Source organism: Panthera tigris, chromosome E2 (genome assembly GCF_018350195.1).
Source record: "Panthera tigris isolate Pti1 chromosome E2, P.tigris_Pti1_mat1.1, whole genome shotgun sequence".
NCBI classification, from domain to species: Eukaryota; Metazoa; Chordata; class Mammalia; order Carnivora; family Felidae; genus Panthera; species Panthera tigris.
Genome location: NC_056674.1, coordinates 18,600,645 through 18,662,774, shown reverse-complemented (window position 1 = coordinate 18,662,774; position 62,130 = coordinate 18,600,645). Strand labels below are relative to the sequence as shown.

The following is a 62,130-nucleotide window of genomic DNA, read 5'->3' as shown; positions in this document are numbered from 1 at the left end:
GACCCAACTGCAGCTCTCTGAGGGTTCGACACAGGGGTTTATTTGCCTTTCTTTTGGCAGCCTTGGAATTTTCTCAAGGCTGGAGTAGTCTTCCAAGCAGCACTTGCCAAAAACAACTAAAAGCATATACTAGCCACTGGTGCCAGGGGATTGGGATAACAGACACTGGAAGCAGTAGACAGACCAGAATGTCTAGAAGAAGCCTGTTGGAGGAGGTACAAGGAGGACTAAGGGCTTTGAAAAGCTCCCACATATACCAGAGAATCTAGAAGGCCATGTACATTCCCAAGGCAAGTATGTGCTTAGAAGACACCTGAAAAGACCCCAGGGTTTCACCTCTTGATGATCTTTAGGCTCCACATAAAGAAAATGAAGGCTAAGGCTGAAATGTAAAAGGCATGACTAAGCAGTGAAGGAGAGGCCCTACTCCAAGAAATTTATAAAGGATAGGAGAGTATATTTTTGTCTTTGTCTCCAGGCATTTAAAGAAGTCCCTATCAAATAGCTATCTGACCATTAAGCTAATAAAACAGAGACTTCAGTGACCACCCACAATAAATAATAGAATTAAAACTTCATCAGAGAGCTTCAACAGCAGATTTGAGGAGACACAAGAAATGATCTGTGAACTTAGAAATAGGTCCATTGAAATTAAGCTGTCTAAGGAGAAGAAAGTAAAAGGAACAAAGAAAAATGAACAGAGCCTTGTGTATCTGTGGGACAACATGAAAGATACTAACATAATGGGAATCCTAGAAGGAGAGTAGAGAGAGTGAGAGAGGAGAAAGAATATCCTAAGAAAAAAGGCTGAATATTGGGGCACCTGGGTGGCTCAGTCAGTTAAATGTCCAACTCTCGGTTTTGGCTCAGGTCACGATCTCATGATTTTGTGGGTTCGAGCACCATGTTGGGCTCTGGGCTGACAGTGCACAGCCTGCTTCGGATTCTCTCTCTCCCCCCTCTCTCTGCCCCTCTCCTGCTCACACTGTCTCTGTCTCTCTGAAAAATAAATCAATAAAAAGATTTTTTAAATGGGTGAATATTCCCCAGACTTTAGAAAGACAGGAATCTGAACACCAAAAAACTCAACAAATCTCCGAATGGGATAAACTCAAAGAGATCCACACCCAGTAACATTATAATGAAATTGTCATAAACCCAACACAGAAATTGTGAAAGCCAAGAGAGGAGTGGCTCATCATGTAGAAGGGATTCTTTTTTTTTTTTTTTAATTTACACCCAAGTTAGTTAGCATATAGTGCAATAATGATTTCAGGAGTGGAAGCCAGTGATTCATCACCTACATATAACACCCTGTGCTCATTCCAGCGAGTGTCCTCTTTAACGTCCCTTGCCCATTGAGCCCATCTCCCCCACCCACAACCCCTCCAGCACCCTTAGTTTGTTATCTATTTTTTGGAGTCTCTTATGTTTTGCCCCCCCCCCATTTTTATATTATTTTTGCTTCCCTTCCCTTATGTTCATCTGTTTTGTATCTTTAAAAAAATTTTTTTTTTGTTTAGGGGAAAGCACAAACACAGTCCCCCACTACCACAAGTTATGCAGTCGAGTGTCCCACATTTAGGAAAATCACGGGTCGGCACATTCTGAGTGCAATGGGTAGACCTCGCCCTGGGAAAACCACTTTCGTGATCATGGTATCTCCCCTGCCAGATAAATGTTTTGTATCTTAAACTCTGGATATGATTGAAGTCATATGATATTTGTCTTTCTCTGACTGACTAATTTCACTTAGCATAATACCCTCCAGTTCCATCCACGTAGTTGCAAATGGCAAGATTTCATTCTTTTTGATTGCTGAGTAATACTCCATTGTGTGTGTGTGTGTGTGTGTGTGTGTGTGTGTGTGTGTGTGTGTATACCACATCTTCTTTATCCATTCATTCATCAGTGGACATTTGGGCTCTTTCCATACTTTGGCTATGTTGATAGCTGCTATAAACACTGGGGTGCATGTGCCCCTTTGAAACAGCACACCTCTAACCCTTGGACAAATACCTAGTAGTGCAATTACTGGGTCGTAGCGTAGTTCTATTTTTTTTTAAATTTTTTTGAGGAACCTCCATCCTGTTTTCCAGAGTGGCCGCACCAGTTTCCATTCCCACCAGCAGTGCAAAAGCTAGAAGGGATTCTCACTGAGACCAACAGCCAATTCCCATCAGAAATCATGGATACCACAAGGCAGTAGGATAACATCTTAAAAAACTGCTGAAATAAAGAAATCAACCCATAATCAACCAACTGATTTTGAGTGTTGGTAACACCAACAATGGACAACCCATAATGGATTTAAGAGAACAATTTCATTTATAAAATCATCAAAAAGGATAAAATACTTGGAAATAAATGTAACCAAAGCTTGTATATGGAAAGTCACATACATGCTGAAAGAAACTAAAGAAGACTTAAATAAATGGAAAGACATCCATGCTCATGTGACCATGTTGTTAAGAGGGCAATACTCCTTAAATTTATCTACAGATTCAACTATCAAAATCCCAGCTAGTTTCTTTGTAGAAATCGACAAACTGATTTTCAAATTCATATGGAAATTCAAGGAACCAAGAATGGCCAAAACAATCTTAGAAAAGGAAGAACAAAGTTGGAAGGCTCATACTTCCTGATTTCAGAACTTGCTACAAATGGGGGTGCCTGGGTGGCTCAGTCGGTTGAGCGTCCGACTTCGGCTCAGGTCATGATCTCCCGGCCTGTGAGTTCGAGCCCCGCGTCAGGCTCTGTGTTGGAAGCTCGAAGCTCACAGCTCGGAGCTTGGAGACTGCTTCGGATTCTGTTTCCCTCCCTCTCTGCCCCTCCCCTGCTCATGCTCTGTCTCTCTCTCTGTCTCTCTGTCAAAAATAAATAAACATTAAAAATTTTTTTTTTTAAAAAAAGAACTTGCTACAAATGTATAGTAATTAAAACAGTGTGGTACTGGCAGTAAAATAGGAGAGTCCAAGAATGAACCCATATATATACATATATATATGTATATATATGATCAATTGCTTTTTGACGAGATGGCCAAGACCATTCCATGGGGAAAGAATAGTCTATTCAACAAATGGTGATGGGACAACTGGATATCTACATGAAAGATATAAAGTTGGAACTTTACCTGACTCCGTATAAAATGTTCAACTCAAAATGGAGCATAGATCTGATATATGAGGTAAAACTACAAAACTCTTAGAAGGAAGCATAGGGGTAAATCTTCAACCTCGGACCTGGCAATTCAGTTCTTTTCAGGAAGGGACGGCCCAGAGCTCAGATGGCATCCATCTCCCCCCTGCCTCTTGAGGCTGTGGGCTGGACACAGCTGTCAATATCACCATGATGAGAGAGTGGGCACCTCTCATGGGCCTGAGACGGCCTGAGTGCCTGGGCCTGAGTCGGCCCATGTTCCTGATTTGGGGATCTGGGCAGAAGCATGAGCAGTGGGTGCATGTGGAGGGTAGTACAGGGTTCCTCAGGAGGGAGGCTGACCACTGGCTTGCTAGTCTCCATCATGGCAGGACCATGTGATGTTTGAGGATGTGTTTGTGTCCCTCTCCTAGGAAGAGTGGGAGTTTCTTGATGAGGCTCAGAGACTCTTCTACCATGACATGATGCTGGAGAACTTTGCCCTTTTAGTCTCACCTGCTAAGGCCCTCACTTTCACCCCATCCTGGCCTGGGCTCTTCACTTCCCCTTTTACCCAGAGACTATTCTATCCTTCCCACAGTCAGACCATGGGAATGAGGACTGCTTCATTCCCAGATTCCCTATGTTAAGTGTTGTGTCAGGGATAGGCTATTTCCACTGTTCCCTCTCCCAAGCAGCCCTGCTGTCTGCTGCCTGGAAGCCCAGCAGAAGTTTTAGGAGTCAGAACTCTTCCAGTCTGCTCAATGATTCCCACCCAGCTTGGCCTCTCTCTAGTCAGGTGACTGTGTCCGGATGTGCGGCACCTCTCTACCCCAAGTTCTTCCCCCTCCCTCCGCCTGATATTTCTGAGGTCTGCCTGTGCCAAGAATTTGGGCACTGACGTGGTCAATGCTTGTAGGGACTGCCAGGCTATGCCTGAGAGATACTTCCTCAACAGTTCTCTATGTTAGTTGTAGTTCCCACGTTCTGTGTGTGCTAGGTTGTTCACCTTCCCTATGTTTCCTTAGGACTTGTGTGTCCTCCAGGTCCCGTTTAGTTTCCCGACTGGCGCAGGGTCAGGCGGAAGCCCCCAGCGCTTGGCCAGGCAGACACAAGTACAGCTGCAGCCAGGGAAGTTCACAGTGGGCCAGGTCCTGCTAAGTGGGGACCCGGGGAGGGTATAATGTTAAGGCTTAGTTCAAATGTACTGGCAAACTGCCCCATGTTTACCATTTGTTTCATATCAAAGTTGCAACGGACAGTGGTCTGGATCACTGGGCGGAAGAACCAAGCAGCACTCGGAGATCTTGGAAGGCAGGAGGTTTATTTTACACCGGTGGGCTCAGAGGAGATCATTCTCCAGAGGTGTGAGCCCAGAGCATCAGTAGCGGGGACAATTTATAGCCTGTTCCAGAGCGAGGCAAGCGGGGTAGGAAGAAAAACCCGGAACAGGAGTCTTCGGGCAGGGACTGGAATTCCCCTATCGGTCCTTGTTGGCCATCTCCTAACAGATTTTTCCCTATCAAAGTCACTAGCCACACCACATTTCTACCTTTGCTTCCCCATTTGCCAGCCTGTCATTTTTACTCTGACTTCTGGTCCCTGTCGAGTCCCCCACCTGTCTGGCCTCCATCTCTCACCTATTCTCCACTGTTCTCTCTGCAGCACTGTCCAACATTGGCCTACACATGATACGACGTACATTTTGCATGTGCCCCTAAATAGTCCCTGGAAACCAGCTACAGTCTATTCGCATTTTCTGCCATAGCTTATGTTCTGTAAAGTCACCCCAAACACTGAATTAGTGAATATAGAATCACTGCTCCTAGGGGAACTGGAGGGTTAGGATCCTGTAAGCCCCTGCACAACATTTTCATCAATAGATCAATGTTTAATGTCATTTTATATGTTTCTGTTTAGAGACACTTTATTTAATATATATTGTTGATTCATTAGCATTGAATTCATAGCTGACAGCTCTGTAACTCATGCCTGAACACAGTTTATCTAACACATGTGTTTTCTCCATGAGGCACATCACAGCCTTCTTGTGCTTTGGGACACCAGACAGCACTTCAGCACTGTGTCTACGGCCCATTTTAAACAGCAACATCACCAACTAAAAGCTCAACCTCACTAAAAATGTGGCAGTCATTATATCATTCACAGGACTCTTATTTACAGCATTGAGCTGAAATTAGAAGGCAGAGTCTCATCTTCTTTGACCTCAGCTGGGAACATGCTTATGGAAACCCCAAGCCCAAGGTCCTGAGTTTATATGGAACAGTTCCTATGTCTGGCAACCAGTGGAAATTATCCCAGGCAAAGGTACCAGCATGTCCAAATACTTGGTGAGGCTGAGCTGGGAATGTTCAGAGAATCACGGCTCTCTTTTCTTTCTGGCAGATGAGGAGAGTAAGAGTTGGGTGTGGAGTGGTAGCCTGAGAGGTTGGATGTTTTCCTGAATGTGATGGGAACAGTGAAGTTATGTGGCCTCTCTGGCTGCGGAGTGGAGAACAGATTCTGGGAGTAAGGGAGGAGGCAGGAAGGCAAGGGATGAGGCTATTACACTAGTCCAGGTAAGTTTTGGTGGTGGCTGGACTAGTATGGGGGCCATGGAAGTGGGAGAAGTGGTTGGATTCTGGATCTGTTTTTTATGTATGGCTGAAGGGCTGCTGAACTCTATGTGCTTCTCCTTCAACCTCTTAAAAGCCATAGCCCTGTCTTTGGAACTTAAACACCACGTTTCTCAGAGAATGGGAAGTACACTCCCCATCACTAAGAGTCAGTCAGAAACTACATTACCCAGCAGGGAGTGTTTCTGACGTCAGAGGCGGGCGCTCAGCCAATGACGGAGAGCGGAGAGGGGCGTTTCCTGCCGCAGAGTGGGCGGGACTTCTGGCGTCCTCTCTAGGACCTCATTTGGTTGTAACGGGTCTGTGCTTAGCGGAGCTTGTAATTGGAGGCCGGGGAGGCTGCTTCCCAGAAGGGGCTTCCAGACTGAGCTATTTGAGCCCTGACTCCACCTGTAACGGGGTTGCCCCCCGCCTCGGCACCAGCCCTTCGTCCCTGCGGTACCCGCAGGCGGCCCCTTGGACCTTGTTGCGCGTTTACACAGCGGAGACCGAGGTGCCAGACCACCCGGCCCAGGGCTGGGGCGAGGGGTCGGCTGAGCCCGCTGGGACGGGCGTTAGTCGCAGCTTCGCGAAGTCTCGCTCGGCCGTGGGCCCTATGGCGGCGCCGGCGCTGGTGAGTGGTGGGTCCCACATGCCCACGCGCGCTGCGGTCGGTGTTCGCACGGTTCCACTCAATGTGATATAGATCCTGGGACTCCTGGCCGTTCCTTCTTAATGCTCTTGGATCTGGGGGTCTTGGAGGAATGGGGGCGGGAGAGGAGCAGATCTTACTAACTTCCAACCTCGGGTTCTGAATCCAGGCCAGAGGTTGTCAGGGGAGACCCCCATTTCTGCCTCTGACCTCAGCTTGCCTTTCACTGCCCTTGGCCTCCATTCCGTCGAATCTGAAATTGGAATACCGTGTATTAACGATTTTTCTCAGTTGAGGGAATCAGAGAGGGTACACTTGTGACGTGTGCCCTTCAGTGCTCAGCATGACCCAGAGAACATCACTCTGGATGCGCTTCTGAGAGGGACTTCCCTGGCCCTGCTCTGCTCTTAGGCTCACTCCGGGGACAGTCTGGCCCATCCCTGCCACAGGTCTGTAGGGGATGGGAGCTCTAGAGCAGAGGTAAGGGGGGAGTCGCGTTTTTTGAATTGCTGCTTTTCTGATAGCAGTGGAAGGTCCCTGGACAGGTGGGAAGACAAGACAGTCACCGGATTGAACTCTGCAGGCGCCGTCTGTGTATTACAAGTGAGGTTGGTTTGCGGTGAATCCATTTTCCTGTTGAACACATTTTCTTATACAGGTTCCCACACTTTCCAAAGGTGTGGATTTTGCCACTGGCTTTTAGGAGAGACCTACAGTAGTAAGGTAAACACAAAAATCCTCTTTGGATTTCTTTTGGTTGGTGAAAAGAGTTGCGAATGTAAGTTTTTCTTAAAAGCAAAGTGGCGGTAAAGGGAACTTCCAGAAAGTGAGGGATACTCTTCACTTTACTGCCCTTTTGGCTTAGAAAAGTTTTCATGGGAACACTTTGCTTTCAGATCGTGGGGAAAACCTGTGCTTGTGAAGGGACTCTCATTAATGACGGTGTCCAGGAATGCTGTGTCTCTTGGGACGTAAACACACAACAGGCCCTAAGTTACTCTCTAGCACGTCACCCTGTTTACTCTCATCCTGCCTCCGACCACTTGGCTTAGTTATTCATCTTTTCTTACCTGGCCCGCTCCCCGACTTCACTTCAGCCTGTTCCAGTGACCCCTCAGGGAAGCCTTCCCCGGTTGCCCTGGGGGCCTTCCCGGGTTGCCCTGCCTTGGGGACATAAGTCCCCTAATGTTTTCAGTCACCTCACTGTCCTTTGTTGCTTCTTGGAGCCCTTAGGGCCGTGTGACTTGATCTGGCTCATTTATTTAGTTTCTTGTTGGGGACCTTTCCCCAGCCCTGGAGTGTGAGGTCCTGGTGTCTGTTCTGTCCCTAGGCCTAGAAAGTGCTGGGCCTGCACCGGTGCCCAGTAAGTGATTGATGAGTGAAAGGTTTTTCCCTTGGGGCGCCTGGGAGGCTCAGTTGGATAAGCCTCTGACTCATGATTCCTGTTCAAGTTATGATCTCACGGTTCATGAGACAGAGCCCCAATTTGGGCTCCGGGCTGACAGTGCAGAACCTGCTTGGGATTCTCTCTCTCCCTTGCTCTCTGCCCATCACACTCACGCATGTGTGCTCTCTCTCTCTCTCTCTCTCTCTCTCTCTCTCAAAATACATAAATTAACTTAAAAAAAAGAAAGAAAGATTTTTCCCTCTGGGACTCTTTCATACTTAGATTAAATCTAACCTCCCCACCATGGCTGGACCAGAGGGACCTGGGTTCAAATCTTGCCCCGTCTCATTAGGCATGACAACTCTGGTTGACTTGGCTTGAGCCTCAGTTTGCTGGTTGAAAAACGGAGAAGATGGCGCTTACCTCGTGGGCTGTGAAACAGTTAAGAAATTCACAAATCCATCGAGCACTGCACGTGCTGGACTCTTGCAGTGTTTGCTTTTAGAACATTCTAATTCCCACACCAGCCTGATGAAGCATAAACTATTACTGTATTGATAGAGAAATCGAGGCTGAAAGAAGTTAGCATGTGTTGGTTCACAAGACTGGATTTAAAAAAAATTTTTTTTTTTAATGTTTCTTTATTTTTGAGAGAGAGACAGAGACAGAGCGTGAGCAGGGGAGGAACAGAGAGAGAGGGAGACCCAGGATCCGAAGCCGGCTCCAGGCTCCGAGCTGTCAGCACTGAGTCTGACACGGCGCTCGAACCCACGAACCGTGAGATCATGACCCGAGCCGAAGTCAGACGCCCAACTGACGGAGCCACCCAGGTGCCCCCAAGACTGGATTTAAACTCCAGGAGTCTAGCTCCAGACCCACGGGCTTTTGGTTGCTTTAACACAGCATCTGAAGCCCTCAGATGCAGGCAAGCAGTGTGGACCAGAAAGGCTCCGCTGCTACTGTCATTATTTGAGTTATTTTTCCCCATTCTTCCAACATCTCAGAGCACTTTCGATCTGCTGCTCACAACCCATATGAGATTAGCATTGTTTGTGTCTTTCTCCAGTGGCTTCCTACACAGGAGGCTTTTCTCTTCCACACCTTTTATTCTGTCAGAGGCACCATCTGCCTCTCTCCTGAGCCCAGCACAGAACTAGGTTCTCAGGAATTACTCAGGGGTTCAGGCCTCAGGTCTTTCTGGACTTCCGCTGGTGGCCAAGCAATTGGTTATCATCTCATTTATTAGATGTACAGCCACCCACCACCTCTCTTTGACATTGCAGGCATTAGTGTCATTCGAAGACGTGGCTGTGACCTTCACTGGAGAGGAATGGAGACAACTGGATCTGGCCCAGAGGACCTTATACCAGGAGGTGATGCTGGAGACCTGTGGGCTCCTGGTCTCACTGGGTAAGACCTCATCACTCTCCTGAGTGATACCCATGGACTTTCATTCCATCCTCTTTCTCTAAGCATGGCTGATTGAGAAGGCCTCTGGGACCCAACTTCCTCTCTCCTCACAGCCTCACCATAATTCTGGTCTAACCTTTTGATTATTATCTCTGTGTCTATGACAGGGATTGTTGTATAAGAAGCATAGTTCTCCGGGGTGCTTGGGTAGCTCCGTCGGTTAAGGATGGACTCTTGATTTTGGCTCAGGTCATGATCTCATGGTTCATGAGATTGAACCCTGTATACTTGAGAATTTTTCTTTTGTCCTTACCTATATACCCATGCCCCATTTATTTTTCCATACACAGGACATCCTGTTCCCAAACCAGAACTGATCTACCCACTGGAGCCTGGGCAAGAACTCTGGACAGGGAAGAGAGGCATCTCCAAAAGCACCTATACAGGTAGGTGGCTGAGAATCCGGCAGGTGGGTGTCATGGCAACTGACAGATTACCGGGGGAATCTCTGTTTCTGAAATTTCATGGGTAGCTGCTTCTTGTGGCTTTCCTGGGGTCTTGGTTGATGATGGAGTACTCCAGCCATATTTCCCCTGTCTTTCCTCCTCATCACACTCTGCCTTTATTAGGGTTAGAATGTAGTATACTGAGTAAGACACGGCTCTAAATGCTTAGCCACTCATCAGCCTCATGACCCTGGGGAAGTTGCATGACCTCACTATACCTTTGATAGACAAGTTAGGCTAAGTTAATTCTCTGCTATAAAAGATAAACTCCCAAGTCTAGGTGAGTCAACAGATAAAGAGTTTTTTTTCTCATTCATGCCATAGTTAATGTGGATCAGCAGGGGAACTCTGTACCACGTATTCAGGGACCCAGGTGCATTCTGTTGTCGGTATGGGGCTATAAGGTTGCCCTGGCACCGTCCAACTCGCCAAGGGGAATGGGAGAGAAGGAGAGGACAGACGGCCTCCACCTTGCAGTGGTGCAAATTAGGATTTTTCCCCTTCAAAATGGTGTGAAAGTGGTACACATGAAGTAGAAACTGGACTTGGAATTTTGAGTTGGGATCTTTTCCTGGGCTGGTGATACTGCAGCAGGGTAGTGTCTCCCGATGCTGGGCAGTGCAGTGAGCTGCACCTCCCAGTTAGCCATGCAATCCTGCAGGTAAACAACCAGTACACTTACAGCCATTCTGGCTTAAAAATTTTTTTTTAATGTGTATCTATTCTTGAGAGAGAGAGAGCGCCAGAGTGTGAGCAGGGGAGGGGCAGAGAAAGAGGGAGACACAGAATCTGAAGCAGGCTCCAGGCTCCGAGGTGTCAGTACAGAGCCCAGCGTGGAGCTTGAACTCATAAACCGCAAGATCGGGACCTGAGCTAGTCGGACACTTAACTGACTGAGCCATCCAGGCGCCCCACAACCATTCTGTTTTTCCCGTTCAGTATAATATTCAATACATTGCACAAGATATTCAACGCTTTATTGGAAAACAGTCTTTCCTTTTGATGATTTTGCCCAACTGTAGGGTAATGTAAGTGTACCGAGCATGTTTAAGGTCGTCCAGGCTAAGCTATGATGTGTGGTAGGTTAGGTATATGAAAGGCATTTTGATGGGTTTATTGGGACATAACCCCATCCTAGGTTGAGGAAGATCTGTAGGCATATCCGCCTGCACACATACTTCACTTCCATTCACATTCCATTGACAAGAGCTGGGTATTAGGCTACATGTTGCATCAGACTGGGAAATGTGGTTCAGCTTTGTGCCCAAGAGGAAGGGGCCAGCAATATGATGAACATACACTCGGTCTGCTAAACTAGCCTACATTAGAAAACACAGTAATGATAGCTTCTGCATCATTGGATCGTTTGGAAATGTAATTAGATAGCGGGAAACTTGTAATTAACAAGTTTATTCACTGCCTGACCCAAAGTAAGTGACAAAGTAAGAAAGGTTACAGGTGAGTAATATTCGTGCATTATTAGTCATAATGAATAATGTTATCTCAGACTCCCTTCCGAATTCAGAAAAGATAGTCCTTTCTTTTGCTGCAGATTACTACCTCCAGCTGTACCTTGCATCCTTCCCTTTTCCACCTTCCCTATTCATTCATTTATTCCTCAGTGCATCCGTGCACGCATCCGTCCGTCCATTTGTGAAACATATTCAGAAACAATCCCTAGCCTTGTTGTCTTCTTGCCCTCCTGTCTTACAAAACTTCAGGGAGACATTCGCCTTGTCAGCCCCACATCTGAGCTGCTCAGGGCAGCTGGACCCATCACGTGGACAGAGAGGTGCCAATGCCGGTTCATGATCTCTCTCCTCTCGTGTTCCTTCTGGCTGCTCAGCCAGTGAGTATCTGGCCACCCCCCCCCCCACCCCTAGAATCTGTCTCACATCTTCACCCCCCTCTGCAGTTCCACATCTTCACTTGAATGTTCCAGAGGTACTTCACACTCTCATCCTAAAAGGGACCTCACGATTTGGCCCACGCCTCCCATCTCCCAATTTTCAATTAACGGTCTTACCGTCGAATAAGTCACGAAAGCCAGCAGCAAAAGTAGACCCCGCGACACCTCTACCTTCTTCATACCCTCTCTCCAGCCATTCCTGAATGTTGATCACGTTTCATCATCCATGTCTCCTGAATCTGTCACCTTGACCAACTCTGTCAGTTCTGCATCAGCACCCTTTGTCCAAGCTGTAGTCGTCTCCTGCCTGCATGACTCTAACAGAAGTCTAACTGGTCTCCCCGGATCTGCTGTGTGCCTCTGGTCTGCTCTGTGTCTTCCGTCTGCTTCCAACCACTCCCCTTCTTCCAGATATCACCACCTGCCTCGTTACTGATAACTCAGCATTGTGGCCTATTTCACACTGAGAATAGAGGCTACGTGCTTGGTTTTCCTGCTCTTTCACCCTTACAGACTCACCTCTGCAGCAGAGTTCTTATCTACAGCGTGGATCTAGATCCCACCTTCACCTGCCTTTTCAGGTGTGCTATCTATGGCCATGTGGCAACATTACCACAAACATAGCAGGTTAAAATATCACTCATTTACTGTTTTCCTTCCGTGGGTCGGAGGTCCAGGCACAACTTGGGGTCGGCACAAGCCACAGTCATAGGCACCTCACAACATGTCAGCTTCCTTCTTCAGATCAAGTGATGGTGGGAGAGACTCCAGCAAGATGGATGGGACACAAAACCTCATCTCTTACATTCCGTCATTTTGCATATTCTATTCTTTTTCATTTAAATTCAAGTTAGTTAACATATAGTGTAATATTGGTTTCAGGAATAGAATTTAGTGATTCATCACTTACATAGAACACCCAGTGCTCATCCCAAGAAAGGTCCTCATTAGTGCGGACCCATTTAGCCCATCCACCCACCCCCCAGCCTCAGATTGTTCTCTGTATTTAAGGGTCTCTTATGGTTTGCTTCCTTCTCTGTTTTTATCTTATTTTCCTTCCCTTCCCCTATGTTTATCTGTTTTGTTTCTTAAATTCCACATATGAGTGAAATCATATGATATTTGCCTTTCTCTGGCTGACTTATTTCTCTTGGCATAATACACTCTAGTTCCATCCACATTGTTACGAATGCCATATTCTGTTCTTTAGAAGCAAAATCAAGGCCCTGTAGCATTTAGCTAGAGGGATCGTAATAGGTTGTAAGCATCACAAGTTAGCAATTACAGGAAGCCAAACAAGAGTCTGCTGCATCAGGGACCTTGAGTCTTCAACTTATTTCTTGCCTCTTCTGTATCTTCGCCTTCTCACCTAATTCATCTTCTCTCAGAAAACACAGTGAAGTTTCTGACCCTGGGGGAAACATGAAAAAAAATTGCTCTTGGCTCTCCAACAGCATCTAAATGTTGATGACTCTCTTTCACCCGAACAACCAAGCTTCCGGGAGGAGTTTTCTCATTCTCTGAAGAGACATCTACACAGGATGTCTAGGCCTCCCCTTTACTATTTTTTACTATTTTCTTTAGTTGCTGTACTAAAGTGTAACTTACACATAGTGAATGTACAAGTCTTAAAGGTTCATCTTCCTGAAGTTTTACTCATATAAACCCGAGTACCACCACACAGGTCAAAAAAATACAGTATTTCCAGTGCCTCACAGGCTTCTTGTGCTCCCTCTTTTTTAATATCTCCTTCTACAAAAATAATGGGCACTCAACCCAGTGACTGTAGATGAGTTTTGAAGACTTATAAATGGATCCCCACAATACATGATACTGTTCTGTGTGTCTTCTTTTGATAATCATTGTTGCTCCGAAGTCTGTCATGCGGTTGCAAATTTGGAGTTATTTCTTACTGTGCCGTGTCTCAGTGAATGAATAGATTTCATTTACCCATTTGACTGTTATTTGGCTTGGGCTCCATTTTTTGGAATATTGTGAAGAACACAGCTACGAATATTCTTGATATTTTTGTTGGATATGGCGCACGTTTCTGTTGGGAATATGCAAATGAGTGGACTGGCTGGATCATGGTCTAGGTGTATGATTAGCTTCAGTAGAAACCACCAAACAGTTTCAAAGGGACTGCACCATTTCACATTCCCAGTAGTCCTCACTGCTGTGCATACTGGGGAGCAGGTGGCATCTTCCCCTTTACTCTTTGAGACTCAGTAGTGTTTCTCAGCACTGCAGTACTAAAAATGTTCTTGCATTACTGTTGACATTCTGACTGGCAAATGTAACACCTATAATAATGATAATAAATGGTGGTCTACACCTTATTGAATATTTGCCATATGCTGGGCTAGTTGATTTGTATGATTTTTCTCATGTAACACTGTTAGGAACATTTTATATGTCCTCCCAGAATTCATATGATGGAACCCTAACCCCCAGAGTGATATTAGGAGGTCGGGATTTGGGGAGATGATTGGGTTTAGATGAGATCATGAGGGTGGAGCTCCCATGATGGGATTGGTATCCTCATAAGAAGACAAAGGGAGACCATAGTCTTTCCAGATGTGGTGTGTGTGCTGGGGATGGTTGGGAGAAGAGGGAGAACACTCTTGTGTCTCTTCTTATAAGGACACTAATGCTATCAGATCAGGGCCCTACGCTTATTACCTCATTTAACCTTAATTGCTTCTATCAAAGGCCCTATCTTCAAATTCACATTGGAGGTTAGGGCTTCAACACATGAATTTTGGGGGAACACAAACATTCAGTCCATAACAAGATTTGCTTTGAGGGTAAATATAGGGCTATTCATATATTCTGTTTTTTCTTGTGTCAGTTTTGGTAATTTGAATATTTCAAGGAATGTTTCCACTTCATCTAATTATTCTATTACATTTTAAGATTGTTTCGGGGCGCCTGGGTGGTTCAGTCGGTTAAGCGGCCGACTTCGGCTCAGGTCATGATCTCGCGGTCCGTGGGTTCAGGCCCCGCGTCGGGCTCTGTGCTGACAGCCCAGAGCCTGGAGCCTGTTTCAGATTCTGTGTCTCCCTCTCTCTGACCCTCCCCCGTTCATGCTCTGTCTCTCTCTGTCTCAAAAATAAAATAAATGTTAAAAAAAAAAATTAAAAAAAAAAGATTGTTTCATCTTAAAATGGTAAATTTTATATAAATTTTACCATAGTAAATAAATAAATGCAAGATATATACATATGTTTTTACACTCTTATCTTAATCATTTGGTGCTCATCACCACAAGTGCACTCCTTAATCCCAATCACCTATTTAACCCATCCCCCCACCCACCTCCCATCTGGTCACCATCAGTTTGTGCTCTATAGTTAAGAATCTGTCTCCTGGTTTGTCTCTGTCTGTCTCTTTTTTTCCCTTTGCTCGTTTGTTTCTACCATTCCACATATGGGCAAAATCATATGGTATATGTCTTTCTCTGAGTGACTTATTTCATTTAGCACTATACTCTCTAGTTCCATCCATGTTGTTGCAAATGGCAAGATTTCACTCTTTTTTATGGCTGAGTATTCCAGTGTGTGTGTGTGTGTGTGTGTGTGTGTGTGTGTGTGTATTTCATCTTCTTTATGTATTCATCAGTCGATGGATGCTTCCATACCTTGGCTATTGTAAACAATGCCGGTATAAACATAGGGGTCCGTGTATCCCATGCACACATTTTTATAATACCATTATAAACTGACATTCTCAAAACAAATTTAAAAATTACTTCATTGTACTCATGTATATTTTGCTTTTTTATTTGAACGTTATAAAAAGCATATCATAGTTTACATTGTCTTATGTGATTTGTACTTTTTATTCAACAGTATATTGCTAAGACTCACCCAGCACGTTGGTATAGTTCACTTATTTTTTCTTCTGTAGTCATTTGCATGAATATAACACAGTGTATTCATTTATCTTCATGGGCATTTTCTTGTTTCCAGTTTTTCACACCCACAGAGTGCTGCCATGAAAATTCACATACACTATATCCTCATGCATGTGTAGGAATTTCTCTTAGTAGTGTTCCCAAGGGCTAGAATTTTTCGATTATTATCAGGTAAGCAAAAGGAGAACGTTACTAGATGCTGCCCTGCTGTTTCTTTACCTGCATTATAATAACGATTTCATGGATCCACATCCTTTCCAACACCTGATATTGTCATGTTCTTATTTTCAGTCAGGTAAATATATGGTATCTCATTGTGGTCTTTTTGCCCTTTCCTCATATCCAAGAAAGTTGATCACCTCTTCATATTTTTTTTTCTTTAATGTGCATTCATCCATTTTTGAGAGAGAGAGGGGCAGAGTGTGCTCCAGGGAGGGGCACAGAGAGCGAGAGAGAGAGAGAGAGAGAGAGAGAATCCCAAGCAGGCTCTGTTTCAGCACAGAGCTCAACACGGGGCTCGATCCCATGAACCACAAGATCACGACGTGAGCCAAAATCAAAAGCTGGATACCCAACCAACTGAGCCACCCAGGTGCCCCTCTTTATGTGTTCATTGGCCAGTATGTATCTTCTGCGATGAAAAAGTGGAGTGTTGAATTTCCCACCTGTAATTGTGGTTTTGTTTATTTATCCTTTGAACTCAGTTTTTGGGTTGATTTGAGGCTCTGATATTTGTTGCATGCATTTTAGGATTGTTACCTCTTCCTGGTGTTTTGATCTTTTTATCATTCTATAATGACCCTCTTCTTCTCATTTACTTTATCTGATATTTAGACACCCTTGTTTGCCTTTTAAAAAATTATATTTAGTCAATTTGACCAGTCTTTTCTTTTACAGTTAATGCTTTTGTATCTTATGAAATCTTTCACTTTCCCAAGATCTAAAAGATATTCATTTATACTATTTACTAAAAACTGTTAATGTTGAGCTTCTGACAGTAAGGTCTTAATCAGTCTGGAGTTAGTTTTTTATGCGGTGTGAGGTTAAGAATGCAATTTCATATGGCAAATGATTTCTCTAGATCCGTTTATTGAATAGTCCCTCCTTTTCCCATTGGCCCCTCTGCTACTTCTGTCATATATCAAAGTATATACGTACATTTCTGAGTTCTCAATTCTGTTTTTTCCTTTGATAGTTCGGCAGTTTATCTTAAATCTATGCCTACATCATACTGCCTTGATGCATCTAATCATCATAATCCTAATTCCTCAAAGGGCAAATGTCCCTGCTTTATTCTTCTGTGGAGATATCCTGGTGTGTTCGTTCTTTTATATAAATTCCTCAATGAGCTTGTCACTATCCTTGAAAAACTCTATAAGCTAAACGCTTAATCTGAAGTTGTATAGAATTTGTAGGTGAATTTAAGGAGAACTTTATATGACTAATCTCCCTTTTCACATAGATCTTCGTTAATGTGATACATTTATAATTCTCTTCATCTAGATGATATCTATTTGGCATCTGTTCACCTAGTCTTTACCCAGACAAAGTAGAGTCCGTATGCCCACCCGCTAGCTTCTCACCATCCCCCACTATCGCACAGCCCAGAACCGCGAGCTTTCGTGTCTCCTCTGTCCCCACCTGCCTCTCCATCCTCATCTTCATCGTGCTCTCATCCTCCTCACTTTGCCTGGCATTCAGCATTCTGTCAAGACACTGCACACTTGTGCTTTGTCATCCACTGCAGTCTCTCTCCTATTTCCGTCAGGGAGCCCCTGCTCTCCTCTGGAAATAAGCTCCCATAGAACCTTTTCTGGGTAGCCTCCACTGATCTCTTTCTGCCTCCCACGTGGGCCAAGTTATGTGTACCTTCCCTGTGCTGTCATACCATGACGTGCTAGGGCGCAGTCGTTACACACAGTGTAGTCATTGCTCTGCCCACCCTCCTCCATTCTGGGAAGTGAGGAGTCGTCTCCACTCCGCATTCTCTATGCCGTGCCCAAGTGTTTCTTCCTGGGTTAGCTTTTAAAGATGTCACGAGTGCGTGGGTTAGCAAAGAAAGAAATTGTAAACCTGAGCGCGATAGCTGTGTAAATGCTACAGGCGTCAGAAGGATTCGATTTCATCTTCATTCTTCCACTCAGATGGTGATTTTATTTGCTCTGCATCGACATCGCTAATAGACACCTTTCTGTATTGGATTTCCTTCAGGTGAAAAAGCAAAACCTGAGACCACAGAGTTTACTGCTTCTCAGCTGGCCTTCACTGAGGAAGCCCCTTTTGAGGACCAAATGACACAGGGAGCCTCGAGGGATTCCAGGTTGGGGCAAGCCAGGGATCGGGAAAAGCTATCAGAAATGCAGGAAGGAAACTTGAGGCCAGGAACAGACCCCCACGAGGAGACATGCCCTAGGAAGTTGAGCCATAAACATGATGATTTGGAGACAGATGATAGTTTGTGTTTAACCATTTTACAGGAGCGAGTCACTATACAAGATGATCTACATGAACATGATGGCCAAGGACCCAGAAAAGACCCTGTGACCGATGCAAGGAATAACCTGTATAAATGCAAAGAATGTGGGAAAGGGTTTAGCAAGAATTGGGCCCTTGTTCGGCATCAACAGATTCACGCCGGAGTGAAGCCCTATAAATGCAGTGAATGTGGGAAAGCCTGTCGTTATATGGCCGACTTCATTCGACATACGAGGTTTCATACAGGGGAAAAACCATACAAGTGTGTGGAGTGTGGGAAGGCCTTCAAACGCAGGTCTCACCTCACAGAGCACCAGCGCATTCACACTGGAGATAAGCCCTATGAGTGCAAAGAATGCGGTAAAGCTTTCACCCACCGCTCCTCTTTTATCCAGCATAATATGACACACACTAGAGAAAAGCCCTTTTTGTGCAAAGAATGTGGGAAAGCTTTCTACTACAGCTCTTCCTTTGCTCAACACATGAGGATTCACACTGGAAAGAAACTCTATGAGTGCAGTGAATGTGGAAAGGCCTTTACTCACCGCTCCACTTTTATCCAGCATAATATGACCCACACAGGAGAAAAACCCTTTCTGTGCAAAGAATGTGGAAAAGCTTTTTGCCTCAACTCATCCTTTATTCAACACATGAGGATTCACACTGGAGAGAAACCCTATGCGTGCAGTGAATGTGGAAAGACCTTCACTCACCGCTCCACTTTTGTCCGGCATAAGAGGACTCATACTGGAGAGAAGCCCTTTCAATGCAAGGAATGTGGGAAAGCCTTTTGTGACAGCTCTTCTTTAATTCAGCACATGAGGATTCACACTGGTGAGAGGCCCTATGAATGCAGTGAGTGTGGAAAGGCCTTTACACACCACTCGGTTTTTATCCGACATAATAGAACCCACACTGGAGAAAAACCCTTGGAGTGTAAACAGTGTGCAAAAGCTTTTTACTATAGTTCTTCCTTTACTCGACACATGAGGATTCACACTGGCGAAAAGCCCTATGTATGCAGAGAATGCGGGAAGGCCTTTACCCAACCGGCAAATTTTGTTCGTCATAATAGGATCCACACTGGAGAAAAACCATATGAATGCAAAGACTGTAACAAGGCCTTCTGTGACAACTTTGCCTTAACTCAACACACGAGAACTCACACTGGAGAGAAACCCTTTGAATGTGGTGTGTGTGGAAAAACCTTCAGCCACAGTTCATCCTTTACTCACCATCGAAAAATTCATACCAGAGTGTAAAGGCCTTTGCAAGTCATTTACTTCAATTTTAAGGAACTCGTACTGGTGAAATACCTTTTCTTTTGAATGTAACTATTCAGGAAAACATTTTGGCCAGAGAAGTATTTTACTATCTGATAATTCATACTGAAGAGAAACATCATAATTGTCATCCCTGTGAAAGTTTCTTTGTGGCAGGTCCTCTCAAAGGTCGTCTTAGAAATTGACCAAGCCTAGAGCTTTAACTACCCCTGAGATTGATCCAGAAGAGAGACCCAGTGGTTATGCATTTAGGAAAAATGTCAAGAATTCTTCCCATGTTTATACTACAGAACCATATCAAAAGTATCTTAAAAGTACAATGAGACATAGTGAAGGAGGTGTAGAAAAGAAAGGAAAACAAAATGCGTGTATGGCTTCTAATTTCCCTGCCAAGCTTGTGATAATTTGTCATCGGGGGGGTGGTGGGGATATGGGGGGGATGAGAGATGAAAAATACCTCATCTCCTTTATGTGTTTATTATATACCCGTAGTCAGGAGAGTTGGACCATTGAAGGCAGCTCTGCTGCCAGCTTTTGTTTTTTTTTTAAATTTTCTTTATTTGAAAACATTGTGATTTTTACCCTTGAGCATAAATGTTTGTGAGAGATGTAGAGGCCTGAGTCATGAAATACTTAAATACGCACACGCACACACACACACAGAGTCAATTCTTGTTATTCATTGTAGTTGTATTCTATACATTGATCACAAACACTGAATTGGTGAATACTGAGCCATAGCTCCTAGGTTCCTGTGAGCCTCTGTTCACATTTTCATCAACCAATCAATGCGTAACCCGTTATGGAATTTTTTTTTTCTGTTTAAAAGACATTTATTTAATACATGTTCCCTAGAAATAAATTATATGCAGTATTTCCTTATAATAAAAATATTTCAATTACATCATTTTGTGTAACTTATTCTGTTACTATACTGCTTTAACTCAGTGATACACACAGAAAGTATACATAATTTAGTATTCACACACAATAAACACAGTAAACAGTAATGTGAACACCTACACTGTGTTATACTGTACAGTCATGCGAAGAAAGTCCAGAAAAAAGGTTAAAATTAATCAAAGATTGACATTAACTAATTTTGATAGAGTTGTTGGATATGTGGTGATAGAGCAGTGCACTCTGAAGAAACCTCTTGACCTTGGCATAGTTGATGCTATTTATTCTGCAGAAGAGGAAGACTGAGTGTGGGGTGTCAGTTCTACCTCAGGAATTTGACTCTTGTCATTTGTTGACATCAGCAGTTTCCTTTTGTGAAGTGGCTTGATAAATTGCGTGAGGCTTCATTCAACCATTGGGTCACATTCTTTTAGGTCCTGGAACGTTTTCCCAAAGTAGAATTTCTGATACATGGCTGCTGCGAGAAAAGCGACTCATTCAGTGGTAGAGTGATTTTCGTCACCATCCTCATCATCACTGACTTCAGTGCCTTGTTTGGCTATCTCTTCTGGGTCTTTATTTGTGGGTTCTACCACCTTCTCTGTCAGTATTTCTTCCACATCTTCCCTCACGTCATTGGGAGTTTTTCCACTTGTCAGGTGATATGCATTATGTACTTGACACGGTTCTTTATGTTTTATGTAACACCTTCAAAGCCTTGGAAAATTTCCAGGCAGTTTTGCCATTTTCCCAAGTTCCTGAAAGTAGTCTGCTTGACTGTGCCAAGCTGTTGGGACAAGCTGTCCAAGCTGTGCCGCTGTTGGGACAGTCTCCAGACTGTGCCAACACAGTAACCAGTGACAGTTCGCATAGTGACTGACTGCAATAGTCCATCATGATAACCACCATGTTTCTTTGTTGGTGTTGTAAGCTTTAGTATAAAGCTCCCTCATGTGGCGTATCACGAAAGCTTTTATGTCGTGTCCTGATTGAGAGGTTGGATGACAGTGTTTCGGGGCATGAAAAGAACATCTAGGTTGGGGTGGGCATTTGCGAGTTCGTAACAATGGGCCAATGGGCATTCTCCAAAATTAACACAACCCTGGAGGCAAAGTATTTGCCCTGGAGATAGCAGTAAATATAGCTTCTTGGATGAGCAGTTGTGGAAGCATCCCAGAATGCTTCTGACATCTCTCAAATTTGTTTTGTTCCACCTGCAGCGGACTGGTGTATGGCATATGCCGAACTCCTGAACCAGAGTTTCCTTTTGAGTTCTGGTGGATTTGAAGTTCTCTACACCTTTATGGGCTCGCACTTAAAGTTGGTTGCTGTTGGTATTGACACACAACTGCAAGATTGCACGATACTTGAATAATTTGAAGACTGGTGATTTGGAGGCCATTTGCATTATATACGTTCCTTTGCCAAAAGCCTAGTAAAACAAGCCAGTCTCGTTGGCATTGAAACCTACTCTCCCACCTAATGCTTTTCCTGTAACATTTCCTGATCTGCAGGACCTGCCTTAACACTGTTTATAATGTATTGCCTCTTGAAATGTGCAAGCCAACTAGCACTGGCGGATCAGGGTGTTAACATTTTCCCCATCTGGGTAACATGACTCTCAGTTTTGGCTTTCAGCTCACAATAATGCTCTCCTATCCTTTTTTTTTTTCTTCATCTCACAAATCCACAACTTCAGCTGCTTTCACACCTCATTGCTTCACCACACACTATACAAGTTACTATTAACACTTTCTTGAGTGGCTTCATCTACAGACCAGTGAGTTTCTTCCTCCTTTTGGATGTGCTAGACTGTTGATTCATTAACACTGAACTCATGAGTCAGCAGTATGACTCATGACTGAATGAAGCCCATCTATCTAACATATGCATTTTCTTTCAGGCACGTCACAGCCTTCTCGGCAAGATCTAGGATGCTCCCCTGCTGTGGCCCTGAGCAGGCTCTGTCCTCTGGTGACCGTAGGGGAATGGGCTGGCTGACTCCCAACCACAGGTTGCCTCTGCCTCTGCCCTCCAGTTAGGCACCGAGGTGGCAGTCCTGTGGGCTCTTGGAATTTAGAGTCTTTAACAGTCTCGCCAAACTGCCAGGCCCGTCTGGAACCTGCACCCAGCGGTGGGAGGTCAGGAAATGCTAGAAAGTCCTGCCGGGATTCGGTCTCTGGGCCCTGCCCTTTGCCTTTGGCAACTTTTCCTCATGCCCTTTGCGGGTGTGGGCTTAGCCGGTGTGCTTTTCTGTCCCAGGTTCCAGTGCTGCGCCACAAGCCTCAGGCCGAATGGTGCACGTTTTGCCACGGAGGAGCGCGGAGCCAGGAGAGCCCTCCACATTTCATGCCACACTCCCGACAGCACACAAATCGTCCTTCATGGGCAACTGCCCCAGCAAGCTTCTCTCTTGCCCTGTGCCCCCACCCTCCCACACATGTGCTTCTCATCCGGCTGAGATCACCCTGCACCTCTCCTTGGCCCTTTCCCCAGGCATTTCTGCCTGGATCCGGGCCTTTGCCAAATGGGTGGTATCGGATCGGGCAGCCTCAGTGCTCCTCTCTGGTGGCCCCGGGGGGACTCTCCGAAGGAGCCGCTGCTCTCTGCGTGTGCCTCATAGTGTCTGTCCACTCGGGAATGCTAAAGATCCCTCCTCCTGGACACACACTGACTCTCTTCCTCCTTTGTCGTCTAATCAGGTAGTCACCTCTGTAAGGCCAGGGCCATCCAGTCACCCTCCAGAGCCTTGTTTAAAGGAGACTGAGCTAAAGGGGCACCTCGGTGGCTCAGTCGGTTGAACATCCGACTCTCGATTTCAGCTCAGGTCATGATCTCACAGTTTGTGAGTTTGAGCCCCACATCGGGCTCCCCACTGCCAGTTCGGAGCCTGCTGGGGATTCTCTCTGTCTTGCTCTCTCTGCTGTTCCCACATGCTCCCTCTCTCAGAAGAAAGAAATTAAAATTTTTTTCACTTCAAGAAGAAAAAAACTGAGCTGAAGTCACCAGGGGTGTGAAGGAAGGGGATATCAAAAGAAGACCATAGAAAAGCGTGCAAAAGTCGGGACTTCCAGAAAGGGGCCCCCTTAGGGGTGAGCACATACCATCAAGATCTAGGTCTCTGGCGACAGAAGAAGTTGTCGAACGTTTGGGAGCATCCTGAGCCTCAGAAGGGAAACTTCTATTCCAAGAAGGTGGCTTGGGCAAGACACCACAGACGCCTTCCATGAACTCCTTACCCAAAGGCGGTACAGCCCTGTTGGAGGCCTCCCGCTTGTCTGCAGGAGTGAGGCAGAGGGGCAGCAGGTGTGTCTAGCCCCGCCACTTCCTGCCCCTGCTACCAGAGAGGGTGAGGAAGGAAGAGCTTGATGAAGGCCACGGACTCAGCTCTCTAACCTTATGAAGTCAAAGAAAAAGACTCAAGAGAGAAAGGCTTTTAGGGAGTCTGTCAAGGAGAAATTCCCCAGCCACACCTGTTGGTTGCAGGTCCTAGAAACAAAATTCCAACGCCACGAGTTTTGCCACTGCTGCTGCTACTGCCGCCGCCGTGGGGTCGAAGTGAGAGGCTTCCGCCCCCCACCTTCCTTGCACGGTCATTGCTGAAGACATCAGCCCGGAGAAGACACAGCACCGCAAGGAAGATGCAGCCGCAGGGTTGGAGGATACAACGCAGACGACCTCAGACAGCGGTTCCCCTCGGCGCGCCCCCTCTCACAGGGAATGCACTTACTTCGCCATTGGCCACGTTCCCCTTGCAGATTCCAGAAACTACCAAATTAGCAGTCACTGACCTGCCCTACTTGTCTGTTTGGCCCCAATCCTACCTGCCCCTTTACCTACCCCCACACCAGATCTCCATCACGAAATGAGACGCAGAGTGTCTAACCGTCCTTTTGCTATTCCTACCATCGCTCTTTATAGATTCTGGCCCATCTTTGCGGTTCTGCTTAATAATGAGAATAGAGGCCCTTTGCGTTCCAGTTCCGCAGTCACAGTTGCAGGATCTTCTACTTCGCTTACCACCTCCTAGCACCTTCTCCTTCAGGCCTGCCCTCTGGAGAACTGAGTCACCTACATCTATGTGTGTGGATTCTCTTCCCTTTTTCTTACAGACTCCTCTTCAAGTCTCTCTCACTAGTGTCCCCTGTCTTTACCAGCCAGCTCATCACTGCTTCTGCGGTCACCCTCAATGGCCCAGTCAGCCCATCTGCGGACTGGACCTCAGAGGGTGCTTTGGACTTTGGTATGACGGCCACAGACAGCACTCTGCCTTGCCAGGCTTTCATCCCCAGGTCTCCACCAGGATCCAGCGTGAGCTCCCTCCCACGTGACCAGGCCGCTCTCAGCGTGGAGCAAATAACCCCTGCAAAGGCCACAGCTGCCACCAGCCCACCTGCTTAGATGGCCAGCGGCCCTACCGGAAACTTCCCCCTTCCTTTTGGGGCAGGGGTCACCCTTTAGCTGCAATTTGGGAGCCTATATGGGCAGCAATAGGAAGCTACTCTCTTCAACGCCCCTGTCTTTTCTGGCCCACCCACCACTGCCTCTGCAGTAGCCTCACTCCAGGACTCTTCAGACTCACCCTCCAAGCCTGCCTTGGACTATGATGAAGTCAATATAGGTAACATCCTCAATTCCCAGCCTGTTGATTCTGGTCTCTTCTTGACAGCTTTAACAGCTCTTTCCCTTTGGGAATCCTGGCAGCCCCAGCAGGACCTCCTTCCTTAGCCCGAACTGCGACCCTGGAACCCAACGGCAGTCAGCTCTGGGGAGTCCGACGCTCCCATATTCCAAATTTTACATCTCTGTCAACACCCAGCCAGCTTTTGGTGACACTTCAGTTGTTTTCCCCACTGGCACGGCCGCTCTGTCCTGCTCTGGAGCTGCCGCCGACACGCACAGCACTGAGAACTGCAGCTCACCTTCTGCCATAGCACTTCAGACCCTCTTGGGGTTACGGGGCTTGCGCGCCCTTTGAGATCGTGGCAGCTTTGGGGTCAGTGTGTATGTCCCAGGCTGCAGCTCCTTGTCTGGAAAACTCAGCTTTGGAGCAAGACCCTGTGGGACACCCAGCGCCATAGCTCGTGTTGGGGGACGCTGTCAGCCTATTGCATCCCTGTTGCAATCGGAGAGGCCAGCACTGTAGACGGCAAATCTGTCCTTGGAAACGCTTTCCTTCCTACCTATAATGAGGGCACCTAGAGCCAGCCCAGCCATGACATGCCTACTACTACTGGAGGAGAGAGCATCACTGAGGAGGTACATGTGCCATAAGACATTTGTGTTCAGATCACCTGGGACCCCTCCAACAGGGTACGTCTATTGCAGTCAGTTGGACTCCATAGCTCCGCCTGGGGGCCTTTACGTTCCTATCTGCAGTCAGGGCTCCTGGGTCCTACCTGAAGGAGTAGGTGTTTTGCAATGGGAGGGGCCAACCCCCACCCCATAACTGTGTTTGGATTGCTCTTCCTGCATCCTGTCTGAGCACCTGGAACCCATCTAATCACGGAACCCTGTTACTATTGGAGAAGGCTGCACCACTGAGAAGAAATGCATGCGTGCCACGAGACCCTTCTGTTCCCACCCTCCAGCAGACACCGAGCATCCACCTGGCCAGAGCACATACATCTACTGCTGTCTGAGGGGCTGGCATCATACCTGCGACTGGAAATGCAAATGTCAGAGCACCTGAGGCTCACGGTCCAAACACGGGTGACACGGTAGAAAAAGACAGTGTCATACCTGCACGTCTGGATATTTCTGTTCCCACTGTCACACTGAGTGGCTGGGGCACTCATGGTCAGAGTACATCTGTTGCAGTCTCAAGGGACAGCACCATAGAATTTCAAGAGGATTCTCTATTTTCCCCTTCATTCAGAACATCTGGGGTCTGCCTAGACAGAGTACTCTCTTTGATGTGGAGTATGAACACCACTAAGGAAGTAGCTAAACTTCAGCACTTTTGCTGCTGTCTTTTAGAGCACAGCACGCAGCTCTCTTGCCTTGGGGCACCTTCGTCACCTGTCCAGGTTTCTTTAGAGACAGAAGTATTGGATCACCAACCCATTCATTTTCTTCTCCTGAAAGAAACACTATCTCAGCAAAAGCTATCTAGAAATGGGGAGGGACCCTTAATTGCCACTAACGGGAAGAGGCTCGGCCCTTCCAGTTATGTCAAACAAACTTAACCCGCACTCTGTTCTAGAGCAAGCTGAAGCCCGATAGCTCGGGGCATTCGTGTACGTGTAAAACGGCGTAGTCTCAGATGAGGCTGATCAGAAGTCAACACGCTGGCCACGAGAAGTTATGCTGTGGAAAGAAGAAAGAGATCAGTAAGTATCAACCATGTCCTCCCTGGTTGCAGCTGTTAGCCTGGCAGACTCAAGCTGCGGGCCAGTTTTCCTCTATTCTTGGATGGGCAGGACCTCTTGCTGCCTAAAGCTGTCTTCTTCTGCATTTGCCTCAATGAGCCCTTTCTTACCAAGATTAAATAGTATATAATATGACATGTTTTATATATATATATATATATATATATATATATATATATATGTATGTATATATATACACACACACACAGGTGTGTATAGTCATATGTAATATATGTATATTATCTATGGTGCAGGCTTCTCCAATACACATGTAGTATTTTATCTTATATAAGGATATACCACATCCTATTTGCTGAACCACAGAACTTTGAAAAGTTAAGCCTGGCTCAACACATCACCACTCATACAGGTCAATTTTTCCTCCACAGTTGAGTAAAAGAACAAAAATGTGCGAGCAGCAGATTAATTAATGAGAACAAGAAAAAATATATATATATGGATGTGGTATAGCCACACTTTACTATTGCATCTGCCAATGTCTGAAACAAGGAAGTGAAGTTCAGAGGAGACGCGGGTGCTGCTGTCCCATCACTCTGATTTCACTGTAGGTCGGGTCATCCCTAATGTACATTCAGAAAACACATTTAATAATTTATAAAAAGAATTAAGTGTCTCGTCGGCGTCTTTCTCTTTAATCTGGACTTGGGCTATCATTCCCACACATTCACTGACTCTACTAGAGAGGAAGGATGTGGCATCTGGGCTCTCACACCTAGAAGAACAAAGGAAGAAAAAGCTCACTACTGCTTTGTAATTATTGGAAATTTTAGGTCTAGAATGTCTCATATTGTATAGGAGTGTTTTCATGCTCCATAAAAATTCAGAGAAGAGTCTCTTTTCCAGGGAATAACAAGATATAATAAGTCTTTTTGGAAGAAATAATTGGTCTGGCATTACTCTAAGTCCCTAAAATAGCAAATTACAATAGTTATAGTATCACCCAGTCCTAGCTGACTGTCGAGTCCTTGCTGTCTTCAGTAGACTTCATTCTTAAAAACGTAGTATTTTCTAAGACAATTCATACTATAAGAACTATCTAAAGCTGGGGAAAAAAGAAAAATACAAGTGTTTTCTTCATCTTTTACATATTATTTTATTAAATATTTATTCAGTGATGATTCTACACTAGACGTTGTGCTGCGAGAGCCTAATAACATAGAGTTTCCCCAAAGGAATTTACAATATAGTAGAAGAGACAGAAGAATAAGACTGGAAGGGTTGCTGATAGGGATTTGGGAGCAGGTAAGAAAGACATAAAACTAAGAATACCTATTCCTCAGAAACCCCACCCAAAAAAGAAGATGAGGGGACTTTCAGTTCCACATTTAAGGAGTCGGGAAGTCATTACTCTATCCTAATAAGGAAAAAAGCTGAACAGACTAAAAAATCAACCACTTTTGGGGTGCCTGGGTGGCTCAGTCAGTTAAGCATGTGTTGATTTTGGCTCAGGTCATGATCTCGCGGTTTGTGAGTTCAGGCCCCCCGTCGGGCTCTACACTGACAGTATGGAACCTGCTTGGGATTCTCTCTCTCTCTCTCTCTCTCTCTCTCTGTCCTACCCCCACTCTCTCTCTCTCTCAAAATAAATAAATAAACTTAGAAAAAATCAACCACTCTTCTTCGATCTGTGAGAGAGGTGAGGACCCAGGGCAAACAGCTGTCCAAGGTTGGGGAGACAAGTGAATATGGGGAGTCGTGGTTTACCAGAGCAGAGATTCATGAGTGGGAACCACTGTGGGAACCAGTGCCAGGGTGGAAAACCTGAACCGTTGTTGACAAATTACTGGAAGCACAATGTGGACAAATCCGTAAGTTAAAAACTCCCGGAGAACCTCCACAGGGAGGCCCCTGCAGTGAGTAGTATTTCCAGGAACTTGACCAGGTCCCCATAGTCAATAGCAGAGAAAAATCCCCTTGTACTCTGATGTGTGTGGGGTGAGGAGGGAATGAGGAGTTATTTTTGAAATATGCCAGAGCACTCTGTTCTTTTTTTGATATGTTTAAAAAGTCTTTTTTAATGTTTTATTTTTGAGAGAGAGAGAGAGAGAGAGAGAGAAAGAGCGAGCAAGCAAGTGAGGGGCAGAGAGAGAGGGAGACACAGGATCCGAAGCAGGCTCCAGGCTCTGAGCTGTCAGCACACAGCCTGACGTGGGGCTTGAACTCACAAACCGTGAGATTATGACTTGAGCCAAAGTCCGACGCTCAACCGACTGAGCCACCCAGGCACCCCAGAGCACTCTGTTCTTAACAAGGCCCACCCTCCAGAGAAACTAGTTAGCCAGAGCCTAAGTGATCTGAACAAGGAAAAGACATAACGCCAGTCGGCTCCAGCCTTCCACATTACTGGAGAAGAGAATACCCCGCTCCAGTCCACTCTAAGCCTTCCACGTGGGAGAAGGGAAATACCCAACTCCAGCCCATTCCAGCCATCCTGTCCCACCTGAGAGGGGAGAAAAAAGCTGAGGAACACTTGTGAAGTTCACCGGGCAGAAGCACGGGCTTCCTAAAATCCTGACAACTGAGGACTCTAAAACGCTCCTCTTCTCCCGACACGTTACCACCACATTACTAAAGGCCTACTTACAGCAGCTCCGTGTTACCCAGTGCCTCATGTTCACCTATCAAGGAAACATTACAAGGATTACTAAAATAAGGCATTACAAGAAAACATTACTAAAAGGCCAAAACAAAACCAAAACCAAAAGCACCCCCCACACACAGCCTGAAGATAGAAAGCAAGCAACTGAACCAGAACTGGTAAGGATGTTAGAATTATCAGATCCAATTATCAATAAAACAAGTATGATTAATATGCTAAGAGCTCTAATGGATCAAGTAGCCGGCATACAAGGACAGATGCGTGATGTGAGCCGACAGATGGAAATCCTAAGACAGAACCAAAACAAATGCTAGACATAAAACGCTGTAACACAAATGAAGAGTGCTTTTGCTAGGCTGACCGGCAGACCAGACACAACTGAAGACAGAAATCTCCGAGCTTGAGGATATCTCAATAAAAACATACAAAACTGAAAAGCAAAAAGAACAAAGACAAAAACAACAACAACAAAAAAACAACAGAATAATCAAGAAAGTGGGACAACTAAAAAGGTGTACCATACACACAATGGGAGTACCAAAAGGAGAAAGAAAGAGAGTAACTGAAGAAATATTTTAAACAGTAACTGAGAATTTCCCCAAATTAAAGTCAGACACCAAACCAGGGATCCAAGAAGCTCAGAAAACAACAGGCCATAAAATTACGCTTAGACATATCATTTTCAAACTGCAGAAAATCAAAGATAAAGAAAAAATCTTGAGGGGCACCTGGGTGGCTGAGTAGGTTAAGTGTCTGACTCTTGGTTTCAGCTCACTGCTGCTAAGTTCAAGCCCCGCATCCGGCTCTGTGCTGACAGCTCAGAGCTTGGAGCCTGCTTCAGATTCTGTGTGTATCTCTCTCTCTGTCCCTCCGCTGCTTGTGCTCTCTCTCTCTCTCTCTCTGTCTCAAAAATAAATGAACATTTAAAAAAAAAAAAAGAAAAAATCTTGAAAGAGGCAGGGTGTGGGGAGAAAACACCTTACCTAGAGCAACAAGGAATTACATCTGAATCTCCACAGACACCATGCAAACAGAAGAATGGAGTGAAAAATTTAGTGTTGAGAGGAAAAAAACACAAAAACCCACTAACCTGTAATTCTACATTCAGTGAAATTATGCTTCAAAAGTGAAGGAGAAATAAAGACTTTCTCAGACAAAAATTGAGGAAATTTGTTTCCAGTAGACCTGCTTTGCAAATATGTATATATATATATATATATATATATATATATATATACACACACACACACCCACACACACACATATATATATATATAGAGAGAGAGAGAGAGAAGTTCTTTAGAGAGAAGTAAAATAATATAGGACAGAAACTCAGTTCTGCTCAAAGAAAGGATGAACATCAAAGAAGGAATGAGTGAAGGTAAAAAAAAAAAGCTTTTATTTTTCTCATTCTTAATTGTTCTAACAGATAACAGTTTGTTTAAAAATAATAATAATTTGATTATATGGGATTATGTTATCTATCTATCATTACACATGCTTGTATATAGATGAAATGAATGATGGGAGGGAGTAGTTTGGATTATTTTGTTATTACAAAATACACTACCTGTGAAGTGGTATAGTGTTACCTGAAGGTAGACTTGGGTCAGTTGTAAATGTATATTGCAAACTCTAGGGCAACCACTAAGAGGGAAAAAGAGAAATACACCTGTTATAAAAAAAAAAAAAGAAATGGAGTAATATAAAATGCTCAGTTGAGGCAGGAAGGGAGTAGAAGACAAAAAACAGGAACATAGAACGAGGGCAATAAATAGGAAATCAGTAACAAATAAAGTAAATGTTAATCTAACTATATAAAAGGTGAAACAAAATGGAGTCATTTATGTCAAGGAGTTTTAAAAAGGAGCCTTTAACAAAATGGGCTTTAATGCAGGGCCTCACCAAGTGGAACCGTGAACTCTTGAACTGGGCCAAACTGCAAATATTCCAAGGACTCTGCACAAACACCTACAACTGGCTACAGTAACGACTTGTTTTTGCTTAGTGATAGCTTGGCCAAGATTAGTTTTCTGCTGCCAACACCAATAAAAACTCTTTGTAAACATGTACATGCATTCCTTTTGTCTTTCAAACACCCCTGTTTCTCCTACTTAGTGGGACACTGTTTGGGTTGCTACCCAAATCTGGGTACCCCAAATTGTAATTATTTGATCCCAAATGAAGGCTTTTGCTTAGTTATTGCCTCCTAACATTTTTCAGTTGACACAGGAGTAATCACTTTTAACATCAATGGTCTAAATTCACCAATTAAAAGACAGAGATTGTCAAAATGGATCAAAAACCATAACCCAAGTGGATGTTGTCTACAAGAAAAGCACTTTAAATGTAAAGACACATATAGATTAAAAGTCAATGTATGGAGAAAACTATACCATGCTAACACCAATCAAAAGAAAGCAGGCGTAGCTATATTAATTTCAGACAGAGCAGATGTCAAAGCAAGGAAAATTATCAGGGATAAGGGGCATTATATAATGATAAAGGGATCAATTCTCCAAGGGCACATAATACTCCTGAACATATATTCGCATAGCAGGAACATGCTATACCACAGGAGGCAAAAACTGGTAAAACAGTAAGAAGAAGGAAATGAATCCACTATCATAGTTGGAGGCTTTAACAAACCCCTCTATCAGAAGTGGACAAATCCAGCAGGCAGAAAACCTGTAAGGACAAAGTTGAACACAATGACACGATAGATTCACTAGATATAATTGACATCTACAGACCACCTCATTCAACCACAGCAGAATACAAATTCTTCTCAAGCTCACATGGGACATTCAACAAGGTAGACCATATATTGGGCCATAAAATGAGCTTAATAAATTTAAAAGATTATAATTCCTACAATGTCTGCTCTTAAACCACACTGGAATTAAATTAGAAAATAATAACTGAAATGTAACTGGAAAATCCCAAAATACGAGGAGATTAAACAACACACTTGTAAATAACACATAGATCAAAGAAGAAATATCAAGATAGGTTAAACAATATTTTGAACTAAATGGAAATGAAAACACAGCTTATCAAAAATTTTGGGATATAGTGAAAGCAGTGCCTGGGGGAAATTTATAGTATTGAGTGCCTATATTCAAAAAGATGAAAAGATCTAAAATCAATAATCTAAGTTTCAACCTTAGGAAGCTAGAAGGAAAAGAGAAAATTAAATCCAAAGTAAGCACAGGAAAAGAAATAATAAGAATTAGAGCAAAAATCAATGAAATTGAAAACAGGAAATAGAGAAAATCAGTGAATTCAAAAGATAGTTCTTTGAAATATCAATAAAATCAATAAGCCTCTAACCAGACCAACTGAGAAAAAAAGAGAGAGAAAGAGAACACAAATTACTATTTGGCTGAATTTAAATTTCCTAAAATGTTGTGAAAGAATTTTTAATATCCGTTCAAGAGAGTTACTAATCCATTGTATTCTTTTCTTGTTAAATTCTGGTGTTAGAGTAATGCTGGCCACACAGAGCAAGCTATGAAATATTCCTTTTTCTGTATTTTCTGAAAGAATGTGCAGAAGAAGAACACTGGCAAAATTTCTTCCTTATAGGTTTGATAGAATTTTCCAGTAGACCCATTTGAGCCTGCAGTTCTTTTCCTGGAAAGGTTTTTGTTTTTGTTCTTGTTTTTTGTTTTTAGTTTTGTTTTTTTTTTTAACATTTATTTATTTTTGAGAGACAGAGAGAGACAGAGCGTGAGTGGGGAGGGGCAGAGAGAGAGGGAGACACAGAATCCAAAGCAGGCTCCAGGCTCTGAGCTGTCAGCATAGAGCCTGACGCGGGGCTCGAACTCACAAACCGTGAGATCATGACCTGAGCTAAAGTCGGATGCTCAACCGACTAAGCCACCCAGGCACCCCCCAGAAAGGTTTTTTTTAGTCCCTTATTATCCTTTCAATATCTGTCAGATCTGTATTCATGCTGTAGTTTTATTCATATTTGTAGTTATTTGGGTTTTTTTTTAAAAAAAACTTTATTGAGATACAGTTCACATGCTCCTACAATTTACTCAATTAAAGTGTATATAGTTCAATGGTTTGCAGTAGAATCACAGATATGTGCAACTGTAATGGATAAACTCATGCTCCTGTGTGTCTCTCTCCTACTTTTATTTACACTGCCACATTACTTCTGACACCAGATGGGTAGGTGTTCTACATACTCATCAGGAAGTTCTCCAATTCTCAGCAGAGTCCTACAAATTTAGCTCAGTTGTGACACTATCCGCTAGGAGATAGTGTCAGATCCCTTAAGGGCTCAGTCCCACAAGACTGCCTCTGTTTCAGGTGCCAGTCACAAATCCCAGGTTGTTACCCGTGCTTCTGACTGACTGGCTATAAACTGGAGGTTCCCGTGACTTTCTCCAGAGGTTCTATTAATTTGCTAGAGCAACTCACAGAACTCAGGACACCAGTTTACTTACTACTAGATTACCACTTTACTATAGAGGATATTAAAGGATATGAATGAATCGCTAGATGAAGAGATACACAGGCCAAGGTCTGGAAAGGTCCCAAATACAGGAGTTTCTTTCCCTGTGGAATTTGGGTACACCACCCTCTAGGCACATAAATGCATTCTGATCACAAACAGGGAAGCTCGCTAAACCCTGTCCTTCTTGGGTTTTTAATGGAGGCTTTGTGACATAGGCATGGTTGATTTAATCATTGGTCATTGGTGATTGAACTTGATTTTCTCCAGGTCCTCTCCCCAGAGGCAGGTGGAGGGACTGAAAGTTTCAACTCTCTATTGACATACTTCCCCCCCCATCCTGAGGTTACCTGGGGGTTTTCCAAAAGCCACATCATTAACATGACAAAAGTCGCCTTTATTACTCTTACTTAGGAAATTCCAAGGGCCAGCAACCATCACCAAGATCGATTTTAGATTTTTTTATCACCTCAAAAAGAAACCTCCTACTGTTCAGCTACAACCCTCTCTCTCCCTACCCCTTCAAGTTCTAGGCAACCGCTAACCTACTTTTTGTGTCAAGAGAGTCCATGTTCTGGATACTTCATATGAATGAAATCATATAATATGTGGTTTTTTTTGTGATGGTCTTCTTTCACTTAGCATAATGTTTTCAAAGTTCATCCATGTTGTAGCATGTATCGATGCTTCGTTCCTTTTTATGACTGAATAATGTTCCATTGTATGAATACACCACATTCATTTATCCATTTATCAGTTGATGGACATTTACATTGTTGATACCTTTTGGCCATTATAAATAATGCTATAATCATTCATATACAGTTTCTGTGTGGACATATGTTTTCATTTCTCTTGTGTCCATGCCTTGGAGTAGAATTGCTGGGATATAGGATAACTCTTATGTTTAATATTTTGAGCAACTGACAGACTGTTTTCCAAAGTGTCTGCACCCTTTTACATTCCCACTAACAGTGTTTAAGGCTTCCAATTTCTCCATATTCTCCCCCACATTTGTTATCTTCCTTTCTGATTCTAGTCAACCTAGTTGGTATGAAATGGTATATCATTGTGGTTTTGATTTGCATTTCCCTGATGACTAATGCTGTTGAACATCTCATGTGCAAATTGGTCATGAGGGTACTTTGCCTGTTTTTTGAGTCTTCTTTTCGTCTGTTTTTTTTTTTTTAATTGAGTTGTGTTTCTTACATGCATATGGAGACAAGTTCCTAATCAGATATATGATGTATAAATATTTTCTTCCATTCTGTGGTTTTTCTTCTCAATTTCTTGATTATATCCTTTAAAAAGCACAAGTTTTTAAATTTTGATGTAATCCATTTTATCTGTTTCTTTTGCTTGTGCTTTGATATCTTGCCTAAGAATCCTTGGCCAAATACAACAAACAAAAGGTCCTGAAGATTTACTCCTATGTTTTCTCCTAAGAGTTTTTTCTATAACGTTTTTAACTCATTTAGGTAGTTGATCCATTTTGAGTTAATTTTTGTATATGGTAAAAGATAATGGTAATGGTAGAAGAAAATTTCATTCTTTTGCATGTGGCTGTACAGTTAGCTGTTCCACCACCATTTATTGAAAAAACTATTTTTCTCCTATTGAATGGTCTTAGCACCCTTATCAAAAAAAAGTTGACCATAGACATATGGATTTCTGGACTCCTAATTTATTCCATTATCTATCTATCTATCTACCCTACACCAATACCACACTGTCTTGATTGCCACTGCATTGTAGTAGCTTTTGAAATAGAGAAGAGTCTATTGAGCTTTTGAAATAGAGAATAGAGTCTTACGCTGTGCTTCTTTTTCAAGATGTTTGGTTAATTGGGGTCCTTTGCAATTCCTTATGAATTTGAGAATCAGATTGTAAATCTCAACAAAAAAGACAACTGGAATTCTAACAGGGATCATGTTGAATCTGCAGATTGGTTTGGGAAGTCTCACCACCTTAAATCAAATCTTATTCATGAACAGGAGTTGTTTTTCATATTATTTATATCTTTCAAAATCTCTTTCAACAGTGTTTTTGCAGTCTTCAGAGTATAAACAGGAAACTTCTTGTTAAATTTATTCGTAAATATTTTATTTTTATGATGGTATTGAAAATGAAATGGTTTTCTTAATTTCATTTTTTTTATTGGTTCAGCATAAGTATATAGAAAGATAATTGATTTTTGTATAGTGTTTTGTATCTGGTAATCTTGATGAAATTGTTTATTAGTTTTAATATTTTTTTAGTGTATTGGAGCACCTGGGTGGCTCAGTCAGTTAAGCGTCGAACTTTGGCTCAGGTCATGATCTCGTGGTTTGTGGGTTTGAGCCCTGCATCGGGCTCTGTGCTGACAGCTCAGAGCCCAGAGCCTGCTTTGGATTCTGTGTCTCCCTCTCTCTCTGCCCCTCCCCTGCTCGCACTCTGTCTGTCTCTCTCTCAAAAATAAATAATAAACATTAAACATTTTAAAAAATATTTTTAGTGTATTCCTTTAGATACTCTCTATATAAGATGCATATCTCTGTGGATATAGTTTTACTTATGCTTTTTCAATTTGGATGGCATTTTTTTTTCTTTCTCTTGCTGAATTGCCTTGGCTAGAGACTCCAGTAAAATATTGAGTAAAAGGGGTGAGAGTGGACATTCTAATCTTGTTCCTCATCTTAGGGATAAAGCATCCATCTTCGACCATTACGTACACATTTGCTGTGGGTTTTTTTGTCCATGCCTTACCAGGTCGAGGAGATTCACTTTTATTCTTTGTTCTTTTCTAACGAAAGGATGTTGGAGTTTGTCACACGCTTTTTTCTGCATCTGTTGAGATGATCATGATTTTTTAAAAACTATTGATACGGTGTCTGGCAATGAATTAATTCTAATTGACATATAACATTATATTAGTTTCAGATGTACAACATAATGATTTGATATTTATATATATTGCAAAGTGATAACCACAAGTCTAGGTGAGATCATCACCACACAGTTATATTTTTTTGTTGTTGTGACAAGGACTTTTAAGATATACTCTCTTAGAAAACTTCAAGTATACAATATAATATGATTAACTGTAGTCATCATGCTGTACATTACATATCCAGGATTTATTTATTTTATAACTGGAAGTTTGTACCTTTTGACTACCTTCACCTTTACTTATTCTGCACACCCTCAACCCCTACCTCTGACAAACACCAATCTGTTCTGTTTATATAGGAGTTCAGTGTTTTTTGGATTTCATGTAGAAGTGAGATCATAGGGGTGCCTGGGTGGCTCAGTCGGTTGGGCGTCCGACTTCGGCTCAGGTCATGATCTCGCGGTCCGTGAGTTCAAGCGCCGTGTTGGGCTCTGTGCTGACTGCTCGGAGCCTGGAGCCTGTTTCAGATTCTGTGTCTCCCTCTTTCTCTGACCCTCCCCTGTTCATGCTCTCTCTGTCTCAAAAATAAATAAACGTTAAAAAAAAAAAAAGAAGTGAGATCATAATGCTATTTGCCTTTTTCTGTCTGATTTATTTCATTTAGCATAATGGCCCCTCAAGGCCCATCCATGTTGTCACAAATGGCAAGATTTAATTCTTCTTTTTTTTTTTTAGGGCTGAATAATATCCGTATCCATTCATCTTCTTTATCCATGAATACATTGACGGACACCTCGGTTGCTTCCATGGGTTGGCTACTGTGAATAATGCGGCAATGAACATGAGGTCAGATATCTCTTCAAGACAGTGTTTTCCGTCTCTTCGACAAATATCCAGAAGTGAAATTGCAGGATCACGTTGTAGTTCTGTTTTTTTTTAAGTTTATTTATTTATCAGAGAGAGAGAGAGTGCGAGCACAAGTCGGGGAGGGGCAGAGATAGGGAGAATCCTAAGCAGGCTCTGCCCAGGCAGCGAGGAGCCCAACACAGGGCTCGAACTCACGAACTGTGAGATCATGACCTGAGCCGAAGTCAGACACTTAACCAACTGAGCCCCCCAGGCGCCCTTCTATTTTTTAATGTTTTGAGGAATGTCTATAATTGTTTCCATACTGGCTGCACTAATTACATGCTCACCAATTATGCACAAGTTCCCTTTTCTCTACATCCTCTCACCAACACTTGTTATTCCTTGTCTTCTGATGACAGCCATTCTGACAGGTGTCACACAGGCGGTTTTTTTTTTTTTTTTCTCATCGTGGTTTTGACGCATTTCTCTGATGATTGGTGATGTTGAGCACCTTTTCATGTACCTATTTAAAAAATGTCTATTCAGGTCCTCTGCTCATTTTAAATCATACTGTGTTTTTGGTATTGAGTTGTACGAGGTCTTTATATATTTTGTATATTAGTCTTTTATCAGGAATACGATTTGCAAATACTTTTTCTCATTCAGCACGTTGGCTTTTCATTTCATTGCCTTCTTTCTTCGGTGCAGAAGCTTTTTGGTGTGATGTAGTCCTCCTTGTTTATTTTTGCTTTTGTTGCCTTTGCTTTTGGTGTCAGATGCAAAAAATCATTGCAAAGACCTTATCTTCATACAGATACAAACACAGATATTTATGTCTATATATCATCTGCATCTATGTCTCCAGCTCTAGCTGTACCTATATCTCCGTATATCATATGAGTGGACTGGACCAGTTAATATTGGTAAGTAGTCATTTTCAGCCAGGCCCCTAAAAGCTGGTTATGCAATTATTCAACGTTTTTTATTTATTTTTTTGGGACAGAGAGAGAGACAGAGCATGAACGGGGGAGGGGCAGAGAGAGAGGGAGACACAGAATCGGAAACAGGCTCCAGGCTCCGAGCCATCAGCCCAGAGCCTGACGCGGGGCTCGAACTCACGGACCGCGAGATCGTGACCTGGCTGAAGTCGGACGCTCAACCGACTGCGCCACCCAGGCGCCCCATGGTTATGCAATTATTACAAGATATAGTGCAGTCCTTGGCTTTTAAGCCAGGGTGGATACTGTACCCACCTGAAATGCATCTCCTCTCCTTCTCCCAGAGGGGATAAGATCACGCATAGACAGCTGTGCTGTCAGCTACAAAGCTCAACTGGAAGAGAAACGCCCAGTATTGCTGTGCGGATAACTGTTGGTCTCTGCAAATGTAGGGTAAGAAAGAGAAACAAAAGACATGCAGATCATACAGAAATAAAGCTATGTTTATTCAGAGATACATGATTTACAGAAAATACTATGTGGATGTAGAAAACTCAAAGGAGTCTGCAAAGAAACCACCAGAAGTAAAAAGTAAATTTAGCAAGGTCTATATCCGGATGTATATGTGTATATGTATATGTATATGTATATGTATATATCATCCATATATCTATATAGTGTGTATATTTTACGTGTGAGTGTTGTGTAGATACAGATAAACAGATAAATGTATTTTCCATGTACTACCAATAACCTATTTAAAAGAAACCTAAAAGAAACCATTTGGGGGCCACTGGGTGGCTCAGTTGGTTGAACATCTCTTAATTTTGACTCAGGTCATAACCTCAGGGTTGTGGGAATCAGTCCCAATGTAGGCTCTGAGCTGAGCGTGGAGCCTACCTAAGGCTCTCTCTCTCTCTCTCTCTCTCTGCCCCTCTCTCTGGCTTGCCCATGCTCGCGCTCTCTCTCTCTCTCTCTCTCTCTCTAAAATATAAATAAATAAATAAGAATAAAGAGATCACTTAAAATAACATTTACAGGGGGCCTGGCTGGCTCAGTCCGTGGAACATGCAACTCTTGATCTTGGGGTTGTGAGTTTGAGCCCCATGTTGGGTATGGAGATTACTCAAAAATAAAATTAAAAAAAAAAAACCAACATTTACAGGGGCGCCTGGATGGCTCAATCTGTTAAGCATCTGACTTCAGCTCAGGTCATGATCTCAGAGCTCGTGAGTTCGAGCCCCGCATCAGGCTCTGTGCTGACAGCTCAGAGCCTGGAGCCTGCTTCACATTCTGTGTCTCCCTCCCTCTCTGCACCTCCCCCTCTCGCACTCTGTCTCTCTCAAAAATAAACACGAGAAAAAAATAACGTTCACAAATCCCGTAAAATACCTAGGAATAAGTTAGCAAAAGCTGTTCAAGACCTGTGCACACAAAACTACGAAATAGTTGAAAAGTTTCTCTGTACAGGGCCAGATAGCAAATAATATAAATTCTGTGGCTCACATATAGTCTCTATCACATATTTTTCTTTGCAGCTCTTTAAAAATGTTAACACAATGCCTAGTGTGTTAACAGGCTTCAGCTTCACAGGCTATGAGCTGAATTTTGCCCACAGGCTGTAATTTGCTGACCCTTGCTTCAAAACATAGCCGGAGAGAAAATTCAAAACACCTAATTTTATACAGATCTGTCCCATGCAGTGGACTGCAGAAATTAATATTGTTAAATTGCCAGTTTCGACCAGGATTCTGAAAACTGGTCTATGGATATGGGTGCCCTTGGGGCACAAGGCTTTTTTAAGCCAGGATGGATCCTTTACTCATCTGATGTTTATCTCCTGTCCCTGCACAGACAGCGATGTGGTTGGCTACAAGGATCTGTAAGAAAAGAAATGCCCTATGGGGATATGCTGGCAATTGGGGTCTCTACCCAGCATCTTCTCAAGAGCCTGGAGCCCAGTGTAGCCAAGGGTCCACTTAAGAGGTGAACCAATCCAGACGCCTAGTAGGCAGCCCATGGGCTCATTACAGGTGTCCTAAGTACCCCGAGGACTATAAGTAATGCTAATACATGATGCCTACCTGATAAGGAGGCACCACAATCCGGTGGCTAAATTAAGGAACTCTGGAATCAGACGGACTGGGTTCAAATGGGGGCTCCGCCACCTGTACAACCTGGGGAAAGTGCTGTTTTACCAAATTGACAAAAAGGCCGTGAAGAGGACCTGCCTGCTAGGAAGAGATGTGGAAAGCAGCATCCGGGCTGGCGGGGGCATCTTGTTTCCGCCTCAGAAAACCTCGCTGCCGGGCGGGGATGCTGTCGGCTCGTACTTTCCCCGGCTGCGGGACGCGGTGAGGCGCCAGAGCCGTTCGTTCCTGGAGGCCGCGGTGTCGGGAGCCTGAACTACCTGTATGGGGATGAGGGAGGGAAAGCGTGTGCTCCACGGCTGTTCTTGCGCCGCGGCTGCTCGGGTCTGTCCTCCCCCACTTAGCACTGGCCCGCTGCACCCCCCCGCCCCCCTCCACGGCGCAGTCGGTCACCCGGCGAGACGGCACCGCCCTAACCCTCCCTGTAAGCCGCAACCCCCCGTGGCAGGATCAGGCTTGCTCCCGCCTTGGGCTTTGAGGCCCTTCTGCCTCCAGGGACCCCAGGAGGAAGGGCTGGCGGGCTCACAGGCCTGGCTGCCGGATGCCCCGAGAGCCTCCTGAACAGCTCCCACCTGGCGGGGCCCTTTTGGTGCCCAACGTCTGGAGCTAGGTGAGGGAAGGCTCGAAGCCCAAGCGAGCCAGCCGGGCTCTGGCCGTTGGACCCCGCCCTTTGCCCTTAGCCGCTAGTTCTTCGCGCCCTTGGCTCGCGCACCCTTTCTCTGTCATCCGTTGCGGTGATGGAGCCCAACGTTCGCCGGGCAGCGCGGCCTTGGTGGTGGAGGGGCGGGAGCGAGGAGACCCCCTCGCCTGCGCCTCCCCGCGCTCCGAAGGTTCCGCAGCGCGCACCTGCTCTTCGCTGCCACCTCCTTCCTAAGGCTGACACCGCTCGCGCCTTCTGCCCCCACGCCGCACCGGCCACCAGCGCTTCCCCGGGCTGGCTGGGATCACAGCGCCGACCCTGCGCCCCTCCATTATTAATAAGGACAATAATGCTATAGACATTATAATAGACAAGCTATTCTTGTCTTTCTAGATAACTTCATGAGTCAACATTAATGATCTGCTGGGAACGGCTCACTTTTCAAATGTGTTTCAGAGACCATCTTAATTCTCTGAAATTATAGATGAACCACAACTGCAGCCACTGTCCTAGCAGGAAACACAATTTGATAAGTGGCTGTTCTTTCCAGACAAATATATGAACTTAGATGAAATAGAATATATTTCAGGAAACGCCATTAAAAAAAAAAAAAAAACACCACGAGATAGACAAAAAATTCTGCTTTCCTGGGTTAGAGAAAGAAAGAGACCAGAGAGCTTTCTGAGACACGCTGTGGGCTTTTCTACCTGCTTTCGGGCTTCTAGGCATCCTTCCTCCCTGACATAGCTTTGTCCAAAATCTGGATCTTACCCCTGACTAATCAAACACTTATAACATCACTATGCTCATGCTGAACTCTTTAAACACTAGTGAAGAACAGTAAGATGATGACCATTCATTCTGGAGTAACGGTTACTTGGTGTCTGAGGGACATTTTCTGATATGTACATAAGTTTGTATGTATGTTGGGGGGAGGCTCCCCCCGCCATTGGGACTGTCATGGTTAAATGAGACTAACAATTGTTTCCCAAAAATGTTTGTGATTTTAAAATTTCTTTGATCTAAGAATTATCCTTCTAATTGACTGCATTTCTTCCCACCAAGGAACTCGCATTCCCCTCTGCAAAATACAAATTGCTAATGTACTCACCCCTTACCCCTGAACACATTAGTCCGACAGTTTGTTCTCATAAATAAAACTCTTGTCCTGATAAGTATTGATTGATATTTCCAGATCGCCACCTCAGGGAGCAAAATGTACACATGTAGGCTCTAACAGTCTCCAAGAAAAGTCCTGCGATCAGGGGAATGAATGCAACGGGTCTTTATTTGTCCTCGAATATCTCCAGTTCCCGCAGGGCAGGAGCAATCAGTGAAAACAGCTGGTTCTGGAATCACAGGCTTCTGCAAAGTTGTCTCTGATTTACATGAGCTGTGTGAGTTCTCACTCCAGATCAGATGACTTCCTGTTTGTTATTTACCTACTCATCTTCAGAATGATTTCTGCTTCATTCTCTTTGTCTTTTGGCTTACTTTGCTTCTTCTCTATTATTTTGAAATTTTCATTCTAATATTAATTGCTGTTATACAAAGTATATTCACAAGCATTTTTAACAAATCCATATGTTTACGAAGTTAATGTGAATATTCTTTATCTAAGTTCCCTGTTCCTCTCTCCTATTTCAAGAATCCAAAGAGTAAACAGTGTCATTAACTGGTATATATTCTTTAAGAAGCGCTTTTCAATTAAAAAAAGAATATTGGCTTTTATTCATTTATTACTTCTCAGTGAAATCTCCCTTAAATCTCTACTTGACCTTCTCGTGGTAATTCATCTTGTACCCCTCTATGAGATGTATAAGATTGGTGTCCACAGAAGGCTGAAAGATCATTGCTGGTCAGCTCTGTGTCTCCATGGGGGATTCCATGCCCCAAGATTTCGGTTCCAACCGAATCTTTCGGTTTTTTGTTTGTTTATAAAAAGTCTATTGTTTTCTACTAAAAACATTGATGTCATCCTTACATTTTAGTTAAATTACATAAGGCATTTAACATACCAGGAACAACTTTGATATGGCTTTCAAAAAAAAGATAGTTCTTTATTTTTTTTAAGTTTATTTATTTTGAAAGAGAGTGAGTGAGAGAGCAGGGGAGGGGTAGAGAGGGAGGGAGAGAGAGAATCCCAAGTAGGCTCTGCACTGTCAGCACAGAGCCCGATGTGGGGCTAAAACCCACGAACCCACGAACTCAGATCATGACCTGAGCCAAAATGGAGAGCTTAACCAACTGAGCCACCCAGGAGCCCCAAAAGAAAGACAGTCCTTTAAATTAATCTAATCACCAATGCTTTGGAATAAACTCCAAATTCTGGATTACTATAAAAATGGCTATTGTGTAAAATGTTTGATTATAATATGGTAATGTAATGGTAATAACTGTAAATTTTAATAAATAATATCATGTAAATCAATAAATATTTCCCTCCACATTCTGAAGGGGGACTTATAACTACTGGGTTGTACTTAGAACTTATCAGTGGAAAGGGCTAATATACCTATTTTTTAAAGATTATACTTCAAGTTTATGCTGATATTTTTGAACCAATTTAGAAATGCAGAATTTCTACTCAATATTTATGGTTTTATATTTGCATCTACTATTACTTTAAGCTAATAACTTTTTTACAAATAAAAATTCTAATAATTTTGTTAATGTGATAATATACAACAATTTAAGATTTCTTTGAAGTTTTGGGGCGCCTGGGTGGCTCAGTCGGTTGAGTGTCCGACTTCGGCTCAGGTCACGATCTCACAGTCCGTGAGTTCGAGCCCCACGTAGGGCTCTGTGCTGACAGCTGGGAGCCTGGAGCCTGTCTCAGATTCTGTGTCTCCCTCTCTCTCTGAACCTCCCCTGTTCATGCTCTCTCTGTCTCAAAAATCAATAAAGGTTAAAAAAAAATTTTTTTTAAAAGATTTCTTTGAAGTTTTAAAACCTTTTTATTTTAGTGGCACCCGGGTGGCTCCATTGGTTAAGTCTGACTTCAGCTCAGGTCATGATCTCACGGTTCATGAGTTCGAGCCCTGTATCAGGTTCTGTGCTGACAGCTCAGAGCCTGAAACCTGCCTCGGATTCTGTGTCTCCCTCTCTCTCTGCCCCTCCCCTGCTCACACGTTGTCTCGCTCTCAAAAATAAGTAATAAACATTAAAAAAAAATTTAATAAATAAAACCTTTTTATTTTGAAACATTTATTTTCAGAATAGTTTTAGTGATAATACAGAATGTTCCCTATACCTGTCACCCAGTATCTCCCATTGTCAACATCTTCTATAACCATGTACATTTATCCAAGCAGGAAATTAATATTGGCTTAATGCTATTTAATACATTGCAGACCTTATCTGGTTTTCTCCAGTTTTTCCACTAATATCCTTTTCTGTTCCAGGATTGTCTTTCATGACCTGTATACTTTTGAGGAATAGTAATCTGTATCTATCTATCTACATACACACATATATTGTATGTATTATATGGATATGTATAATAATATATATTAGAGAGAGAGAAGGGGGCTATATGAGGCTATATGTTCTAATATATATATAGCCTCTATTATAGAATAATACTCGGGCATCTGTGTGGCTCAGTCAGTTAAACATCCAATTCGTGGTTTTCGGCTCAAGTCATGATCTCACAGTTTGTGGGATCAAGCCCCACATCAGGCTCTGGGCTGACAGCACAGAGCCTGCTTGGGATTCTCTCTCCCTCTCTCTCTGGCCCTCCCCTGCTCACACACACACACATACTCTCTCTCTCTCAAAATAAATAAAATAAACAGAAAAAATAGAATAATACTCAATTTGGGTTTGTCCAATGTTTTCTCATTATTATTTGATGTTATATATTTGGGGGAAGAACGCTACACAGGGGAAGTGTCTTCACCTCATTATATCAAGGAATGCGTAATATAAACATGATTTACGTCCAGTGATAACAAACCTTGATCACTTAGTTAAGGCAGTACCTGCCAGATTTCTCCACTGTAAAGTTAGTGTTCTTCCCTTTTCATATTGTTTGTTACATACCAGTCACTATGCCCAATCCCCATGGGAGACAAATTAGGCTTTGCCACCTGGAAGAGAGAAGTATCACATGTTTAAACAACTGTAGTCTAATTAGTAAACATTTTGGGAGAGTTATTTTGAGACTAAAAATATTATAAGACCCTTTAATTTTTCCATTAATTTGCAGCTGGAAACCAATTCCTACAAGGCTAAAAATGTATTGTTCATAAGTAAAATCCTAAGTATCCCATATGCAAACACTGTTGAAAGGATATTTAGCTTGATAGAACATTGAGCTAATACCAAAAATGAGTGTAATATAGGCTTACTAAGACCAGATCTACAAGTCAAAGCGAATTTTGTTTGATTGTATGCAGATTTACCACTACATTAAAGAAAAGAATGCCATAAGGGCTACAGATTCAGACAAGTATTATTGGAAAAGGGAAAAGAGTAAAGATATCCTAATGTATAATGGTACAGAAACATTTCTTTTAAAGATATGTGTTTAATTAATCCTATTGTATTTACATTTTCCATTTTAAAGTTCTCACATTTATGTATCTTAAGAATACATAATACAAAAATACACAATAATATAGCATACAAAGTTTAAATATCTAGTAAGAAGTTGCTGTATCAGAGGATGGAAACATTTTTCTCACACGTGTTTGTCTTTTTTTTTTTTAATTTTTTAATGTTTATTTATTTTTGAGAGAGAGAGACAGAGTGCGGGAGGGGCAGAGAGAGGGGGAGACACAGAATGCAAAGCAGGCTCCAGTCTCTGAGCTGTCAGCACAGAGCCCGACATGGGGCTCGAACCCACGAACCGGCAGATCATGACCTGAGCCCAAGTGGGATGCCTAAGAGGTCGGATGCTTAACCGACTGAGCTACCCAGGTGCCCCTCACACGTGTTTGTCTTACCCTTATGAATTGCCACCAGTAGTAGTTCTATTGATGTTCTATTTAATAACATTTCTGTAATAGAAAAGTAAACAATACAGAAAGATAAATAATTTCAAACACCTACTTTTCATATTTTTATGTTAAACTAAAAACACAATTTAGAATACATTATTATGGTTTTGGGAGGTCTGGTATGGCAGTGCCCTGGCTTGGCTCTCTGCTTCGGGTCTCAAGCGTCCGCCCGATAGCGAACACCTGAATCCTCAACTCTGCCTTCCCAGGTGGGGTCAGGTACTTATTCGCGTCCTTTGCGCCGCCGCGACCTCAGCCCATCAAACTCTCCCAGCCCCATAAAAGGTCGGGTCGTCAGCTCAGCGGGAGCCTGCGCCTGCGCCTGCGCCATCCGAGGACCGATGGGAACTCCCCAGGCTCCCGGGAGCGGGGTTGGGTGGTCCTTGTGCGCGGCGGGAACGCGTAGGTTTTACGATTTTTAGCGCGCCAGACTACGTTTCCCGAGGCTACTGCGCTCAGGCCAAAGAAGCCTGGGATTACACTTCCCCAAGGCCGCGGGGGTAACCTGGACCTCAGCCTCCCCCCCCCCCCCCCCACTGTTTCGTGATTGTTGGCGCGGCAGAAAACCGACACCCGGCCTCGTGGAGAGAGTTCTGCAGAGTCAGACCCGCCCACAGGGCAACGTGGACCTCTGTGAAGGGAGACAGTGAGTGTGGGGCGTGCGGGGAGCGGCGAGCGGTCGGGCCGAGGCTGCCCGCATCCCCGGCGTGCGTGAGCCTGAGCCGGAACAGCTGGGGGCGGGAGGGGGACTGTGTGGTTTGGACCAGGGGTGTGCGCCCGCCAAGGCTAGGAGGGGTATCATTGTGACCCGTGTTCCAGGTTCCTGCGGCCCCTCTCGCCTCTCAGCCACGTGGTCTGTCCTAGACTGGAGGCCCCCAGAGGGAGGTCGGTTAGGGAGCCCCTGAATGAAGCTTCCCAGCAGGACCCGCCGGAAAGCCCGGAGCTGATCTGGAGATGGGAATTTAATTATTTTATTTTATTTTTTAATTTTTTAAATATTTATTTTTGAGAGAGAGAGAGAGAGAGAGAGAGAGAGGGAGACAGCGTGAGCAGGAGAGGGGCAGAGAGAGAGAGAGAGGGAGACACAGAACTCGAAGCAGGCTCCAGGCTCTGCACTGTCAGCACAGAGCCCCGTGCGGTGGCTGGAACTCATGAACCAGGAGATGCGCCGAAATCCGAAGTCGGAGGCTTAACCGACTGAGCCACCCAGGCGGCCCAAGAAAAATAGCTGAGATATGGGAGCAACTCAAGCATCCATCAATAGATGAATGGATAAAGAAGATGAAGTGTACATATACAATGGAATAGTATTCCTTCATAAAAAAGAAAAATCTTGCCATTTGTGATAACATGGATGGACCTAGAGATGATTTATGCTAAGTAAAATAAGTCAGAGAAAAACAAATACCATATGCTTTCACTTGTATGTTGAATATAAAAACAAGACAACAAGCAAACAAAACAGAAACAGACTCAAAAATAACAGAACAAACTAGTGGTTGGCTGGCAGTGGGGTGGGGTGGGGGGAGGATTGGTGACAGACATCAAAAGGTACAAACCTCCAGTCGAGTCACAGAGATGTGAAGTACAGCATAGGAAATATACGCAATAATATTCTAATAACTTTGGTGGCAGGTGATAACCAGACTTATTGGGGTGATTGTTTCATAATGTGTAGAAATGTCAAGTCACCGTGTTGTTTATGTGAAACTGACATTATATGTCGACCACACTTCAATTACAAAAAAAAATTCCAACCAAACAAACAAAAAAAAAGAATGTAGGAGTGTCAGGAGGACAATCTGTTCAAAGCAGAACTGTGTAGCCGGATAGTAGCTCCAGATCAGCGTCCCCAGAATGAAGGCCTAGCCAGAAAGCGTCCTGCTGAAGGTCTAACTCTGTCTTCCTTGAAGAAGTGCTGTTGGCTCGGCATCCAGCTGTGTGCAGCTCGGTTCACTGGGGTTCGGCTTTATCCAGAATCCCTCTGTTCTCCAAAATTTTATGTGAGGGTGGTTGTAGCATAACGTGGAAGCTGAAATGGAGGGACAAGAAAGCTTACTGGCTGAAGCTATTGGGAACCCTAAAACCTCCTTTTCTTCTCTCATCTCTGGGTTTTCTAGAGTTTGAACTTCTCTACTAGAGGAATCCCCAGGAAGACTGATCGGTTCTTACATTTCTAAAAGCATAGCCGTTTAAGTTGTTACTCCTTGAAATACTGGGATTTTTACACTACGTAGATATTTTCTTTTCTTTTTAAAAAATTTTTTGATGTTTATTTTTGAGAGAGAGAGAGAGAGGCAGGGGTAGGGACAGAATCCGAAGCAGGCTCCTGGCTCTGAGCTGTCAGCACAGATCCCGACGCGGGGCTCCAACTCACGAACCGTGAGATCATGACCTGAGCCGAAGTCGGACGCTTAACCGACTGAGCCACCCAGGCGCCCCTAGACTCCGTAGATATTTTCATCAATTAACCTGAGGCGTTCTTCCTAAGCGGGCACTATCTAATTACCTGCTTGGTTCCTTCTGTTTGAGACAGTGCCAAACAATTGCTTCCTCCTTGCAAGGTCGCCTTTTCTGACTGGTGTTCATTAATTCATCGAGCAAATTACGGAACAGGCCCTACATGATGAGTCTTTGCTAAAGGACTGATGGAGCAGTGAAGATGTGAAGCCTCGTGAATTATTGGAGCTCCTTTGTGTCAGTCAGTGGTTTGGTGAGTTTGAGATACTGGCCTCATTTGGCCATACATCAGAAGGTTAAAAAATCTCCACAGACCTACCGATTTTGTACCAATTGGTCTCTTAATATGATGAGATCGCATGCTCTGGGAGGCTTTTAGGGACACAGCGGGGACATAACTATGACTTGGAAACATTGATACCGTTCCTGCGGGGCGATGCCCGAGAGCATGTACTAGGTCAGTTTTGTGGTGGCAGGGGACCTGCTAGACTCGGGTGGCATTCGTTTGATTTGAATCACCTTCGTCATAGTCCACTAACTGAGGAACAGCAGAAGTGTTGAGTGATGAGTGTTAAATGACACTATGAGCATATTGTCCTAAACAGTAGCTTAACATAGATTACCAGCATTGGGGAAATCTGAGACATTTGGTCCAGTCTTGTAAAAATATAAAATAATGCCTAACTCTGATATATATTCATGAAAGGTACTTCTATTTCATCATGAAAATGTTTCTATTAATAAAGGAAAATGTTGATGATGTAATCTGACATGATAATCTTGAAGTTTCAGAAATTAGCAAATTTGTATAATACCTATTTTCTAAAATAAAGATTTTATGCTTGGGAAAAAAAAACTTCTCTTAAAGAGAAAATAGTGCAGAGATTAATATTTCTTGAGAATTTTTTGGGTTGGGTACTGAGCAGGCAGTGTCTTTGTGTCTGTGATTTACTTTAACAGAGAAACTTGGATTATTTTGTCAGTTTCCCAACAGGTCTGAAGTCCTGTTGTATCCTACAACATACAGAAAATTTTGTCCCTAGCAACAGGGTTCTTCCAGAACATGCAGATATTCTGATTCATAATACTTTTTAGGTCATAAGCTTTGAACCTACTTCATTGTTCTGATTGCTCCCTTGCCACATGGAAACTTTTTATTTCCTCTTCTTTCATCTTAAAAACTTTTTTTTTTTTTTAACTGCCCCAGAAATATGTGGGTTTGCCATTTCAGGGACCAGTGACATTCAGGGATGTGGCCGTAGCCTTCTCTCAGCAGAAGTGGGAGAGTCTGAATTCTGCTCACAGGGACTTATACAGACATGTGATGTTGGAGAACTGTAGTAACTTGGTCTCACTGGGTAAGTTTTCCTCTTTCAAGTAAATTAGAGTCTTCTCCCTCAAACACTTTCTTCCTTGTACCTTTTAGGGCTATCTTAAGAAGTGAATGTACTTTCTTCTCTCTGTTCCCAAAGAAATGGTTTGACCTTTGTTGGGCTGGAAAGGATGAAATGGCAGGATTAGAACCGGGGGTGTTTATTGCATAAACATTGACAAAGGCCAAATTTCCTATTATGTTTATGCTCAAAATTGCTGTAAGTGCTCCGTTAATATCTGAGCCACCTGCCAGCAGAACAGCTGGACAGAGGGTCCTGGTTTGTCCTATCTGAAGAGCCTGTGCAACCGACACAGTGGTCGGTTGGATAAACAAATAAATTTAAAACTGAAGTTACTGGACGCCTGGGTGGCTCAGTCAGCTGAGCGTCTGACTTCTGCTCAGGTCATTGTAATAGGTCAACTTATAAGCTATCAGAAAGCTTATTGTATATAAGTTCGGCTTAAACTCACCTTTCATGAATAATTGAGATAAAAGCTTATGTAGTTCCCTATTAGGGTTATCGCAAATTACTAACTGCCCTATCTCACTTCTGTAACTTCGCCTGCTTGCTTAATAGATAACTTAGGTTGCAAAATGCTCCCCCACCCCTTCTACCAAGATCTAGCCTAGTCAAGACCAACGTGTAAAAAGTCACGAACTCACTGCTCCACGGTATCTTAGGTGTCTAACTGTGATTGGTCATTTTAAAATCCATTAGGACAAAGAACTTTAAATTGATAGGTTCCCGCCAAGACTAACGTCTGTGTGTTAGTCTGATGAAATGCTGTAAGTTGAAATTGGTTAACTAAATAATGACGTACTCTGACTTGCTAAAATCCATATAAGCTCGCTGCTACCTTTGTTCGGGGGCCATTCTCTGCACTTTTCTCCTTAAGATCAGGAGATGAGATTTGGCCCAGCTGTGAATAAAATCTTGTGTTGCTTCTATTCAGCGTCTGGTGGTGTTGTTGTTTTTTGGTTTTTGGTTGTTTTTTTGTTTTGTTTTGTTTTGTTTTTTTTTGGTCTCTTCGACAGCACCCTGTTTCATTTGGAGGTTCCACCGAGATTCTATGACCACCCAAGATTCGGAGGCTGAAGCGGAACAGCTAGGGAAGAGCTCTGAGAGACGTTCCTCGGCCCCGGCCTTCCGTTCTCAGACCTGGCTTAAAAGTAAGGTATGCAGGGTGGCGCCTGTTTTCTGTTACTGGCCAGATCTGATTCTAGGAGGGAAGGCTGGACGCGGCTTAACTTCCCCCTAGCTGGTGTCTGGTGGAGACGTCCCCAGCACCCTCTGGGTCTCCGGACCATCCGGGTCTTCGGACCGTCTGGGTTGGGCTTGATCACCCCAACCATTTGCTCTACGTTCAGTGCTCTGTGTGCCCTGTTAAACGCTTCCTGTTAACCTATCATTATCTCTGGTGTGACCCGCTGTTTAACCTCCGTCATGGGTCAGTCTTTGTCCGAGCCTTGCTCCCCCTTAAATGCATGCTAAATAACTTCTCTGGTTTCAGAAAAAGAGGAAGGACCTATGTCTGTAACCTAAAGCCATCCTGGCTGCGGACATATTGCCAACTGGACTGGCTGACATTCTCTGGGGTTGACTGGCCCCCAGAGGGCTCCTAGAATCTTAACCTTGCTTATGCTGTCCGCAGGATTTGTCACGATGTTCATCCCCACCAGGAGCCATATGCTGTGACTTGGGTCGACCTCCTAGAAGACCCACCTTCCTGGCTGAGAGAGTGCCAGAAACAGGGCCAAAAGCTGTCATCCGGCATCTCCCTTTCCCACTCCCCTTCCTGTTCTCCTCCAAACTCCAAACCCTTGCTTCCCGTCACTTAGCCTCCAAAGAGGCTTTACCCGGTGCTTCAGGAGATACCCAAGGGAGGGACTTGTTATCCGATCCTTAGAGACCAGCTCCTTATCCCCAGACTCCACTAGCTCCCCAGGAACCAAAAGCCGCAGGTGACCCTTTGACTAGTCCCCCACACACCAGATCAGGAGCCCTCTGTAGAGGAGAACACCATCCTCTGATGCCCCAGTTCCCATCCTTCCTCTTAGGCAAATGGCTCCGGCTCCCGGTCCAGATGGGCAGCCAACACACCGGAAGCTTGTCTACACTCCTTTCTCCACCACGGACCTCTATAACTGGAAAACTCAGAACCCGCCTTTCTCTGAAAACCCCCAGGGCCTAATTGACTTATTGAGCTCTATTTTCACCACTCACTTACCTACTTGGGAAGATTGTCACCAACTCTTGCAGGTCTTACTGACTTCCGAGGAAAGGGCCCGAGTGCTCCGGGAAGCAACGAGAGCAGTCCTTGGCCCGGATGGAATGCCTACCACAGACCTTCGCAGAACTGAGCATGTTTTCCCTTCCGCACCGCCCCAGCGGGACCCTAACACGGATAATGGTAGGGAGCGTCTACTTCAGTATCGCCAGATTGTAACAGGGGCTTCGCGCAGCGGCACAAAAGCCCACCCATCTGACAAAAACTCATGACACGGTCCAAGGACCGAATGAGTCGCCTGCAGCCTTCCTTGAAAGGCTTTACCAGGCTTACCGCTTATATTCTCCTATTGACCCCGAGGCAACAGAGAACCGAAAAACCATTAACATGGCTTTCGTTTCTCAGTCGGCCCCAGACATCCGTAAAAAGCTCCAAAAATTAGAAGGATTCGAAGGGAAGGTAATTTCAGAGTTGGTAGAAATAGCCCAGTGAGTTTTTCAGAGCAGGGACAGCCCTGCCATTATGCAGGGGAAGGAAATAGGGAAAGTCCTCGTACCAGCCTGGGGAAAACCCCCAGGCAACAGCAAAGGACAGGGAAGGCCTCAACCCCGCCAGAAAGGACCCCGAGCAACATTGGGGAAAAAAATCAATGTGCTTATTGTAAGGAAGAAGGACATTGGAAAGATAAATGCCCTAACAAAAAGCCTCCCATCCTGGTCGCCCAGGAATAATGCCACCACAGCTCCCCTCTTTCCCTGAATCCCCAGGAGCCTGTGGTTACCCTCAACGTAGAAGGGAAAGAACCTAGATTCCTGGTTGACACTGGGGCTATGTATTACGTTCTTAAAGAACCCTTAGGACCTGTGATTAAAGAAAAGGTATACATTCAGGGAGCCACCGGACGAACGCAAGGCTACCCACGGACTCGTGCCTGAATCACAAACCTAGCTCATTCCTTTGTGCTCATACCTGATTGCCCATATTCCCTTCTGGGGAGAGATCTGTTGCACAAGCTTAAGGCCCAAATCTCCTTTACCGGAAATTCTATAGACTTGAACCTACCGCCACCTGCCATTCTAGTTCCCTGCCCCATATCAGAGGAGTATCTACTCTTAGAAAAACCAGAGTGGAAAGCCTCTCCATTAATAGCAAAGTGGAAAGAGACAATTCCTACAGTTTGGGCTGAAACTAACCCCCCTGGACTAGCCATTCGACAAGCGCCGCTAGTGATCCAGCTAGCTGCCACAGCCACCCCCATCCGGGTGAGGCAATATCCATCCCATCAGCCAGCAAGCGAGGGAGGGAATTGCCAAACACATCAACCGCTTGCGAGAAGCTGGGATCCTAATGCCATGCCATTCCCCCTGGAATACTCCCTTGCTTCCTGTCCCAAAACCTGGGACTTCAGAATATAGGCCGGTACAAGACCTCAGAGAAGTTAACAAAAGGGTGGAGACAATTCATCCTACAGTCCCCAACCCTTACACTCTCCTGAGTGAACTCTCCGAATTACCGCCTTTACTCTGTCCTGGACTTAAAGGATGCATTCTTTGCTTTGCCGATTGCAAAGGTCAGTCAGCCTATTTTTGCCTTTGAATGGACAGACCCAGACAGAACCTACAACGGACAGTTAACCTGGACTCGACTGCCCCCAAGGGTTTAAAAACTCCCCTAGTCTTTTTGATGAGGCTCTTCGAAGGGATTTGGTCCCCTACTGGGAGAACCACCCAGATGTTACGCTGTTACAATATGTAGATGACTTGCTCCTAGCCGCCGACTCCTGAGAGAACTGCGCAAAGGCTACGGAGGACCTGCTAAGGGAATTAGATGCCCTGGGATATAAAGTTTCTGCACAAAAAGGCCCAAATTTGCTTGGACTCTGTAATATACTTGGGCTACCAACTGCATGAAGGCAAGCGATCGCTGGGGCCGGAAAGAATCCAAGCTATCCTCAACATTCCTAAACCCACAACTAAAAGGCAGATCAGGGAGTTCCTAGGGGCCGCTGGGTATTGCCGCCTCTGGATACCGGGTTTCGCTGAAATGGCAAAACCCCTGTACTCCGCTACTGGGGGTGAAGGAACTGAGATGGTCTGGGGAGAACAAGAAGATAGGGCTTTTGAGCAAATCAAGAGCACCCTTACCCAAGCCCCAGCCCTAGCTTTACCTGATATTACCAGACCCTTCCAACTATTTGTACATGAGATCCGGGGCATTGCGAAAAGGGTCCTTACTCAAACTTTGGGCCCCTGGAAACGACCCGTAGCCTACTTACTTGTCCAAGCGGCTGGACTCTGTTGCCACCGGGTGGCCCAGTTGCCTCAGAGCTGTTGCCGCCACTGGTTAAAGAAGCTTCCAAACTAACGCTTGGGCAAGACCTTCAGATCACAGGACCTCACGCAGTAGCGTCCCTGCTGCGCTCCCCACCAGACCGATGGATCAACGCACGAATCCTCCAGGATCAGGTATTGCTACTGGACCCTCCACGCATCGCTTTCCTGAAGACAGAGGCTTTAAATCCAGCCACATCGCTGCCTGATGACGACTCAGAGGCCCCACTCCACGATTGCTCGGAAACTGGGAGTACTCTGACGGGACTGAGGAGGGACTTAAGAGGTCAACCTCTGCCAAAGGTGGATTTCGAGCTGTTCTCTGATGGCAGCCGTTTTGTCAAAGATGGACTCAGACACGCAGGTGCAGCTGTAGTGACTCAGGACCAGGTTATCTGGGTCCAAGCCCTTGAGCACGACACTTCTGCCCAAAGAGCAGAGCTGGTGGCTCTAGCCCAGGCCCTCAGATGGGCAAAGGGAAAAACGGCGAACGTCTTCACGGATAGCAGGTAGGCCTTCGCCACCACCCATGTTCGTGGAGCTCTATATGAGGAAAGAGGACCGTTAACATCAGGAGGGAAGGAAATTAAAGATAAAAAAGAAATCCTGGCCCTACTGGGAGCCTTATGGCTTCCTAAAAAGGTGGCCATTATACATTGCAAGAGCCACCAAAAGGCAGACTCGCCCCGAGCGAAAGGAAGCGCCTTTGCTGACGCAACGGCAAAGGCCACAGCAGAAAGAGATGTTCTCCCGACTAAAATTTTGCCTCTGCTGCCTCCACGCTTTCTCCCCTCGGAACTGTTTTAGACCAAAGAAGAGCTACGCCTGATAGAAACCTTGAGGGCAAAAAGAGATGACCGGCATTGGTATCACCTCGAGGACGGACGCATCTTCATACCAGAAGCTATAGGACGGACCTGGCTCCCGTAAGTCCACAGCTCCACGCATCTAGGGGCAACCAAGTTGTCTGAACTAGCCCAAAGAGACTATTTTATTGCAAACCTCAATAAAATCGTACAAAGCCTAGGAGACCGATGCAAAGCCTGTGCTCAGACTAACCCATCTCCCAAGTTAAATTTTTCAGGACAGAGACTACGTGGACAGATGCCTGGAGAAATATGGGAACTTGACTTCACTGAGATGAAACATGGACCCTATGGCTATCATTATCTCCTCGTACTAGTGGACACCTTCTCTGGATGGGTAGAGGCTTTCCCCACTAGAACAGAGTCCACTCGGATAGCGGCTAAGAAATTACTCAATGAATTGGTTCCCCGATTTGGCATCCCTATTGGTCTGGGATCAGATAACGGCCCGGCTTTCATAGCCCAGATATCTAAAATGTTGGCCAAAAGCTTACAAATAAATTGGAAATTACGTTGTGCCCACCACCCCCAGAGTTCAGGGCAGGTAGAAAGAATGAATAGAACTCTAAAAGAAACCTTGACTAAATTAATTCCAGAAACTGGCGAAAACTGGGTAGGCCTCCCTCCTTGTGCCCTCCTCAGAGTATGCTGTATACCTTACATGAGAGGCATTCCCCCCTTTGAAATCCTATTTGGAAGACCACCTCCCTTGCTTCCAAGATTGGGAGATGAACAACGGGCGGAAATCTCAAACCACATCTCAAGTCCTTGCAGGCTCTACAACCTTCCAGCCATCCATAACCTAGTAAAAGAAAGCCGGAGAGAACCGCCCTCTACAGTCGAACCATCAGACCAAGGACTCGGACCTGGAGATTGGATCTGGGTGCAACGTCACACCTCCCCAAATTTAGAGGCACACTGGGTTGGGCCCTATCCGATCATCCTGTCCACCCCATCCGCTGTGACAGTTGCTGGCCGGAGCCACAGGATGCATCGCTCTCAAAGTGGCACACCCCGACCACGTTCCTCTACAATGGACTGTCAAACGGACCGGAAATCCTTTGGAGGTCCGGCTGGTAAAAGAATCTGCTGGGTAATTTTGTTCTTAATAATTTCCCTGGCTGGAGGGACATTTTCTGACCATGCCCCTGTCCGGTACCGTTGGATAGTTAGCAAAACCACTACGGGACAGGTTTTAGCAAATTCTACCTCTTACGCTTCCCCTGCCTTGACCTTTAATCTGTGTCTTCTGTTCCCCATTGAGTGGAAACAACCATGATATCAAGGTGCTACCGGAGTTTTGCCTTACCAGAGAACCCCAGACTGCCTAAGTTTCAAAGGAGTACAGTTTTATGCTTGTCCCTCTGAAATTGTTTATTTCGTAAAGGATTCTCTATTTTTATATTAATGGATTATCAGTGAATTATTTGTATGACATTGTCTTTTAACTATATCCTAATTCTTTTTTTTTGTCTGGAGATTTGTCTTTTTTTTTTTTTTTTTTTTTTTTTGCAATCAATTTCTGCTGTGTGCTAGGGGGTTATAGTTCAGTGCTGAATGACACAGGGGTTGGGCCTGCTTTGGGGGAAAGTGTTCGTTTTCTATTGCTTTGTAACAAATTACCACACATTTGGCAGCTTAAGACTACAGTCATTTATTATCCCATAGTTCTGTAGACCAGTTCGGCACAGGATGGCTAAATCCGAGTATCAGCTGTGACTACAGTTCTTTACGGCATAGAGCCTTCTAGGCTCACTGGTTATTGGCAGAATTTATTTCCTTCTCACACTTCCCATGTGGTCCCCTCCATCTTCCGGCCAGCAACCAGCAAGTCTTGTCCTTCTCACACTTTGAATGTCCCTGGCTCCCTTTCTGCCCTCAGCCAGGAGAAAGCCCTGCTCTTTAGGGAATTATCCAGGCAAGCCAGGTTGATGTCTCCATCTCAAATCAACTGATTAGTGACCTTAATTATATATCTTTTGTCATGTGATGCAACATATTCACAGGCATGATAATGGCAAAGGCCATGAAGACCAAAATACTATCAACCACAGGTAGGCGTGGGGGAAATAAATTAAAACTTTTAGCAAAGAGAAATAATTGTGTAATTGAAAGCAGGTTGGAATTACAAGAATTAAGTGTTATAACAGAAGCTAAAGACATGGGCATCCTTAGACAAGGTCAGCAATTTACAGTATTCCTGATAAAGTGATATTTTACCTTAAATATATATAGGATGAGAAAGATCCAGTCTGCAAACCACACATGCCAGAGAATTTGGGGGAGATTACCATCACCTGCAGATGGAACCAAACGATGAGAAAACTTGTGACACGTTCCAAGTGCCGAAAGGGGGAAATGAGGTAAAGAGGGAACGAAGAAAATTCTGACTTGATATGAGGGCTGATAGGTAAGCAGGAATCATATTAATGAAAGATACATGGATTTTATTCAAAGTGTAAAGAGAAGTCACGTTGGGGGTAAATGAAATTTTATCTGTATCAGAAACATTTGTTAGAAATGTTAAACATATTCGTGCCCAGAACTTGCCCTGTGTCTTCGGATTCAGGAGGTCTGGGATGGTGTGTGGGTAAGTTTTTCAACATGCTCCTCATAGATCCTGACCACACTTAAATATCAGAAATGAAACCTATTTTATCCCCAACCTTACTATTTTAAATAAACTCTCATTAATCTCTGCATTTCTCTTTGACCTTGAAAAAAATTTTATAACAGTATTTTAGTATAATCTAGGCTTTTGATTTCTAATGGATATTTTTAGTCTCTTTTCTTCCAAAGAAATCTATTCCTGTATTTTCTCATATAGGAAAACAGGATATTTGTGGTTTGTTTGTTTTCTTTCAGATTTTCAGTCGAAGGATGAGACAGCAATAAAGAAATGCCCACCCTTGAGAAATATACATCTTTTGCTTTACATCCGAGAATTCTTAATGGAGAGCAATCATATGAATATCAGGAATGTGGGAAGACTTTTTGTCGGTACTCAAACCCTGTTCAACGTGAGAGAACACATTCTAGTGAAAAACCCTACAAATACAAAGAATGTGGGAAGAACTTTAGTAATGGACATCGGCTCCCCGTACATCAGAGATTTCATACTGGTGAGAAACCTTGTAAATGTAAGGAATGTGGGAAGTCCTCTAGTACCTTTCTGTACCTTGTTCAACATCAGAGAACTCACACTGTTAAGAAAGTCTATGAATGTAAAGAATGTGGGAAGGCTTTTATTAGAGGCTCAGGCTTTGTTAAACATGGGAGAATTCATACTGGCGAGAAACCATATGAATGCAAGGAATGTGGGAAGACCTCTGGTAGTAGCCATAATTTACTGTACATCAGAGTAGTCATACTGCTAAGAAAGCGTATGAATGTGGGGAATGTGGGAAAGCTTTTTATAGTAGCTCATACCTTGTTCAACATCAAAGAATCCATAGCGGTGAGAAACCCTATGAATGTAAGAAATGTGGGGAAGCTTTTATAGTGTATGGAAAACTTCTTCAGCATCAGAGTATTCATACTGGTAAAACCTTTTGTGTGTAAAGAATGTAGGAAGGCCTTGAGTACCTTCTCATACCTTGTTCAACATCAGCGAATTCATACTGGTGAGAAACCCTATGAATGTAAAGAATGTGGCAAGGCCTTTAGTAGTAGCTCACCCCTTGTTAAACATCAGAGAATTCATACTGGTGAGAAACCTTATGGATGTGAGGAATGTGGAAAGGCCTTTAGACTTAGTTCATTTCTTAATGCACCTCAGAGAATTCATGCAGGGGTAAAGCCCTATGAATGCAAGGAATGCGGGAAAGCCTTTAGTCGTGCCTCATACCTCGTTCAACATGAAAGACTTTATACAGGTGAGAAACCCTGTGAGTGTAAGGAGTGCGGCAAGGCTTTTAGTGCTGGCTCATACCTTGTTCAACATCAGAGGATTCATACTGGTGAGAAACCCTACGAGTGTAAGGAATGTGGAAAAGCTTTTATTAGTCGCCATCAACTTCCTGTACATCAAAGGGTTCATACTGGTGAGAAACCTTATGAATGTAAGGAATGTGGAAAGACCTTTCGAGTACATGTACATCTTACACAGCATCAGAAAATTCATGTTGATGTGAAACCAACAAATGTAAGGAATGTGGAAAAACAGTTGTGCCTCATACCTTGTACAACGTGGCAGAATTCATACTGGTGAGAAACCCTATGAGCGTAAGGAGTGTGGGAAGGCCTTTAGTTCTAGCTCTTACCTAGTTCAACATCTGAGAATTCATACTGGTGAGAAACCCTTTGAATGTAAGGAATGTGGCAAGACCTTTAGACTTAATTCCTTCCTTACTGAACATCAGAGGTTGCACACTGGTGAGAAACCCTTTAAGTGTAAAAAATGTGGGAAGGACTTTAGATACAGTTCAGCCCTTAAAGCAATCAGAGAAACCACATGGGTGTAAAACCCTAAGAATTTAAGGAATTTGGGGAGTCCTTTATGTATGACTCAAACATTGTTTAGCATCAGAATTTATGCTAATGAGAAACCTGTATGTAAAAAATCTTGTAGGCCTTTAGAAAATATTCTCGTATTACAGAATTCATAATGGAATTCAGAAAACATAGGAAAGCCTTCATTTGTCATTCTTGTGTTTATAATATCAGAATATTCGGGATTGGTGGCCAATTCAGAAAAGGTAGGAAACTTTAGTACAGAATTGGTAGCATGAAATTTGATATGACCTATTCTACTATGGTTGAATGAACTAGTGAATAAAAAAAACCTTCCAGTTACTCTTAAATCATTGCTGAACTTCAGATAATCCATCCTAGTTAAAAAAACAAACAAAACCAGTTAATGTATATTGGAAAGCACACGTCAGCTCCCATCATTGTCATGCCACCGCCTTCCAACCTGTTTGACCCCAGGCACCACACGTGCTATTTCAGGGCATTGCTTTCAAATGGTGGTATTAGAACCTACATACTCGTAAAAACCTACGCCTGATATTTATTAATTTTACTATTAGCATGTTTTTCAACTGCTAGTGAAATTTTGAGAGTAAGACCCTACAGGTGTAGTTAATTTAGAAATGCCCTGGGGCACCTGGATGGCTCAGTAGGTTAAGACACCGACATCGGCTCGGGTCATGATCTCACAGTCCGTGCGTTCGAGTCCCGCATCAGGCTCTGTGCTGACAGCTCGGAATCTGTCTCAGATTCCGTGTCTCCCTCTTTCTCTGCCCCTCCCCCACTCATGCTGTCTCTCAAAAATGAATAAACATTAAAAAATATATTAAAAAGTTAAAAAAATGCCTTTATATTCGTGTATCCATTTTATAATTTTAGGTAAATCTCTCTGGATAAAACTTTGTAGAAAGAAAGAAATGAGAGGATATTCATTTTGAACTCATCCCTTAAATTGAATTAATGCTTGAAAGATACTCAGTCTTTCAATGTATGTGAAGTTGTTGAGAATAGCCTATAATCCTCATTCTTTGTCCAAAACTCAGGGTAAGTTGGAAATAATGAGAGAAAAATACTGTCCACTTGGAAATTTCTTTTTACAACTTTTTTGTGAATAGAAATTTTAACCGAGAAAAGTTGAAAGAATAGTAAAATTGCCACATCTTTGGTAACATTTTGCCTTATTTATTTTATCTCTACTTATCTCTCCATGTATACATGTTATTTCTGCATGTAAGAGGGAGTTGTAGACTTCACTCCTAAATAATAGCCTTCTACTCTTTTTTTATAAAAAATTGTTTAATGTTTATTTTTGAGAGAGGGACAGAGTACGAGTAGGGGAGGGGCAGAGAGAGAGGGACACAGAATCCGAAGCAGGCTCCAGGCTCCGAGCTTCCAGCCCAGAGCCTGATGCGGGGCTCGAACCCACGGACTGTGAGATCATGACCTGAGCCGAAGTCGGACGCTTAACCGACTGAGCCACCCAGGTGCCCCTATATACTCTTGAGTCCCACCTTTTTTACATGATTTTGGGGGGAACGTCCAAGGAAGTTGTGTTAGAGAATGCTTCACATTCTGTATTTTTCTCAGTCACCTAACTTGTTCCTCCACCCAGATTTTTTTCTATAGTTGGAAGTTACACAGATTTCACTGGGTTCTGAAAAACACTTCCAAGGTAATGCTGCAGTTTTTGTAAACATATAACTAAGTATTGAAACTTGGATAGGGTAGTCACTGATGGAGCTTTCCACTGTTCGGAGGCTTCTTGCAATTAATGATCTGAATAGTGATAGTTTTAACATCTTGATTTGGGAAGTCACCACATGTATGCATAAGTTTGGGATTAAAGAGAAAACCAAAAATTATGAAATTAAGGTCTACTCAGAAAAGGTAATGAGATGCCTGTGTATCAGAAATTTTCATGTGAGGCCAGAACTGTAATTGGAACATTAATTTTGAAGCAACAAAATTAATTAGAAAATTGTCACCATGTATACAATTAACGAATCTGTGAAAAGAGGAAACAACCATATACATTTGTTCTGGGGCCATTTCTTTTTTTTTTTTTTTTTTTTTTTTAAATCTTTATTTATTTTTGAGAGATAGAGACAGCATGTGAGCAGGGGAGGGGCAGAGAGAGAGGGAGACAAGAATGCGAAGCAGGCTCCAGGCTCCGAGCTGTCAGCACAGAGCCCGATGTGGGGCTCGAACCCACAAACCGTGAGATCATGACCTGAGCCGAAGTCAGAGGCCCAACTGACTGAGCCACCAAGGCGCCCCTGGGGCCATTTCTTGAAAAGAA

General features: G+C 43.9%; 3 protein-coding genes, 1 long non-coding RNA gene and 1 other non-coding gene across 6 annotated transcripts; 3 read left to right on the top strand and 2 right to left on the bottom strand.

Annotated features, from left to right (window-relative positions):
• Window positions 1–1,520: 1,520 nt before the first annotated feature.
• Window positions 1,521–1,682, bottom strand: LOC122234422. Its single transcript, XR_006212217.1, has one exon. It is a non-coding gene; the product is annotated as a U1 spliceosomal RNA (small nuclear RNA).
• Window positions 1,683–6,064: 4,382 nt separating this feature from the next.
• Window positions 6,065–20,116, top strand: ZNF599 (zinc finger protein 599). Its single transcript, XM_007096750.3, has 4 exons — window positions 6,065–6,390; window positions 9,079–9,205; window positions 9,556–9,651; window positions 17,748–20,116. Exons 1-4 carry the CDS (start codon window positions 6,373–6,375, stop codon window positions 19,271–19,273), a joined length of 1,767 nt encoding a protein of 588 aa, XP_007096812.2. The 5' UTR covers window positions 6,065–6,372; the 3' UTR covers window positions 19,274–20,116.
• Window positions 20,117–23,140: 3,024 nt separating this feature from the next.
• On the bottom strand, window positions 23,141–41,217 carry LOC122234263. 2 transcript variants are annotated; one of them, XR_006212031.1, is made up of 5 exons: window positions 41,032–41,217; window positions 40,394–40,719; window positions 38,625–38,749; window positions 36,399–36,479; window positions 26,421–26,503 (listed from the first exon to the last, which is right to left on the bottom strand). It is a non-coding gene; the product is annotated as an uncharacterized LOC122234263 (long non-coding RNA). The 2 variants fall into 2 exon arrangements; XR_006212032.1 differs by lacking the exon at window positions 36,399–36,479 and having other exon boundaries at window positions 23,141–26,503.
• Window positions 41,218–49,772: 8,555 nt separating this feature from the next.
• Window positions 49,773–56,747, top strand: LOC107181041. Its single transcript, XM_042969094.1, has 4 exons — window positions 49,773–49,920; window positions 50,973–51,112; window positions 52,198–52,348; window positions 55,958–56,747. Exons 1-4 carry the CDS (start codon window positions 49,887–49,889, stop codon window positions 56,638–56,640), a joined length of 1,008 nt encoding a protein of 335 aa, XP_042825028.1. The 5' UTR covers window positions 49,773–49,886; the 3' UTR covers window positions 56,641–56,747.
• Window positions 56,748–57,677: 930 nt separating this feature from the next.
• On the top strand, window positions 57,678–60,497 carry ZNF30 (zinc finger protein 30). Its single transcript, XM_042968074.1, is given in 6 exon segments — window positions 57,678–57,724; window positions 58,401–58,702; window positions 58,705–58,903; window positions 58,905–59,497; window positions 59,500–59,526; window positions 59,529–60,497. Coding segments are annotated over 6 exon segments (1,464 nt in total). The 3' UTR covers window positions 59,825–60,497.
• The last annotated feature ends 1,633 nt before the right edge of the window (window positions 60,498–62,130 follow it).

What these genes read in the sequence shown, in the direction of transcription:
- ZNF599 (XM_007096750.3), top strand. An exon ending in TGGGCTCCTGGTCTCACTGG is followed by an intron (nt 9,206 to 9,555) that starts GTAAGACCTCAT and finishes TTCCATACACAG; the next exon opens with GACATCCTGTTCCCAAACCA. An exon ending in CTCCAAAAGCACCTATACAG is followed by an intron (nt 9,652 to 17,747) that starts GTAGGTGGCTGA and finishes GATTTCCTTCAG; the next exon opens with GTGAAAAAGCAAAACCTGAG.
- LOC107181041 (XM_042969094.1), top strand. Translation starts at nt 49,887, where the DNA reads ATGTTGGAGAACTGTAGTAACTTGGTCTCACTGG. An exon ending in TAGTAACTTGGTCTCACTGG is followed by an intron (nt 49,921 to 50,972) that starts GTAAGTTTTCCT and finishes TCTCTTCGACAG; the next exon opens with CACCCTGTTTCATTTGGAGG. An exon ending in AGACCTGGCTTAAAAGTAAG is followed by an intron (nt 51,113 to 52,197) that starts GTATGCAGGGTG and finishes CAACTCTTGCAG; the next exon opens with GTCTTACTGACTTCCGAGGA.